General features: G+C 42.2%; 2 protein-coding genes across 2 annotated transcripts; one reads left to right on the top strand and one right to left on the bottom strand.

Moving 5' to 3' along the window:
* The first annotated feature begins 24,825 nt into the window (after positions 1–24,825).
* Positions 24,826–64,479, top strand: LOC122731790 (solute carrier family 22 member 20-like). Its single transcript, XM_043972064.1, has 10 exons — positions 24,826–25,179; positions 37,722–37,825; positions 41,422–41,576; positions 41,812–42,013; positions 43,310–43,436; positions 49,023–49,138; positions 49,428–49,642; positions 50,587–50,695; positions 56,795–56,998; positions 64,377–64,479. The coding sequence occupies exons 1-10, from the start codon at positions 24,826–24,828 to the stop codon at positions 64,477–64,479; spliced, it is 1,689 nt and encodes a 562-aa protein (XP_043827999.1).
* Positions 44,632–45,433, bottom strand: LOC122731360 (succinate dehydrogenase assembly factor 2, mitochondrial-like). Its single transcript, XM_043971408.1, has 2 exons — positions 45,177–45,433; positions 44,632–45,046 (listed from the first exon to the last, which is right to left on the bottom strand). Exons 1-2 carry the CDS (start codon positions 45,425–45,427, stop codon positions 44,806–44,808), a joined length of 492 nt encoding a protein of 163 aa, XP_043827343.1. The 5' UTR covers positions 45,428–45,433; the 3' UTR covers positions 44,632–44,805.
* Positions 64,480–72,089: the final 7,610 nt, after the last annotated feature.

The raw sequence follows: 72,089 nt of genomic DNA, 5'->3' as shown, positions 1-72,089 counted from the left end.
GCAGAGAAGTGATCTGGTCTGAGTTGTACTTTAGGAATGAGTTTGGCAGCTGAATTGGAGAATAGAAAGACCAGATGTGGGGAGACCCAGGTGCTCTTCACCTTTTTCTGTCACGGGCCTCTTTGGCTGTCTGGCAAAGTCTATGGATCTCTTCTCAGAGAAAATGATTTTAAGTAAATAAAATAAAATGAGATACAGAAAACAAATTATATTGAAATATAGTTGTCAAAATATATTTTTTAAAAACCTTACCAAGTTGTTAAGAACCATTGAATTAAAGGCTATTGAAATTTTGCAGGTAAGAGCCTGAATGAAGGTAGTTTGGGTATGAGGAAAGAGAAGGGGATGGAATCAAGAAATGTTGAGGTGAAGTTGAAAAGAGCTGGCAACTGATTGGATATTGTGAGAGGGTAATGGATTTTAGGATACCCAGATTGATTGGATTGACTTTGCTGATTAACTCACTTGAAGTTGACTTGGTTGAAACCATACCTACCTGAGGGTCTGGCCCTCAGAGGGTAAGTTCTCTGAGCTCTGACCTCAGCATGTTCTGCTCATGGGCCTCTCTCAAGTCCAGTGAACCAATGGATTTGGGTGATGCTGGCCAATTGGCTTGGAGTGGTGTGTAGGGACCACCTCTCTTCTGGACCTGCAGGAAGCTTCTGCTCTCAGAGGCATAGGGACTTCCTTTTTGGCCAGATACTCATAAGTAGTGGCACCTTTTTTCCTCTCCTCTATGCTAACTAGGCTTTCCTAACTTTCTGAGCCATGTGCTATCTCTCTTTACTAATATCTAATATATTTTAATAAATGCTTAATGCCCCCAAACTGGTACTAAAGCTTCTAATTTATAAGTAGCAATTTATTAGAAACCCCAGCTAATTTTCCCCAAAATTGGGACAGAAATAAGGCGACCACATATAGTTTTATGGGGGTTGGATGGAACTGAAGAATTGGCAGTTGAAAACCTAGGCAACTGGAAGAAGTAGTGTCCTCCACAGAAACAGAGAAGTGAAGGAGAGAGTGGGTTTACATGTGGAAAAATAATGACTTCTCTATAGGATATGTTGAACTTGAGATGCCTATGGGTTACTGTAGTTTAGTCATTTTAGTCATGTGACTCCATTTGGGGTTTTCTTGACAAAGACACTGGAGTGGTGTGTCATGTCTTTCTACAAGCTCATATTACAGATGAGGAAACTAAGGCCAACAGGGTTAAGTGACTTGCCCAGGGTCACACAGGTAGGTGGTAAGTGTCTGAGGCAGGATTGTGATGTAGGAGGTGAAAAAAAGGGTAAATGGAAAAACCTAACACCCAAGCTTTAACTCAGATTTTTTTTTTTTACATATAAGGTATTTTATTTTTTCCGTTACATGTAAAGATAGTTCTCAACTTTTGTTTATACAAGCTTTACAATTTCAGATTTTTCTCCCTCCCTCCCCCCTCCCCTAGACAGCAGGTAATCTGATATAGGTTATTTTAACTCAGATATTAGCTCTAAAAAGGGAGTCAGACCTCAGTTAATGGATAGCTTATGCTAGGTTCTTGTGCTCACATAAATCAGTACCTATAACTGGAACAGAGGGACCAAGGCCATGGAGACCTGAAGACAAAGAGGGAATTGATAGCCCATAGAAATTCAGACCAGAAATAAAAGAAAAATGATTATGTTTTGAAACTAGTCATGGGAACCAGAAAGAGACATGCACAAAAAAGGCCAAATTTGTCCCCAGATTCACCTTATGACATGTAAATCCCCAAAACACACCTCCACTGAAAAAGGTACCTGCCTTAGGGGTTGGCTTAGGACCCCAGGAACTCCAAATTAGGATAAGCCCTCCCCTGTAACACCCCAAGGTGGAGAATATTATAGTGAGTAGAACAGGCCCTCCCTTGTACCTCCCCAAAGGTGGAGATTATTATAATGAGACTGATAATCAATTTATCTATACTATAAATATAACTGTCTTTTACTATTCAAGAGACACCTTTCCACTTTTCTGGTTCTCTCCCTGTGATCACTCACAGCATTGCAATAAAACTTGGTAAACTGAGTCACTGAGTCTTGTAATTCTTTTGGGACTACTCAGGATCAATTTGACCCCAAATTTCCTGCCCACATCAATTGGAACTCAGGAAAATGAGTCTTCCTGACTATAGGTCCAGAACTCTATCACTGTGCCACCTGGCTGCCACGAGACACAATAGGTAGCTTTTAAAAAGGATTTTAAGGTTTGTAAAGTACTTTATGAATATTATCTCATTTGATCTTCAGGCAGTTATGATTATTTTGCTTATTATCTAGATGAGGAAATGGGCAGACAGAAGTTTACATGACTTTCCCAGGGTCACAAAGCTGCATATCTGAGGCTGGAATTGAACTCGGGTCTTCCTGACTCCAAGTCGGGTGGTCTGTCCACTGCATTGCCCTAGAGTAGAACACCAGGAAGAACCCAGTTCTTGAGGACTCACTTGGTTCTCTTGTAACTTGGAAAGGTCAGGGTAGGAGCATAGGGCATTCCCCCCCCCCCCGCCCCCCTTTACAATAGTCTTGTGTGTGTGTGTGTGTGTGTGTGTGTGTGTGTGTGTGTGTGTGAATTGGGGTTAAGTGACTTGCCCAGGGTCACACAGCTAGTAAGTGTGAAGTGTCTGAGTCTGGATTTGAACTCAGGTCCTCCTGAATCCAGGGCCAGTGCTCTATCCACTGCGCCACCTAGCTGCCCCTACAATATAGTCTTTTAGCAGAGACACAAGGAAGCGTCACCTAGAGCAGAGTGCAGAGGATTTTTAAGTCCGCTGGCTCCTGGAGCTGGGTTTAGTTGGATTACGCTGGATCTCCAGTGAAGGCTATTGGTCCATTCCGGAGCTAATCTAGGGCAGGCTGGGTGGATAACCTCTTGTTAAATATGTTGTAAAAGGGCTGGTTTGGGGGTATTCATTGGGCTAGTGTGGGCTGTGGTTCCTGCCAATTCAGAAATTTTTAGATTCTGTAGTTTAGGAAGATTTAGGGGGAGGTAATGTACAGCAGAGATTGGAGGAAGCGGAGGGGAGGGACTGAAAGCTGGAAGTCATTTTGTCTTTACTCAAACCACCGGGTACCATTGTGTAGATTGGCTTTACTGAAAGGCTTTAAAAACTTTATTTATTTGCTTATTTATGGCCCAAAGAAAGGCTCTCTGGATAGGGGAGTGGGAGGGGTATATTCAGAAATTAAGCAAATGTAAAAAAATGAAAGAGAACCACTAAGATGAAACTTAAAAAAAAAAAAAAAACCAGGGAAGCAGCTGGTGGGTCAGTAGTTAGAGCACTGGACCTGAAGTCAGATAGACTTGAGTTCAAATCCATCCTGAGACACTTCATAGCTGTGTGACCCTGAACAAGTCAGTTAATTACTGTTTGCCTCACTTTCCTACTCTCTGAAATGGAGATAATAATAGCAGCTACCTCATGAGGTTCTTGTGAGACTCAAATAAGATATTTGTAAAGTGCTTTGGAAACTTTAAGGCAATATACAAGCTATAATTATTATGTCATTATTGTCATGGGAGTCTGGTGTGGAGCACCTAGGGAGCTTGCTTTTAGGATGGTGGTGAGGATGTGGAATGTAAGGACCCTGGAGAAATCTTGGAGCATGACTTGGGGCTTAGGATAAATCAGAAGTTTCTCTTGTGAGAAGCAAAACCAAAAGATGACCAGATAATGGGACAGACATATGGAGGAATCAAGGGACTATTAAAGTTTAGCTTGACCAACTAGATGTCAGGACAGATACACAAAGGAGTAAGGGGAGATTGTTGTTGTTGTTGTTGTTGTTGTTTTGCAGGGTTAAGTGACTTGCCCAGGGTCACACAGCTAGTTAAGTGTCAAGTGTCTGAGACTGGATTTGAACTCAGGTCCTCCTGAATCCAAGGGCAGTGCTTTATCCACTACACCACCTAGCTGCCCCAGGGAGATAAAATAGTAAAGCAGGAAAGTCAAGTAAGCTTGGCTACTACCTGACCAGAGCCAGGAGACAGAGATAACTCCAGAGGTGAGGACCATCATTACAAAAAAAATGCCCCTGATTCTCAGGAATATGACAAACACCCAAGCTTTCCCATCCCACCCCACCCCAAAAAGGAACTTTCCATTTTCAGGTGGTCACCCCATATATCCTCTATAAAAGCTTTTGCCTTTCTGTTCTGGGAGGAGGATGTTTCAAATTCACCTGTCACTTTCTCTAGCAACAAATAAAAGACCATTTTAATTCCAATTGGACTGAGTGTGAGAGTATAATTATTTTTTTAAATTTAAATTTTTTTATTTTTTAAATCATTAAAATATTTTATTATTTTCTAGTTACATGTAAAGATAGTTTCCAACATTTGTTTTAATAAGATTTTTAGTTCCAAAGTTTTCTCCCTCCCTCCCTTCCCTCCCCCCTTCACTCCCCCAGACAGAAAGCAATCCGATATAGGTTATATATGTACAATCACATTAAACATATCTGTATTAGTCATGTTGTGAAAGAAGAATCAGAACAAAAGGGGAAAACCTCAAAAAAAAAGAAAAAACAAAAACAAAAGTAGAAACAGTAAGGTTCAATCTGCGTTCAGAATCCACAGTTCTTTTTTCTGGATGTGGAGAACATTTTCCATCATTAGTCCTTTGGAATTGTCTTGGATCATTGTATTGCTGAGAAGAGCCAAGTCTATCACAGTTGATCATTGCACAGTGCTGCTGTTACTGTGTACAATGTTCTCCTGGTTTTGCTCCAGAGTATAATTCTTTACAGAGGATTACTTATGGACCCTCACCTTTTCCTGTGACAAAGCATATAACAACATGGTGTCGCTGCCTTTTTAAAAAAATGATTTAATTGGGTGGGTGGCCAAAGCCAGAGGGGAGGCATTCTGTGCATGTGTCAGACTGTCGTGGGCCCAAAGTCCCCCAGAAGTTCTCTGGGGCACATTGAGGAATCTTCTCCTTGAAAAACTAAACCAGAGGACAAATAAGTGGAACCTAATTGGACTGAGCTAGCTTTGGGATCTCCACACTTTGTTCTAATCTCCCTTACCCCTGGGGAGATAAATTTGGGTGTGTCTGTGGCCTTTGTGTCCTGAAGAGATCCGCAGCCACCCCTCACCCAACTCCTCCAGCCACCCCTAGTGGGGGATGGTCCTCCCTCACTAAAGGAACTTTCCACAGGCAGATGGTCTACCCCCATCAGCCCCCTATAAAAGTACCTGCCGGTCTCCTGCTTGAGGAGATTGGTACCTCAGAGCCATGTGCTTTGTGCCTATCTCTCCATGAGAAGTCCAAGGATTTCTTTCATGGTTTCCCTTCCCTCTCCCCTTCCCTTCCCTTGCCTCTAAATAAACTACCATCTTATTCTAACTACTTTTGTGTGCAAGAGGGTGTAATTCCTTAAAGAGGAATTCCTAAGAACCCCAACCCCTAACCCAAACCCTTAGCACATTTCCCCCATTACAAGACCCTTATTACACAATCATCATAAGAATGTTTGACTTGTACAAATCTTGTATTTCCTCTTGGCTCCACACCCCTCTCCTGCTGAGAACAAAGCTAGAAGATGACTTTAGCTAACATGAGCAAGTTTTTCCAGATGGGCTAACTCACACTGGCTCAGAAATTGTCACTGAATTCTAGAAGAATTCTGACTGCCAGAATTCTGCAGCCATTGCCCCTGGATTTATTGAGAGTGATCCAGGATATAAACAGGGGCCCTTGGGCAGGAAGTGGGCTTTCACTGAAAGCCTTCTAGCCACCCTATCCCCTTGACCCAGGATAGTAAGGCTCCCCCATTAGCTGTAGTAAAATTCCTGTGAAAAGGAGTGGCTTCTTTTGCCCCTTAAAGCCCTGCCCTAGGGTTTTCTCTGACTCATCCTCTTCACAAACATCCCTGGGCAGGGTTACTATTTACTCCATTGCTTAGTCTGCAACTATTAGAAAGAGGAATTTTGCAGAGTTGGGAAATTTGGGATTAGCCCAAGGAAGTCAGAACAATGGAAGATGGCTTGACCTTTAGGGAATTGAGAGAAGAGCTGAAAAGCAGACCCAGACCCAGATAACTATAGCATAGGGCAAAACCTGAAGGCACTGACCTTTGTTTTCGTTGTTCAGTTGTGTGCTACTCTTCTTCTACACCATTTGCTGCTTTCTTTAGCAAAGATGCTAGAGTAGTTTACTAGTTTCTTCTCTAGCTCATTTTACAAATGAGGAAACTGAGACAAAGAGGGTGATGTGACTTGCCTAGGGTCACACAGTTAGAGGTTGGATTTGAATTCAGGATTCCTGCACTCTATCTGTTATGGGAATGCAGTGGGACTCCAAGAAACCTAAAGATCCACCACGGCCAAGGGAAAAACAGCTCTCTCTCCCACCTCAGGTCTGAGGTGTGGCCGGACATGACCCCAGTATGCTAACGAGTAATATCAAGGTCTTCTAGATGATATCCGAGATATGGATGGGTGCTGCATATCTCACTGATGCCCCGTCATTCCAAAATCCCCTCCCAGTTCTTTGTAATGCCCTTCCCTCCCTTTTGTTTTGTAAAGATACAAAGCTACGGACTGCATAGCGCAAAGGAATCACTGGGCAGACCTTGCTGCTCTATCAGTTGCCAGCTGTCCACCCTAGCCTTGGCTTCCTCGCACCCTACTGTGCCCCAAAGTATCTCCCCTTCCTATACCAAGGGGGAGACCAAACAGGTTAAAATTCAAGGTTTTGTTCCTGCAGATACAGGATGGTGGTGCTCTCCTGGTTTGCTGCTTCTCCCCAGAAATATTGTATGATATGATTATGGATTTGAGTCAGATTAAACTCTGAGGATGGGGTCTGGAAGGTACCCAGCCCTGACCCAATATAGTTAGTTTAGAAGTTTATTGCTTGTCAAATTCTCACTGTCTCCTTTAAGTTTTATTGCCAATTATTTCTTTGACTTCCCAACATGGCCGAAGATAAATTTTAACCCTGTCATCCTTATCTTTAGAGACAGGGGCCTGGAGAGGGGAGTCAGTGGGAACTGTGAGATCTGAAACATCTGACTCTCACTCCCCTGTTTCCTCTTCCTTTGGTTTGACCTTGTTCCCCCTCCCCTTTTCCCCCTTGCTCCTGGAACACGTATGCATGTCTCCATACATGGATCACGAGCTGGGTATGCACCTTGAATGAGACAGGATTGGATGTTAGATTGTGAGCTCATCCACCCTAGGTGTACGTGGGGACAGTCCTTTTCAAGATTACTATAAAAACCTAGAGGATTGGGCATATCTTTGCAAGACTTCAGTGTGTAATTGGGTTTTGCCCGTCCTCAGGAGGATGTAATAAATCTGTCTCTGCTTGACTTGGTGGTCTCCTCGAGTTATTTGGATAAACTGAGGCAGTTTGTCCCAAACAATATGATGTGGAAATTTGCAGTGGGGCCTCCACAATTCCACTCACCTGGGCGGGGAAGCTCTAACCACTTTTGTAAAGCCTTTCTTTTTTGTTTGTTTGTTTGGTTTTTTTGCAGGGCAATGAGGGTTAAGTGACTTGCCCAGGGTCACACAATTATAGAGTCCTTTTAGTCTTTGTAGATTTTTACTGGATGGATAGAAGCCCTTCCCAGCAAAACAGAAAAAGGGCAGACAAAAACAAAAGCCCTTCTCAAGTAATAACTCTTAGGTTTGGCCTTCCCAAATCACTCCAGAGTGATAATGGTCCGGCATTCATCTCTCAGGTTACTCAGATGATTGACCCTTACCAAACTCTGTGAGGAAGCAGTTTGATTAGGTCTGTGTACCTCTCATTGCACTCACCCAAATTAGAATGGCTCCCTCGAGGATTATGGCGATTAAACCCTTCCTAAACCTTAACTGCAGGATTGGCAGCCAGGGAACCTGGTGTTTCTGAAACCTGGAAAACTGAGGTACAGAAGCAACCCTCGATGAGAGTGTCATGGGGTGCAGAGCATGATGTGTCTGGGGCACATCAAGGAATCTTCTCCTAGAGAAACTAAACCAGAGGACAGATAGCCTAGAGAGATAAGCAGAACCTGGCTTCGGGATCTCCACCCTTCATTCTGATCTCCCTTACCCCTGGGGAGATAAATTTGGGTGTGGCTGCGGCCTTTGTGTGTAGCCACCCCTCACCCAACTCCTCTAGCCACCACCATTGGTACCTCAGAGCCATGTGCTTTGTGCCTATCTCTCCATGAGAAGTCCAAGGATTTCTTTTATGGTTTCCCTCCCCGCACTTCCCTTCCCTTGCCCCTAAATAAACTACCACCTTATTCTAACTGCTTTTGTGTGCAAGAGGGTGTAATTCTTTAAAGAGGAATTCCTAAGAACCCCTACTCCTAACCCAACCCGTACCCCATTTTCCCTCATTACAGGAGGGTCCCCATCGTGTCATCCTCTCAACACCCAGAGCTGTAAAACTTAAGGGTGAGAATACATGGACTCATGTTTCTCAAATGAAACTCTTTGTCCCCTCAGAATCAAACAGGAGGAAAAAGAAGGACATATATTCCTGTGAAGTGGTGAAGGATCTCATAGTTTCTCTTCTGCTGACAGACACCCTGGAATGACTATTCCTTTTCCTTTGTACCTTCATTTTTTTTTTTTAGATAGGCAATTGGGGTTAAGTGACTTGCCCAGGGTCACACAGCTAGTAAGTGTTAAGTGTCTGAGGCCGTATTTGAACTCAGGTACTCCTGACTCCAGGGGTGGTGCTCTATCCACTGCACCACCTAGCTGCCCCTGTACCTTCATTTTTAACTTGACCCTTCTGCTCCCTGTACCTATTGTTCTTATACTACCTACTGTCTTAGAGACTGAACTATCCCACCTAAGAGAAACTGTAACCAAGGCAGGCCCTTTTGAGGGCTGGATATGTAAAGAGACACCCGCAGAGCAGAAGAGAACTCACTGGGTTCTAGCTCAGGGACATATCCCTGTAGTTTCAAGGAAACCCTGTCTAAGGCAGGCCTCAGACCTGATTCACTTGTCTCCTTCTGCAATTCTTCTGAATAGGGGGCATGAACCTGGAAATTAAGCAAACAATCAATATAGGAGAAAAGAAGGTCTTTAATCGGGGCAGCAATTTCCTTCTTATCTGACCTGGGGCAAATCATGTAACTATTGTGAGAAAATGGGTAGCTGTCTCCTCTCAATGAAGATATAACAGTCAATCATACTCCTCCAGACCTGTTTTTAGGACAAGGGTCTCAGATCCCCTCCTCCCCCTCTGGCTAACAAAATTGTGGTTCAAGGAGCCCTGGTCTCAATAAGGTCTACTCCACAGTTGTGTCCATATAAGGAAGAATAAGGTCCACTCCTGAGTTATGCCCATACAAAGAAGAGGGATGGGAATACTGCGTTCCAATTAGCTAGCTTTTGCAGGTAGATTGTAACCCTCCAGTAATTGGACCAATGATGAAAAAGGGGAGGGTCCATTTGTGTTAGGGACTAGGGTTTAAAACATGGCCTTTGAGTCTCCTTTCTTTGCATCTACTAGCTGCACACTAGGGTGCCTCCTTCTCACAAGAAGGAAATAAAAGAGCTTTTGTCACATGGCTGCTGAGTTTCTGAGAATTACTGAGACGAGGATTGTTTTCCCTCACAGAACTGGGTTAGCCTTGCATGTCTTGTAAAATAACCGGGGTTATGGGGCGGCTAGGTGGCGCAGTGGATAAAGCACTGGCCTTGGATTCAGGAGTACCTGAGTTCAAATACAGCCTCAGACACTTGACACTTACTAGCTGTGTGACCCTGGGCAAGTCACTTAACCCCCATTGCCCCGCAAAAAAAAAAAAAAATAACAGGGGTTAGGCTCAATGATATTTAAAGTAATCAGGTACCTTTTTTTTTCTGTCAACAAACATTTATTTTTTATTTTCCATTTACATGTAAGGGTAGTTTTCAACATTAATTTTCATAAGATTTAGAGTTCTAAATTTTTCTCCCTCCCTCCCTTTCCTCCCCCCTCCACAAGATCGAAATCAGGTTATATATGTACAATCCACAAGTGTTCTTTTTATCAGTTCTTTCTATAGCAGTACATAGTAAGCTTCCTCATTATTTCCTTGGGATTGTCTTGGATCATTGCACTGCTGAGAGTAGTTAAGTCATTTACAATTACTCATTGAACAATACTGCTGTCACGATGCACAATGTCCTCTCAACTCTGCTCACTTCACTGTATATCAATGTTCATTAGTCTTTCAAGGTTTTTTGGGGATCATCCTGTTTACACAGCTTTTTCCATCATTCCTCAATTGATGGACATTCCCTTGATTCTCAATTCTTAGCCTCTACCAAGAGTTGCTATGAATATTTTTTGTACAATTTCCGCCCCCACTTTTCTTTTTCATGATTACTATTGTTAACTCTTTCCCTTCCATCCTATTCCCTTCCCCATGATATTTATTCTATTATCCATCTTCTTTCATCCTATCACTCTTCAAAAGGGATTTGCTTCTGTCTGTCCCCTCCCCCACTCTGCCCTTCTTTTGCTCCTCTCTCTTTATCCCCTTCCCCTCCTATTTTCCTGCAGGGTTATAGAGATTACTCCACCTAATTGAGTGTGTACAGTATTCCCTCCTTGAGCCAATTCTAATGATATTGAGGTCTTTGAGCCAATTTTGATGAGTGTTAGGCTCATTTACCGCCCAGATTAAATAGATTACTCCACCCAGTTGGGTGTGTCTATTAGACCCTCCTGGAGGCAGCTCTTTAAAGTTTAAGATCTTTGAGCCTTTTCTGATGAGTGTAAAATTCATTTACTGCCCTGCTCCTCTCCCATCTCTTCCCCCACTCCATAAGCCTTTTCCTGTTACTTTCATGTAGGATTTCACTTCTGCCCTTCCCCCTCCCCCAATGAATTCCCTTCACCCCTCAATTTAACCCTAGAGATGTTATCATCTAGCTGAGTGACACAGTGGACAAATCATTACCCCTGGACCCAGAGGGATCCCAGCCAAAACCTGGCCTCAGACACAAGACAGTCGCCTACTGTATGACCCCAGGTATGTCCCCCAGCTCCAAATTCTTTTTTTTTTATAGTACTCTAGGGTCCTGTATTTGAAAGTCAAATCTGCCATTCAGTTCAGGTCTTTTCATCACAAATATCTGAAAGTCTTCTTTTTCATTAAAGTCCCATTTTTTCCACTGAAAGATGATGCTGAGTTTTGCTGGGTAGGTGATTCTTGGTTGTAATCCCATTTCCTTTGCCTTTTGGAATATTATATTCCATGCCCTCCAGTCCTTTAATGTAGAAGCTGCTAGATCTTGGGCTATCCTGACTGGGGCTCCATAGTACTTGAATTCTTTCTTTTTGGCAGCTTGCAATATTTTCTCCTTGACCTGAGAGCTCTGGAATTTGGCTATAATATTCCTAGGAGTTTTCCTTTTGGGATCTCTTTCTGGAGGTGATCGGTGGATTCTTTCAATTTCTATTTTAGCTTCTTCTTCTAGAATTTCAGGGCAATTTTCCCTGAGAATATCTTGGAAGATGGTGTCTAAGCTCTTTCCTTGATCATGGTTTTCAGGTAGACCAATAATTTTCAAATTATCTCTCCTGGACCTATTTTCCAGGTTGTCAGTTTTCCCCAGAAGATATTTCACATTGCCCTCTATTTTTTTATTCATTTGGATTTGCTTTATTGTGGCTTGGTTTCTCATAAAATCACTGGCTTCCATTTGTTCAATCCTCATTCTTAGGCAATTATTTTCATCAGAGAGCTTTTGTACCTCCTTTTCCATTTGGTCAATTTGATTTTTCAAGCTGTTGACTTTCTTCTCATGTCTTTCCTGCATCACCCTCATTTCTCTTTCCATTTTTCCCTCTACCTCTCTAACTTTATCTTCAAAGTCCTTTTTGAGCACCTCTATGGCCTGAGACCAATTGGTATTTTTCTTGGAAGCTTTAGATATAGGGGCCCTGATGTTGACATCTTCCTCTGAGGGTGCTTCTTGGTCTTCCTTGTTACTGAAGAAACTTTCTATGGTCCTCACCTTTCTCTGTCGGTTCATATTGCCTTTCTTTTTCTTTCTTTTTCTTTTTTTTGCTGGGCAATGGGGGTTAAGTGACTTGCCCAGGGTCACACAGCTAGTAAGTGTCAAGTGTCTGAGGCCAGATTTGAACTCAGGTCCTCCTGAATCCAGGGCTGGTGCTCCATCCACTACACCACCTAGCTGCCCCCTTGCCTTTCTTTTATTAGACTTTTAGCTTCTTAAAGTGGGGCACTGTTTCCAGGCTGCAGTATCCCAAGCTTAAGAAGTCCCAGGTGGTATGATTTAAGGAGAATCAGGTTCTTCCCTTGCCCGGCCTGTTTCCTGGTCCTAGATGACCCCAGACCAACTTGCCAATCAACCAACTTTGTGTGTTGTGGTTGTTAGCCTCAGATGAGCCTGTGCCCCTCCCTGACCTGGGCCACTGCTACTCAAGCCTACCACCTGGTTCTCAGTAGGGGTGTAGAATCCAAGTTCTGCCTCAGCACCAGCAGAGACCCCTGTAGTCTCTCCCCTGCCCAGGGCTCAGCCCACTCACCAGACTGTGAGCTTAGTTCTAGACAACACTGGTACTTCAGCTGATTCAGAGGCTCTGGGGGGTCTCCTTCTCTGGTGAGGACTTCCTGAGACTGGATCTGTGTCAGGGTGCCTGTGGGGTTGGGCCCGACTCCTGTATCAGTACAGCAGCTCCCTCCTTCTGACCTTCCAAGCCGTTCTTGGTTAGAAGATGATTTCAGCACGTTCTTCTGTGAGTTTTGCTGCTCTGGGCATTTTCCTATGGCCTTATTTGGATGTTTTTTGGAGCGATCATGTCATGAGTTCAGGAGCTCACTGCCTTTCCTCTGCCATCTTGGCTCCACCCTAGAAGTCCCAGGTACTTCTTTAAAAAAAAAAATGGGGGCAGCTAGGTGGCACAGTGGATAGACCACCGGCCCTGGAATCAGGAGGACCTGAGTTCAAATCCGGCCTCAGACACTTAACACTTACTAGCTGTGTGACCCTGGGCAAGTCACTTAACCCCAATTGCCTCACCAAAAAAAAAAAAAAAAAGACTTTTATTGATATCTTTTGTTTGGAGTGGGGGTCCTTAGATATTCCTCTTTTAAAGAATGACACCCTCTCACACACAAATCCACTTAGAATAAAATAATCCCTTATTTAGGTGCTGGAGAAAGGAAACAAGAGAGAAGTCAAGGACTTTTCTCCAGGGGAGATGGTTCAGAGACATAATTCTCTGAGATACTTATCCCTTCAAACAGAAGAAAGGCAAAAGCTTTTATAGATGGCAGATGGGGTGACCACCTGACAATGAAAAGTTTCCTTTGGGACTGAGGAAAGGCTTGAATGAGAGGTGGTGGTCTGGACTTCTGGAGTTTTCTCTGTCCCTTGGCGCCAATCAGGCAGCAGCCATGCCTAATGGGCTTATTTCTGCTCTCAAGGTGTGTTCCTCCTTTAGCTAGTAGGCCAGTTTAAACTTTAATAGTTCCCAGTTCCTTGGTATGTCCCAACCCCAAATCATCTGTCAACCTGGAAATTAATAAAACAATTAATATAACATAATTAATGGGGGCAGAGGAGTTATAACTAGGAGTATCATAAGACAGCTGCCAGAAATACCCAAAGGTAGGGTCTGGGGCAGGGTTTATATGGGGTAACAGAACAGAGAGAGCTATAAGACTTGCCCTTGGGAAGAGTAAGTTTCTCACACTCTCATAAGGTAAGTTGTTTTACAGAACAAGCAAAAGTACATAAAGAAAGCTTGGGAATTTCTGGAGGGGAGAGTTCAGGAGATCTACAAATAATCAGATGCTAGAATTGACAAAGTCTGGTCAGCCCCAGGCAATTCATTGGCCCGAGAATGGAGAATAGGTGAGGATGTCAGTTCTTAGAAAGTTGTGTTTGTCATATCATATGGATTTTCCCCTTGTGTGGGACAATTATGGATTTGAGTCAGATTAAACTCTGAGGATGGAGTATGAAAGATATCTAGCCCCCGCCAGAATAGCTAGCCTCTTGCTTTGCCTAAAAGTTAATTGCTTGTCAAATTCTCACTGTCTCCTTTAAGTTTTATTGTTGAGATAATGGACTTGGGACAGTTCTGTAAACTTTGGGGATGGGGTCTGAGAGAAATCCAGTCCCCCAGTAAGTTTTATTACTTGTCACAGTTCTACCAATTAGCACTATTTACTTTACTTCTGCTTAGTTCCCACATGCCAGCTACACCTTAGTTTATGGCCTGTAATAAAAAAACTCCCCTCTCACATGTCAGAACCCCAGTCCCTGTCATGATAAATTGCAGTCAGATAAGGGAGTGATTTCTGCCTCCCTCTTTCTTTGACATTCCTCAGACTTGTACCTCTTCCCCTTTTCCCCTTTGTTCTTGGACATGTCTCCATAAATGGATCATGAGCTGGGTACACACCTTGGGTGAGACAGGATTGGATGTTAGATTGTGAGCTCATCCACCCTAGATGTACGTGGGGACAGTCCTTTTTAAGATTACTATAAAAACCTAGGGGATTGGGCATATCTTTGCAAGACTTCAGTGTGTAATTGGGTTTTGCCCTTCCTCATGAGGATGTAATAAATCCGTCTCTGTTTAATTTGGTGGTCTCCTTGAGTTATTTGGATAAACTGAGGCAGTTTGTCCCAAACACCCTGGTATTCCTTCCTCTGCCCCTCCTAGAGAGTCATACCTAAATATTCTTTTATTTTATTTTTATATATTTTTAAATTTGCATTTTATTTATTTTTTTGTGTGAGGCAATTGGGGTTGTGACTTGCCCAGAGCCACACAGCTAGTAAGTGTCAAGTGTCTGAGTTCGAATTTGAACTCAGGTTCTCCTGACTCCAGGGCCAGTGCTCTATCTGCTGTGTCACCTAGCTGCCCCTAAAGATTTTTTTTTTAAAGGAAAGAAAAGTCAGTATAATCAATACCTTGAAAATAATCTGAAACTATGTAGTGGGTCCCCCCACCCCACCCCCGCTTCTCACAGGCCTTCTCCTGGATCTATCTGGAGTCAAACTTCTTTGTCATGTGACAGCATTCATTTTTGGTCGGTTGGTTTGTCAGTTAGCCCAAAGATTGTGTATCTTCTTTTCTTGACTTTGCTCATGTTGCTGGGCATTGGTTCATGTTTGCCTTTTCATTCTAATCTGTGTTTATTCTATTCATGATTTCTGACAGCACAGTAATATTCCACTGTGCTCACCAAGTGTTTGCACATCCTGTTGAAGGGACATGCTACCTGCATGGTAGGGCTGGATCACCCAAAGAATTGGAGGCTTATCATGAATCTTGTAAAATAAAAGGAGATTTATTAGGAGAAAGGATATAGGGGGGATAGGGTTACTACGGAAAAACTGCCCCCCTTGAGTAAGAGAAGACCTGGTCTGTGTATGGGCATGCCAATGGTGGGCTGGTGTTCCTAGCTCTGGACCCAGCCGTGAGCCGAGTCTCCCTTCCTGGGAGGTGGCTGGTATGGCACCCATTCTCTTGCCAATCTCCAGGATCCTGAGGCAGGTCTCAGGTTCACTGAACCTGTGCAGAAGCTTTGGAATCCAAATGCAACTCATGGGGTGAGACTTGGCCCTGAGGATGGCCTGAATGGGAGGGTTACCGAGGTCAGTGAGCCAGACCCCACCAGAAGGGGTTGGGGGGAGGGGGGCTCTTTATCCAAACTCTTCAATGACTTTCAGAACCTCAGAGTGGGCACCTGGTCCCCAGCCCCCATCCCTGAAAATATATTGCCTCTCCAATGTAGCCTAGGGGTTAGCATTCCACCTTTACTCACTGCTGATGGAGAAACTCAGAGCACATCTTGGGTTTCCACCTAATCTAAGGTGATCATTTAATCCCATCCAAATTCCTGATTCACTTGGCTCCCTCCTGTTCCCCAGGATACCAATTGCCTGGATCCAAATGAATTACTCCTTTGTAAGGAGGGTTTTAAAAGATCCCCCAGGTTTGTTAAGCCCCGTACAGGCCACCAATCTGTAAGGGCCAAATTTAATATGGGAAGAGTTAATTGGGAGGCTAGCTGCAATATCAGGACTCAGAAAACAATAGGGGACCTCTAGGTCCTGAGCCTCCTCTCTTTCACACTGCCCCCTCCCCAACTGTTTCTTCCAGACTAATAAGAAATGAGATTAAAAAGCCTCTCTTCAGGGAAGCTAGGTGGTACAGTGGATAAAGCACTGGCCTTGGATTCAGGAGGACCTGAGTTCAAATCCAGCCTCAGACACTTGACACTTACTAGCTGTGTGACCCTGGGCAAGTCACTTAACCCTCATTGCACTGCAAAAAACAAAACAAAACAAAAAAGCCTCTCTTCAAAAAAAACAACAAAAAACCCCAGGGGTTTATTGATGAGAACAAATTTAGAAATAAGGACAAAGAAAAGTAGGAAATACGACCTGTAAACTTGCCCACTGGACTCAGCTGCTTTGCGTTTAGCTCTCTCTATCCCCCTGTGCATCCGTGTTTAACTCTCTCGCCTGCTACCACGAACTCTTCTCTCTCTCTCTTCTCTTCTCTTCTCCTCCTCCCTTTCCTTTACCCTACCCCAGAATAAAAAACCCTTCTCTCACAGGAAATCTGGGCTGACCACCCACACACTCCAAGCTAATTCATTGGCACCCTTAGGGGTGTCACCCAAGGCCGGCTGGGGCATGGGGTTTCCTTTCGTACACCTGCTGGGTGGGGGGAGCCAGGGCATTCCTGGGGCAGAGGGAGTCGTGCGGGGTGTGCCTGAGGCTTTCTAATTTTAGCCAAGATGAGGTCCCCAAATCGAAATAAATCCTTACACCTTCATATGCCAAGGAGAGCATGTTTATGAAGTGGCACCAACTGGGTGAAGTGGAACATTCAGAGCTATTTGCATTACAATGAAAAGCCCACCTCCCACCTTTGTCTGCCTGGTCTATCACTCACTATTATTGCTGGGACCCATGAACCCCAGAGGACTGAGCATAGCCTGGACCACACTCACTATGGCCTGCATGGGCAGGATTTCCCGATTATTGATTTCTTCAACCCTTAATTTAATGTCATTTCACAAGCATTTATAAAGAGCTCACTGTGTGCTACACCAGGCACTGGCACTGCTGGGACTGGGGCTAGGGACCAAATGAGATGTTCCCTGTCCCCCAGGAGTCTACCTCTTTAGGAATATCAATGAGTTACATTCTCGTTATTTGTCCTTCATTTTTGAAGAGGACCAATGACATCATGGGGTGATGTCTTGACTGGTGGGTGAACTGGCTTTAAATGAGGCAGAGTTGCACTGAGTCGCCAGCCTCACTCTCTCTTCCAGAATCATTGAAGTCCAGCGGCAGGACAAGAGTCAGGATGATTGGTGATGGCCCAGAATTCAGGGGATGCCCTTGGTGGTTTCAATGTCTGACCAAGCTCTAAGTATGCCACAGTGCCCACTCTAGCCATCTTTTTTTTTTTTAGTGAGGCAATTGGGGTTAAGTGACTTGCCCAGGGTCACATAGCTAGTAAGTGTTAAATGTCTGAGGCTGGATTTGAACTCAGGTACTCCTGACTCCAGGGCCGGTGCTCTATCCACTGCGCCACCTAGCTGCCCCCCCCCTCAGAATGAATTATTCTCATCTGCCCATTCCACTGGGGTAAGCCTTCTGCAACTAATACAAAGGGAGAAAGCCAGTTCATGCCAAATGACACACAGGAGGGAGATGGAGATATACTGGACAAAGTGACCTCTTAAAGAGGTGCATGTGGCAATGAGCATTTATAGAGCACCTGCTGCATGCAAGGTATGGGTCTGGGCACTGGGCATAGAAAGACAAGACCAAAACAATGCCTGTCCTCAAGGAACTTATACTCTGCTGGAATGTAGCCTGTTTGGTGTAAGTTTCCAGAGCCTCCAGCACCTTTTTATATCCTGAGAGACTAATTGTCACTAAAAGTGATTCATTGAGCAGAAGAATGGGATCCTCATGGCCAACCTGGGGCTGCTGGGCTCCTGCCAGGCTTCACTAAGCTGCCTCTCTCCTCATTGCTTCTGCTCTTCAGAGAATCCCTGGACTGCTTGGAGGCAGAGTCCTGGCATGAACCTGTTCTAGCTTCTTCTGATATGCAATGGAGCCTACCCCAAGTGGGCTGAAGTCACCAAAGAACACAGGAGAGGAGGCATGACCATAGTGTTTGAGGTCAAGATGACAAACTTCTCCTAGGCAGCTGGGGACGCAGTGGATGGAGCACTAGGCCTGGAGTCAGGAAGACCTGAGTTCAAATCCAGGTTCAGTCACCTATCAGCTGTTTCCTCCTGGCTAACCTCTCTCAGCTTCAGTTTCTTCAAATGTAGAATAAGGATTATAATATAATAATATTAATAAAAAATAGATTCTACCTCCTAGGCTTTCTGTGAGGATCAAATGCAATGATATTTGTAAAGCACATAGCACAATCCCTGGCACACAGTAGGTGCCTAATAAATGCTTATTTCTTTCCCTCCTTCCTTCCTTCCTACTCACTTCTGGAGAAGTTTTTGAATGGGAAACAGATCTCAAGCCCAGCACAGGCCTGTGCCCCTAGAAGATGAGAAGATCTCAAAAATCCCTTTCAGTCTTTGATCTGTGGTCCCATGTCTAGTAGGAGTCCATGTTTTTAACCTGCCCCTGTGGTCAGAGGCCCTGGCTGTGTCATTCCATGACCTCCCTGAGTTATCCTCCTCCACAACAATAATAGCTAACATTTCTATGGTGTTTACTGGGGGGGCGGGGGGGGGCACTGTGCTAAGCACTTTATAACTACTAGTCATTTGGGCTTCACAACAACCCTGGGAGGTAACTACTGTTAATATCTCCATCTTACAGTTGGGGAAGCTGAGGCAAACAGAGGTTAAGTGAATTGCCCAGGGTCTGAGCATGGATTGGAACTCAGTTCTTCCTCACTCTAGGACTGGTGTTCCATCTGCTGGGTCACCAGCTGCCTAGTGTGCCAGAGGCCATTCTCTTGGGCTTTAAACATTCAGTGCATACCAGTTCAAAGCCCAGACCATCCTCCTGAAATCCCTCGGCTTCAGTATACAATCAGCTCACCTCACAAAACCTCAGAGTCTCAGAATTATACTACCCAAGAACTGAGCAGGAGCTTAGATGTCACCGGGTTGAGCCTATTCTTGACCCAGTATCCCCTGGACAACATTGCCCGGAAGAGTTCATCTAGTCTCTGTATGAAGACCTCCAAAGAGGGGAAACCCACCATCTCCCGAGGCAGCCCACTCCCTTAATGCAAAGCGCTACATGTTAGGCAGTTTTGCCTTCTCTGCAGTCTAAGGCTGCTTCCCTATCATTCCTGTTCCATGGTCTCAGTTCTTCACCCTGGTGCCAAGAAATACCAGTCTGATCCCCCTTCTCCCTCTAATACTTGTCATGACACTTGCCAAGTTCCTTCTTCCCTGATTGCGTGTTACCCACGTGATCTTCTATGTTACATCTTGCACATACATTACTAATGGTTATGTGTTAAAATCCCATTTTGCTTCTCCAGAGATGCCAGTGTTTCAGGATTTGAATCCACATAGGGCCACAGCTGAACAGTGGCACGGAAAAGGTAGACTCTTGTTTTGGGGAGCAGCCTGTTTGTTTCTGGGGCGTCCTGTTCAGTTCTGGGCACCACAGCTGGGGAAAGGTGTTGATGGGCTAGGGCATGTCCAGAGGAGGGCAGTTGGGCTGGTGAAGGATCTCTTATATGAGAATCAGCAGGAGGAGAGAAGGCTTGGGGGCATGTGGCAGTGAACCTTGAGTACTCGAGAGTTTCTCTTGTGGAAGAGGGAGGCAGCTGGTTCTGCTCTGCCTCAGAAGGCAGAACAATGGACAGGACTTGCCAAGAGTCAAGCTTAGAAGGGATGTTGGGGGGGCAGCTAGGTGGTGCAGTGGATAGAGCACTGGCCCTGGATTCAGGAGGACCTGAGTTCAAATCCAGCCTCAGACACTTGACACTTACTAGCTGTGTGACCCTGGGCAAGTCACTTAACCCCAACTGCCTCACCCCCCCCCCCCAAAAAAGAAGGGATGTTGGGAAGCCCTTGGCTCCCACTTCAAGCCGTCCCCAAAGCTGGACCAGCTGCCTCAGGAAGCCCCCAAGCAGAGGCTGCTCAGCCACTTGTCAGTTACAATGTGGAGGGGATTCATTTGATGGACACGGGTTGGACTTGATGCCTCTGAGGTTCCTTCCAACTCTGATTCTGACACCAAGAAACAAAGAAAGAGAAATATCATGTAACGGTTTATTCCCATCTGGGAGTCACTATCCTTGCCAGGCAAATCGATTAGTCAGTCAATCAATAAACATTGAGTAAGCACCTACTATGTGCCAGGCACTGTGCTATCAGCTAGTGAGAAATTTCTCCATTTGCTAAGAGCCCCGCTGATCAATATGTGACCAGAGTCAGGTGCTGAAGACGCCAGTGGTTTTTCCTCAGGAAATCTCTGCCTGGCTGAACCAGCTGGTTTCCCCATGACTCAAACCAATATGATGCTAGTGTCAGAAAACAAAACCGAATTCTCTCCATCCAGAACCATTTCCTGGCCCCTGGAGGTTGCACTGTGGGTGCAGCCCAGGTTCCTTTTCTTCCCAGGCCTGGCATTAACTTTGCCTTAGCTCTCCCAGATGTAGGCTATGGAGGTTCTTTCATAACTGCAGAAGTCAAGACTCCTGCCAGTCATGGAGGCACCACACACACCCCTAAACATGTTGCCTGTGTACCTCCTAGGGTTGCTGCTGCTCTAATGTTTACCGAGAAATTTGGTAATTTGAGCTTTCCTATCTGATCAGGCAACGTTCCATTGTGTCTAAATCCATTTAACAAGCTTTATTAAGAGTTTATTACATGCTGAGCACTGGGCCACAGACTTGTGAGATTCAAATTGGACATTAGATCATAAAGCTCCCGTACTTAACCTTTCCCTTAATTTATCTCCCAGACGAGTAAATGGTTTTCTAGATAGAGCTTTTATTGTATGGTAGTCACAAGGTGATGTTGATTAGAAGGATAGGAAAGTATAAATACAATACAAATCGTCTTAAGTCTAGGCTTAGTCTATATTCCGTGTAAAACTCACCAAAAGCCGAAGGTCACCTTTGGGGAGAGAGACCGAGTCAAGGAGTGCTGTTAACCGAGAGCTGGGCGGAGTCAAACTCCAGTCCCCGTCTGTCTGTGCAGCGCAGCCAGGAGACCAGCGGAGCAGGAAAAAAGGCCCCACTTCTGTTCTCTCCTTGCCTTTTAAGCTCGCACCCCGGAAGTCGAGTGCTCAGCAGGCAATCTGGCGTGTGTCGCAGGCGGACTGGTGTGCATAGCTCATGCTGTCGGTCTCCTCCCCAAAATGGTGGTCCTAAAAAAAAACTGGCGTCTCTCCATTATCTAACCGACTGTTAAAACTTTTTACCACAGACTAAAATGCATGCATGAATGAAAAACCATTTATTAAGTGCTTACTGTGTGCAAAGCACTCTGCCAAGCACTGAGGATGCCAGCAGAACAGTGAGAAGGGGCTCCTGTTCCACTCAGAGAGACATTGTATGTGGAAGGTTTCTGCAGCAAGTCAGATGGAAAGATCCCATAGTCCTTAGGGTAAAGCAGCAAAGCAGATGATCAGACCTCATCTTCAGTCACTTCTGCTGACAAAATGATTATTTCTGAGGTGGAGCCACTTTATTTATTTATTTAGATTTTTCACCAAGTTACATGTATAAAGAAATTTTCACATTGATTTTTTTTTTTTGCAGGACAATAGAGTTAAGTGACTTGCCCAGGGTCACACAGCTGGCTGTGTCAAGTGTCTGAGGTTGGATTTGAACTCAGGTCCTTCTGAATCCAAGGCCAGTGCTTTATCCACTGTGCCACCTAGCTGCCCCCCCACATTGATTTTTAAAACTTTGTGTTCCAAATTCTCTTCCTCCCTCCCTCCCCACCCCCCTTAAGAACTCAAGTAATTCAATATAAGTTATACCAGGTGGAACCACAGGACTTTGGTGACAAGACCTTTCTTTCTTGGTGTAGGTAAAAGTGTTGGTGCCAGAATAAGCCAGAACCAGAACCAAACCCAAACCTCAGACCAAAAATGTAGGAACCAATGAGGGTTTATTGAATTTGCCAGTAAGTGAGCCCCTCCTGTCTGGCAGATTGGACAGGGCCATTACTGGGGGCTCAGAACAGGAGAGGTTCTCCTTCCTCTTAGCTCTTGCTTATAATTCCCCCCCCCCCCCACACACCCCCGCAAGATAGGGTTGTTCTTGCTGTTTCAGCAGAAAGGAAGGTTGCAGACAGGGATGGGGCTGCAACAAAAGCAGGGTCAGGAACTTGCAGACAAAATGGACTTGCTTTAGCTTTCTCAGCTACCCACACTGGCCATCCAGGGTGCTCCTTTATTCCTCTCTGAGTTCCCCTCCTCATTTTCAGAACTTCTTTTCCTATATTCCCCAGCAGCCCCCTTTCCTGTATTTAGCCTGTACAATTTGTGGCTTCCTTTATCTCCCTCTTCTGATTGGTCAGTTCCTCTCAGAGATTCCATTTTAAGGAAGGTGCCAGGTCAGCCATGTCAGAAACCTCGTCAACACAAGCCATTCACTTTATCTTGAACCCTGCCCCCCCCAATCCAGAGCATCCATTCATCCTAAAATTCATCATGACAACCAGAAAATATTTACTAAGTGACCATGTGTGGGGACACTTCCTCCTCCTTCCATCTTGTTTCTTGTCTTATTTCTCAGACTGCAAATGATTAGAAGGAGCAAAAGACAAGGGATGGGTATGTGGGTGGCAGTACAAGAACACAATCAATGATGAGAGAGAGAGTAATTTAAAGGAGAAGATAGAACATTAATTATTTTTACTTTTTTCCCCATTTTATATTGTTTGTGTTTTTGAAAAACTGTCATAGTTTTATATTGTGGAGTATTATGTATTATTACATATGTAATATTTATATAATAAACATTATACATGGCTACCCTGCATCTCTGTGCTTCCTTGTTTTCTTTCATTTCCTGCTGTGCACTTTTTTTTCTCCCACCCTTCCCATCCCACCCCTAGAGAAGGCTACCATTCGACACAAATATGTATATGCATGTAAAACCACACTATACATCTATTTATCATTTCTTCCTCTAAATGTGGGTAGTACCTTCCTTCATAGGTCCTTTGTGTTTCAAAATTACTTGTTTGCTCACAGTTGTTCTTGGAACAATATTGCAGTTACTGTGTACAATGTTCCCTTGGTTCTGCTCATTTCACTCTTCATTATTTCATGTAAGTCCCCCCATAGTTTTTTTTCTTTTCTGGTGAGGCAATGAGGGTTAAGTGACTTGCCCAGGGTCACACAGCTAGTAAATGTCAAGTGTCTGAGTGAGGTTGGATTTGAACTCAGGTCCTCCTGAATCAAGGGCTAGTGCTTTATCCCCCTCCTATGTTTTTCTAAAATCAACCAGTTCATAATTTCTTACAGCACTGTACTATTCCATCACAATCATATACCACAGTTTGTTTAGCCATTGTGCCATCCAGATTCCACAGTTCTTTTTTTTCTGGATTTGTGATAAAATAATGGAATTTGGCAGATGCCCAGGGGCCCCACCTGATTGACTTAGTATTGTTTGATTTGGATGAGAATGAGAAACTGACTAAGTACCTACCTGGGGATAATTGGATGGAAGCCATACCTGGCTAACCCTGAGTTAAGCTGCGCTTCTTTCCAACTTTTTGTTCTTTTCATCTTCCTTGATCTTACCAACTAATTTGGTGTTTTTTGTTTATTTGTTTTTGTTTTTGTGGGGCAGTGAGGGTTAAGTGACTTGCCCAGGGTCAAGTGTCTGAGGCTGGATTTGAATTCAGGTCTTCCTGAATCTAGGGCTGGTGCTTTATCCACTGAGCCACCTAGCTGCACCCCCCCCCACTTTCACCAACTAATTTGACCCAGTTCTTTGTATAATGAGAGGCTGATGTGTATTTGTGCTTTGTAGCTGGTGTGAATTGTTTGAGTTTGTGTACATCTCTTTTGTCTCTCCAGCTTCTCCCATCTTAAAGTCTCTGACTTTTTCATTTTTATTTCAATCTTTGTTGATAGTATTTTTTATTATTATTATTATTATTGTTATTATTTTTGTGGGATAATGAGGGTTAAGTGACTTTCTCAGGGTCACACAGCTAGTAAGTGTCAAGTGTCTGAGGTCAGATTTGAACTCAGGTCCTCCTGAATCCAGGGCCAGTGCTTTATCCACTGTGCCACCTAGCTGCCCCTGTTGATAGTATTTTAAAGATGCTCATTATTCTATGTAGGGCAAACTTTAGGGTTTTGCTGAAGTTGGGGAAGGGTGGGAATGAGGTAGGAGTCCTGCTTCCCAGGCATTTAGCCATCTTGACAGGAACAACTAGGGGGAGAATTATTAACCTAAAAAGGGAAAGAAGCAATTATAAAAAATAAAAGATAAAAATCCAATTATATGAAATTTAAAAGCTTTTGTAAGAACAAAATTAATACAAAAACAAAGCTGTCAATTGGAAAAAAGATCTTGAAACAACTATCTCTTATAAGGGCCTGGTGTTTAAGATATACAAGGCATACCTCAGAGATATTGCAGGTTCAGATCTAGACCAGTGCATGTATAAGTTATGTTTGCACTCAGTTTCCCAATTCCAAGTTGTAACCATGATGAGGTCAAGCAAAATGCCAAAGGGCTGTTTACTAAGATCAAATTAGGGGTAGGAGGCAGTCAGTCTAAGAGACTGAAGTTGTAACTGACTACTTCCAGAGGTGTGCAGAATCAGGATGGGATTTTCTGAGTTACTTGGCACCATTGGGGGCATGGGATACTACCAGGTCATGCAGATTATATTGACCTTTCTTTGTGGAGTCCTGTTGGCCTGCCACAATTTCCAACAGAACTTTGCTGCAGGGGTGCCAGAGCACCATTGCTGGTTCCAGAACCAGACGGGTGCTGAGTCTCTCTCTCTGGGAGATGATAGGAATGGGGACCTGCTGAAAGTGTCTATTCCCATGGACAAGGAAGGGAAGCCAGAAAGATGCCTCAGGTTCACTGAACCTCAGTGGCATCTTCTGAATCACAATGCCACAGAGGAGCTGAAGCTGGAAACTGAGGGCTGCCTGGATGGATGGGTCTATGACCAGAATGTTTTCCTTTCTTCCATTGTTATTGAGGTCAGTAGAAAGTCAGATGTGAATGAGTGGCGATTTTGCCAAATTCTCCATTCTCCTCTTTCCCCTTGGACCTTGCAAATAATACTCTAAAATGACTCTCCGCCTTTCCCAGGAAAAGCAGGACAAGGAATTTTAGAGACTTCTGGCAAATTGCTTTTAGTCTGAATTAACTTTCTTTTTGTTTTGCAGGGCAATGAGGGTTAAGTGACTTGCCCAGGGTCACACAGTTAGTAAGTGTCAAGTGTCTGAATCTGGACTCAGGTCCTCCTGAATCCAGGGCCAGTGCTTTATCCACCGTGCCCCCTAGCTGCCCCCTGCATTAACTTTCTAATGTGAGTGACTCTCTTCTCCATCCCTAGGTGAGCCCAGCTGCAATGAGAAAGTCTGGCAGAGCGACAATTTCTCAAAGATAGTATGAAGTCCTCTGAATGTTTTGTATCATGTCTGATGGACTCTGTGTGTTGAACATTAAACATAAAATACTTTTAGGATTAGGGTGATTAGTAACAAGGACATTGTCAATAAGAACTGACATTTCTATAGGGCTGTATAGACATCTCATTTGAAGTGAGTGCTACAGATATTGAATGTACCCATTTCATAAATCAGAAAACTGAGGCTCAGCAAGGTTAGGTATTTAATAAATATTTGTTCCTTTCCCCTTTGGAGTCATACAACCTGAGTGAGACCTGCTTCTCACTATCTGTAGGACCCTGGGCAAGGTCATGTAAGCTCTCTGGGCCTCAATTTTCAGAACTCTAACATGAAGAGGTTGGACTAGATGGCTTCTGAGAGCTCTCAGAGGTCTAGCCCCATGACCCAATGAATACCCCAAACATATTGCATTAGAAAGAAGGGCCGTTGTTTTAGGGAGACACTTAGGTCCATGAAAAACACTTCAGAGTTTTCCAAAGACCCTGAAGCTCACTCCTTCATCCTGGCCTGATCTTAGCCTCATTCTCTCCATTAGTAGAGTCTATCCAAATTATAAAATGCTCATGACCAAGCACGGTAGGTTGCCTCTGCAACTGTTTTTCATAGTTGAGGCAATGGATATCCTTCATCTACTTGGTTTTTCTTGTTTGATCTTACTTGTTCAGGAATGTGTGTTTTTTCCCTCAAAAGTATTTTATTGGGGCAGCGAGGTGGCGCAGTGGATAGAGCACCAGCCCTGGAGTCAGGAGTACCTATGTTCAAATCCGGCCTCAGACATTTAACACTTACTAGCTGTGTGACCCTGGGCAAGTCACTTAACCCCAATTGCCTCACTAAAAAAAAAAAAAGTATTTTATTATTTTCCAGTTACATGTAGAGATAGTTTGTAATATTTGTTTTTATGAGATTTCTAGTTTCAATTTTTTCTCCCTCCCTTCCCCCTCCCCAAGACAGCTAGCAATCCAATATAGGTTATATATGTACAATCACATTAAACATATTTCTGCATTAGTCATGCTGTTGCAAGAAGAATCAGAGCAAAACCAAAAAACCTCAAAAAAGAAAAACAACACAAAAAATAGAGAGAGCATGGTTAAATTGGCATCTAGATTCCACAGTTTTGTGTTTTTTTATTTTCTGGATTTGGAGAGCATTTTCCATCATGAGTCCTTTGGAACTATGTTGGACCATTGTATTGCTGAGAAGAGTCAAGCCCATCACAGTCGATCAACACACAATGTTGTTGATACTGTGTACAATGTTCTCCTGGTTCTGCTCACTTCACTCAGCATCGGTTCCAGTAAGTCCTTCCAGGTTTCTCTGAAATCTGCCTGCTCATTGTTTCTTACAGCACAATAGTATTCCATTACATTCATATATCACAACTTTTTCAGCCATTCCCTAATTGATGGGCATTCCCTCAATTTCCAATTCTTTGCCACCACAAAAAGAGCAGCTATAAATATTTTTGTACATGTGGGTCCTTTTCCCTTTTTTATGATCTCTTTGGGAAAAAGACCTAGTGGTGGTATTGCTTGGTCAAAGGGTATGCACAGTTTTATAGTCCTTTGGGTGTAGTTCCAAATTGCTCTCCAGAATGGTTGGATCGGTTCACAGCTCCACCAACAATGCATTAGTGTTCCAATTTTTCCACAGATTCTCCAACAGCTTCTTCTATTTTCCTTTTTTTCATATTAGCCAATCTGATAGGTATCAGGTGGTACCTCAGAGTTGTTTTAATTTGCATTTCTCTAATCAATAGTGATTTAGAGCATTTTTTTCATATGACAATAGATAGTTTTGATTTCTTCATCAGAAAACTGCCTGTTCATATCTTTCTCAATTGGGGAATGACTTGGATTCTTACAAATTTGATTTAGTTCTCAATATATTTTAGAAATGAGGCCTTTGTCAGAAACACTGACTATAAAAATTGTTTCCCAGCTTTCTGCCTCCCTTCTAATTTTGGATGCATTGCTTCTGTTTGTACAAAACCTTTTTGATTTAATGTTATTAAAATCATCCATTTTGCATTTCATAATATTCTCTATCTCCTGTTTGGTCATAAACTGTTCTCCTTTCCACAAAGGAATGTATGTTCTATGCCCCAAACCATGAAACAAAGATGAGTAAGACATACACATGGGATTAAATGAGGCTGATTCTTTAGGAGACAAATGGTGGGGACTAGGAGCCATATTGCTCCTCTGTTGGCCAAGAACAAATGATCAGCCTGTATCAGGAATGGGATTGGAGTATAACTAGAAAGAAGAGCCAGATTTCTCTGTGAGGCAGGTGGAAAAACCTATGCCAGGACCAAAGTAAACTGGTGATTGGAAAGAAATCTATGGAGCAGAGAGGGCTCACTAAGAATTGTGTGACTTGCAGTGGACCAAGCTGAACTTAGTATTTAGGCTACGTGGCTATAATTGCCTCTATATGTGTTACTGGATGAACACTTCCCAAGACTGTTGGAAAGGGGATTCCTGTGTCAGTTTCTGAGGTCCCTTCTAGCTCAGAGATCCTGTGATTCTATGTTCTCATGCATGTGAGTGAATTCATGACCTGAGTGGATGTTAGTGCCTAGGGACATAATAAGTTGAAGTATTCATTTTTTAAATCCACACATGTTTGCTGCTTTGGGGATATATGCATGTTAAAGTTCTTGGAGAGTTCCAGGGAAGGAAGTGAGCCAACTTGGAAGTGCCAGGTAGGCTGGTTAGGTATCATATGTGGGTTTTCTGTGGTCCTATTTTTGGGAATCTTGGAATGGTCCTGATAGCACATTGTATTCTTATCATCAAAGATTCCCACTGTGGAGGGGCGGCTAGATAGCACAGTGGATAAAGCACCGGCCCTGGAGTCAGGAGTACCTGAGTTCAAATCCTGCCTCAGACACTTGACACTTACTAGCTGTGTGACCCTGGGCAAGTCACTTAACCCCTATTGCCCCGCAAAAAAAAAAAGAAAAGAAAAAAAAAGATTCCCACTGTGTCTGAATGTATAAGACATGACATATAGGGCAAGTGAATGATTGTTTTTCTTTACTAACATAACCCTGACCACCTTGGGCCATATTTCCTCAGAGCAAGAACGTTAATTTCCTTCCGGCATATCCACTACTGTCGATTTTCAGAGGCTTTTGTCTTTGTACACAGGTTCAGTATTTACCAAAGCCAAACAAAACCCAAACCAGATTTTTTTTTTTTTTGTGGGGCAATGGGGGTTAAGTGACTTGGCCAGGGTCACATAGCTAGTAAGTGTCAAGTGTCTGAGGCTGGATTTGAACTCAGGTCCTCCTGAATCCAGGGCTGGTGCTTTGCTTTATCCACTGCATCACCTAGCTGCCCCCCCCAAACCATAAAATTTGCTTGAACCAAGGCAGAGTGAAGTAGACAGAACCAAAGGAACAACATACACGGTGATTGTAACATTATAATTTAAAAGATCACTAAGAAGAAGCCAAATTCTGAGCAAATGATACACCCATAATGGTCTGGAACAATAGACAAACATATCTTCCTTCCGTTGGTAGAAAGGTAGTGTACCATGGGAGCAGAATGTCATACACCACTTGGCTACCCATTGCTCTTAATTTTTTTTTTCTTGGGCCATGAGGGTTAAGTGACTTCTGGATTTGAACTCAGGTCCTCCTGAATCCAGGGCCAGTGCTTCATCCACTGAGCCACCTAGCTGCCCCTGCAACTGTGAATGTGAATGGCGAGAAAGGGATTAGGTTCATAGATTAAATCAGTTCCTGTATAACAAGTCCCATTTCCAAGGCCAGGCACCCTGGCTTCTCAGGGCTTTCTTGCCAGGCTGGCTCGCTGCAACATACTGTATGATATGATTATGGATTTGAGTCAGATTAAACTCTGAGGATGGGGTTTGGAAGGTACCCAGCCCTGCCCCAGTATAGTTTGTTTAGAAGTTTATTGCTTGTCAAATTCTCCCTGTCTCCTTTAAATTTTATTGCCAATTAACAGTATTTTTACTTCTGCTCAGTCTCCCCACTTGTCAGCTACATATTAGTTTTGTCTGCAATCCATCATGTGTCAGAACCCCAGTCAGTGGGTCAGGGAGTTTGCCCACCAATTCAATACTCGGGACTCAAGATGAAAGCACGGGGCTCGGCACAGGATGCAGCCATTGAGTTGAGACCAGATGTTAAGTGACATTGTCTCTTTTTCTCAGAGCAGAATCCCCTTGACCCTAGGGTCCCAACAATGGATTATTCTTTTCTTCCCAACAGAACCGAAGATAAATTTTAACCCTGTCATCCTTATCTTTAGAGACAGGGGCCTGGAGAGGGGAGTCAGTGGGAACTGTGAGATGTGAAACATCTGACTCTCACTCCCCTGTTTCCTTTTCCTTTGGTTTGACCTTGTTCCCCCTCCCCTTTTCCCCCTTGTTCCTGGAACACGTATGCATGTCTTCATACATTGATCACGAGCTGAACACGCACCCTGGGTGAGACAGGATTGGATGTTAGATTGTGAGCTCATCCACCCTAGGTGTACGTGGGGACAGTCCTTTTCAAGATTACTATAAAAACCTAGAGGATTGGGCATATCTTTGCAAGACTTCAATGTGTAATTGGGTTTTGCCCGTCCTCATGAGGATGTAATAAATCTGTCTCTGCTTGACTTGGTGGTCTCCTCGAGTTATTTGGGTAAACTGAGGCAGTTTGCTCCAAACAATACCATCTGGGATCTTGGCTCTAAGGTCACCATAGCTCCCTTTTGGGTCTGGTGGAGATTATTGCCTACACCTGAAACTGAAAAGGCCAAACAAAAGAGAACAAATAGTAGCTAGGTGGTGCAGTGGATAAAGCATCGGCCCTGGATTCAGGAAGGCCTGAGTTCAAATCCGGCTTCAGACACTTGACACTTACTTGCCATGTGACCCTGGGCAAGTCACTTAACCCTCATTGCCCCATGCAAAAAAAAAAAAGAGAGAGAGAGAACAAATAGAGACCTCAGACCCATTCCTCAGAGTTTGCAGGTAAAAAGAGAGCAGAGAAGGAATCCCTTCTCCCTTTACTAGTTCATTCCAATATTCAGAGATGAGCCAGAGCAAGCAAATGGAAATGGGTTTGAGGACTCACAAAAGGTTCATTGGTAGATTTTAGGGGGAGTGTGGGGTCCATGACTTTGGATGGGAAAAAGCTATATTTTAATTTTCACTCTCCTCTAACTGAAATTATTTCCTTCAATTTCTTAAAAACATTATTCCGAAAAGGGATCTGTTAGCTTCACTAGATTGCCAAAGTGATCCATGATGGCAGAAAAGCTTAGCACCACCATTCTGTTTGTTTGTTTATTTTTTGTTTACTTTTATTTATTTATTTATTCATCCACTCATTATGTATGTATGTATGTATTGTTAAGGGCTAAAATTCTAGCTAGTCTGTCTAAAATATTTAATGAGTGGTCGCCAATAAATTATAAGCTTTAGCAAGAGTTAGATTTTTAAGCATTTATTAAGGAGAATAAGAATTTGGTAAAGAGAGAGAGAAAAAGGCCTAGATTCCTATCTATTAAAGGGAGAGCACATTTCTAGCTCCGCTCTCCACCAGAGTCCAGAGGAAAGAGCCCCAGAGTCAGCGCCAGTCTCTTCCTTCCTCCTCCCACTAGTCCGTGTCACTTCCTCCCGCCAAAGAAAAGGCTCCTGGTCTTGCCCTCAAAGACCTTCGCTTCATGGGCAGAACTCTTCTACAGTAAGTATCCAGCAGGTGGCATCATTCCAATCGTTACAGTATGTATTCATTCATTCATTCATTTGTTTATTTATTTTAACTCTCTGAATGTGTTGTGTCAGATCTATTGTATACTTTTAAAAAGCAAGTTGTAACTGCGGAGTATAGATGCTGAATGAACCATACTATTTCTTTTGTTTTTGATGCTGTTGTTTTTTTCTATTTTGAGGTTTTTCATCATTGCTCTGATTTTTTCTCTTATAACATGACTAATGCAGAAATAGGATTAATGTTATTATGTGTGTGTGTGTATATATATATATATATATATATATATATATATATATATATATATATATATATAAAACCTATATCAGATTACCTGCTGTCTAGGAGAGGGAGGGAGAAAAATCTGAAATTGTAAAGCTTGTATAAACAAAAGTTGAGGACTATCTTTACATGTAATGGAAAAAAATAAAATACTTTATTAATTAAAAAAAAAAAGCAAGTTGTACATGATAGAGATTCATGGTTTCATGTACAAGCCTTCTTATTCCATACTTGGGAATGCTCTCTCTTTTTCAGGGGTGTTTGTTAAGGGCTGTAATGATTGGAATGATGCCACCTACTGGATACTTGCTGTGGGAAAGCTCCGCCATGAGGAAAATGCCTCAGAGGGCAAGGCCATGTGGCTTTTCCTTGGCGTCAGGAAATGACGTTTGCTCATGGGTGCTGTCTATCAAGGCTACCAGCCAATCAACTTGAGGAGCCTCCTATTTTCTGGGAGGAGACAGGAAGGAGGAAAGAGAGCCTGTGCGGAGAGCTCTCGCTCTCTTTTGGGTTCCTGACTTGATGGTGGTGGTGGCGGCAGAGGACTTCACAGGAAATTTAAGGAAAGATAGGAATGCCAGGCTGTTGGAATTCTGTTCTCAATCTTTTTCTTTCTATTTTTCAATAAACCCTTAAAAACCTAAACTCGTTTTATCAGTGATTTCAGTCAGTTTCCCCCAAAATTGGGGGAACAGATTAGAATCCACATTTAGAATCTTAAATTACACAGGGCAAAATAAAAATAAAAATAAGATGCCAGAACATACTTTGTACCCCTTACAAGGGCTACATAAATGTTCGCCATTGTCCTCCCTTTGTGTGTCCCTGGTCCTCCAATGCAAGGAGATCCCCTTAAGGTACCTGTCCTGGACATGCCACTGCCCTGACTCCATCTTCTCCTGTCCTCCTGCTGCTTGTCACCACCCTGAGCTCCCCATTGAATCTTTCTCTTCCCTCTCATTGAATCTGACTTGTCCTAAGACAAATGTAAGTTTGACGAAAGGAAAAGTCTCATGTTCTCTGGGGTCCCAGGCCAGATAGATTGGCTCTGGGATCATCAATGATCACCAATGACCAGAAGGCGCTGCTAGTGGTGTTGGGAGAGATCTAGGGACCCAACATCACCCTGAAAGTGAAAGGGCCGCATCAGAATCAGTGAAGGAGTGAGAGAGGCAGCAAGGCAGAAGATTGGGATGCCCAACTGGGGTGGCACAAGAGTGGGACAGGCTTCCTCAGGCGGAAGGACCCCTATTCTGGAGAAAGGAGACTCTTGGAAAAAGAAGAAATAGCTCACTCCATGGCTACCTCTGGGTAACAGTAGAGGGTTAAAGTAAACTGGGCAATTAGAATTGCTTTGCTCCCCACTGTTTAAGTTATTTGGACAGATCCATTTGAATGTTGAAATGTCTTTTTTTTTTAAATTAATAAAGTATTTTATTTTTTTCTGTTACATGTAAAGATAGTTCTCAACTTTTGTTTATACAAGCCTTACAATTTCTGATTTTTTTCCCTCCCTCTCCTAGACAGCAGGTAATCTGATATAGGTTATATATATATACACACACATAATAACATTAATCCTATTTCTGCATTAATCATGTTATAAGAGAAAAAAATCAGAGCAATGATGAAAAACCTCAAAATAGAAAAAAACAACAGCATCAAAAACAAAAGAAATAGTATGGTCCATTCGGCATCTATACTCCACAGTTCTTTTTTTTTCTTGGATTTGGAGATCCTCTTCCATCATGAGTCCCTGGAACTCTTCTGTACCATTGCATTGGTGAGAAGAATATAGTCCATCACAGTAGGTCAACACTCAATGTTCATGATAACTGGGTACAATGTTCTGGTTCTGCTCATCTCACTCATCATCAGTCCATGCAAGAGCCTCCAGGTTTCTCTGAACTCCTCCTGCTCATTGTTTCTTACAGCACAATAGTATTCCATTGTATTCATATACCACAACTTGTCCAGCCATTCCCCAATTGATGGGCACCCCCTCAACTTCCAATTCCTTGCCACCACGTAAAGAGCATCTATAAATATTTTTGTACATGTGGGTCCCTTTCCCCTTTCCATGTTGAAATGTCTTTCTGACAAGCCTTAATTAAGTTCCCTTTTGAAGGGAACTAATTGGTAATTAGGGTTATTGGGCTATAAGAAATGACAAGCAAGATGACTTCAAAAAGGCCTGGTAAGACTTGTATGAACTGATGTATAGTGAAGTGAGCAGAACCAAGAGAACATTATGCACAGAGACAGCAATATTGTTTGATGAAGAACTGTGAATGACTTGACTTTTCTCAACAATACAATGATCCAAGGCAATCCCAAAGGACTATTTTTTTTTAAGTGCAAATGATGTTTTATTTAATTGAAGCTCATTTTACAGAAAATATGGCATAAAAGACATTAATTATATTAAACAAGGAAAATTTGTATCGCACCGCATTGAATGTAATGACAAGAGAAAAATACTTAGTATTTGCCTTGATTTTTTTTTAACATATAAGGTATTTTATTTTTTCCGTTACATGTAAAGATAGTTCTCAACTTTTGTTTATACAAGCTTTCCAATTTCAGATTTTTCTCCCTCCCTCCCCTCCCTCCCCCTTCCCCTAGACAGCAGGTAATCTGATATAGGTTATATCTATATATCTATATACATATACATATAGATATATATATATCTATACACACACACATATATATACACATAATAACATTAATCCTATTTCTGCATTAATCCTGTTATAAGAGAAAAAATCAGAGCAGTAATGCAAAACCTCAAAATAGAAAAAAAAAACCAGCACCCAAAACAAAAGAAATAGTATGGTTCAATCAGCATCTATACTCCACAGTTCTTTTTTTTTTTCTTGGATTTGGAGATTCTCTTCTATCATGAGTTCCCTGGAACTCTTCTGTACCATTGCATTGGTGAGAAGAATATAGTCCATCACAGTAGGTCAACACTCAATGTTGATGATACTGTGTACAATGTTCTTCTGGTTCTGCTCATCTCACTCATCATCAGCTCACATAAGACCCTCCAGGTTTCTCTGAACTCCTCCTGCTCATCATTTCTTACAGCACAATAGTATTCCATTGTATTCATATACCACACCTTGTCCAGCCATTCCCCAATGGATGGGCACCCCCTCAACTTCCAATTCCTTCCTACCACGTAAAGAGCAGCTATAAATATTCCCAAAGGACTATTGATGAAACATACTATCTACCTCCAAAGAAAGAACTGATATTGATGGAACAGACCAAAGCATGCTATTTTTCACTTTCATTTTTTTCTTTTAATCAAGTTTTCTTGTACAAAATGACAAATATGGTCATGTTTTACATAATCATACATGTATAACCCACATCTGATTGCTTGCTGCCTCAGGGAGGGAGGAGGGGAGGAAGGGAAGGAGGGATAAAAATTGGAACCCCAAACTATAAATAAAAATGTTTATTGCATTAAAAAAGCCCTAATTGATAATCATGAGTATGTCTATGTCTGTGCATCCTGTACGCACACACACACATATGCTTTATATCTGTTTATCAGTTCATGTGGGTTCTTTTTCAATGGGTGAAATAAAGGTTATCCTCTCTCCAACATATCTTTGTTCCCTTGGATGCTTGTATACATAGTTTTTATATTTGTGGCCACCAAAGATGTACTGAATTTGGAGATTTTCCAAATAAGCTCTGGGCATAATAAGGGGTGTAATAAACCAAAAAGAGAAACTGATCTTTTGTGGTCAAGCTCCTCAAATAGAACCTGGTTCTTGTGAGTCCAGAGTTTGGAAGACCCTGGTTTACAGAGGTCATTTCCAGGCCATAATGCATAAAGGACCAAAGGATACGAAAAGACAATTATCTCTTGACAAACAAGTAGAGGGTAGACCCTGTGCACAATACTCCTTTACTTGAATCGGGGTCCATCTTAAGTCGGGGCCAGTTGGTTCTTTTAGGCCTCTAGAGCGTCAGATTCTGCTGGTAGAAGCACACATACTGACATGCCATCCTACTTGCTTGGCTCTAGGTCCCCAACTCTATCGGTTCCTCATTTGTAAAGTGTAACAGTTGGAGTATATGATCTCTAATGTTTCTTTCACTTTGGATTCCATGATTCTTGTGTGTGTGTGTGTGTGTGTGTGTGTGTGTGAGGCAATTGAGGTTAAGTGACTTGCCCAGGGTCACACAGCTAGTACATGTCAAGTGTCTGAGGCCAGATTTGAACTGAGGTCTTCCTGACTCCAGGGCAAGTGCTCTATCCACTGCGCCACCTAGCTGCCCCAAGGATTCCATAATTCTTTTTTTTTTTTTATAGTAGGGCAGTTGGGGTTAAGTGACTTGCCCAGGGTCACATAGCTAGTAAGTGTCTGAGGCTGGATTTGAATTAAGGTCCTCCTGAATCCAGGGCCGGTGCTTTATCCACTGAGCCACCTAGCTTCCCCCCCCCCTCCGCCTTTTTTGATTCTATGATCCTTTTTTTTTTTAAATTAATAAAGTAAGTATTTTATTTTTTTCCCGTTCTATTTAAAGATAGCTCTGAACTTTTGTTTATATAAGCTTTCCAATTTCAGATTTTTCTCCCTCCCTCCCCTAGACAGCAGGTAATCTGATATGTGTTTTATATATATATATATATATATATATATATATATATATATATATATATATACACATAATAACATTAATCCTATTTCTGCATTAGTCATGTTATAAGAGAAAAATCAGAGCAATGACGAAAAACCTCAAAATAGAAAAACAACAGCATCAAAAACAAAAGAAATAGTATGGTTCATTCAGCATCTACTCCACAGTTCTTTTTTTTTTTTTCCTGGATTTGGAGATCCTCTTCTATCATGAGTTCCCTGGAACTCTTCTGTGCCATTGCATTGGTGAGAAGAATATAGTCCATCACAGTAGATCAACACTCAATGTTGATGATACTGTGTACAATGTTCTTCTGGTTCTGCTCATTTCACTCATCATCAGCCCACGCAAGACCCTCCAGGCTTCTCTGAACTCCTGCTCATCGTTTCTTACAGCACAATAATATTCCATTGTATTTATATACCACAACTTGTCCAGCCATTTTCCAATTGACGGGCATCCCCTCAACTTCCAATTCCTTGCCACCACATAAAGAGCAGCTATAAATATTTTTGTACATGTGGGTCCCTTTCCCCTTTCCATGATTTCTTTGGGAAAAAGACCCAAAAGTGGTATTGCTTGGTCAAAGGGTATGCACAGCTTTATTGCCCTTTGGGCATAATTCCATATTGCTCTTCAGAATGGTTGGATCAGTTCACAGCTCCACCAACAATGCATTAGTGTTCCAATTTTCCCACATCTTCTCCAACATTTATTATTTTCCTTTTTTGTAATTTTAGCCAATCTGATTGGTGTCCGGTGGTACCTCAGAGTTGTTTTAATTTGTATCTCTTTGCATCTCTTTGCAAAGATAGCTTTGGTTTCTTCATCAGAAAACTGCCTGTTCATATCCTTTGACCATTTCTCAATTGGGGAATGACTTGGATTCTTATAAATTTGATTTAGTTCCCAATATATTTTAGAAATGAGGCCTTTATCAGAAGTACTGGCCATAAAAATTGTTTCTCAGCTTTCTGCCTCCCTTCTAATTTTGGATGCATTGCTTCTGTTTGTACAAAACCTTTTTAATTTATTGTAACCAAAATCATCCATTTTGCATTTTATAATATACTCTATCTCTTGTTTGGTCATTGATTCCATGATTCTTAATATAATCTAAGATGACATTCACTATTTGGGGCGATCATTTCATGGTGTTCTATTGATCTTGGAGTTCACTGAAATTCTCAGATCTTTTTTCAGATGAATTGCCATCTAGCCAAACTTTCCTTCCATTTGCCTTGTAAAGATAAAGCATAAGATTTTACATTACTCTCTATTAAATTTTGCATGACTAAATTTGTTCCAAATCTAATAAATGGTTAGGTATTCTAGTCTGTCAGGCTTTTCACATGGGGACACATTCTCATTTTTTCTCCCTCCCCCTCCCTCTTAATTCCCCCCTTTCTCTTAGTGGAATCTTGTGTGTGAACGGAAGTCACTGAAATCACTAATTCAGACAATATTCATGGGAGGACAGCAAGCAGGAAGTATTGTTTTTGGCATGCTCTCTGACAGGTAAGTAAAGGACTCAGGTGCAGATAGTTTGCCAATGAATGAAAAAGGACATTTGGAATGAAATAGTGACAGATTTTTGCAAGCTTCTAAAATAAGGGTAACTCAAAGCAAAATCCCATAGGAGGCAGAACTGCGGAATTTTCAGCTTTCTTTTTGTTTTTGTTTTTTGTTTTTTTAGTGAGGCAATTGGGGCCAAGTGACCTGCCCAGGGTCACACAGCTAGTAAGTATTAAGTGTCTGAGGCCGGATTTGAACTCAGGTAGTCCTGACTCCAGGGCCGGTGCTCTATCCACTGTGCCATCTAGCTGCCCCTTCAGCTTTCTTTTTGCTGCTCAATGAGAGAATCTCACACTGTTTCTGGGTGGTACCTTTCAGAAGCCGTTGGATTGCACTCTGGCTGTTTCCTCCCTCAAACTGGCTTGATCATTGCTTTCCAGTATGACCACTGTTGACTGCATACAACAGGTTACAATCTGGACTGTCATGATCCCTATGTGGGCCACAGACAAACCAGAGGTCCAGGAAGGAAAATGTCTAGTATCACTCCACTGTGTGGTGTAGGTTCTTACTCTGTCCAAGGTAGTGTCATTTGGGTCCCAATCACAGTGGGAACCAGGTGGCTGGTTGATTCTGCTCTCTTGCCATTCAATCAAATGTTTGAGGGAAGGACCTAGAGTGAATTTCAAATGTGCAGAACAAAAGTAAGGTTTGTGAGGAGGCTTAAGAACCTCTCAGCTAAGAATTGGCAGCAAGTCCCTCCTTGAAGAAGCTCTAACTCTCCCATATTCCAGAGACTTATTGATGCTGTGAATTTTTCCTTTGCTACTAGATGTAGGACTGAATTCCATTTGGTCACACATGCATACATTCCATACATACACATATACACATATGCATCATTTAGTTCCTTAGCATACATACACATACATGCTTAAATTGCTTATTATTTACCTTGTCTCTGTCACAATTATCATTTAACAAAAGGGTAAACTGAGGCAACATTCTGGGCAAGATAACATTTATTATTAGGGGCATGCTGCCTGCCAATAACAAGTCAGTGGCTTGCTTCCATTAATGCCAAAGACCCCAAGCAGATGGATAGCTTCCTTTTTATAGGTTTTGGAGGGGACGGAACAAAGAATAGAACAGGGTAGGGAATGTCATGTGATTGAGTACAAAATAACTGGTCACAAAGCTGAGGCACAGGGAACGACATGATTGGTGGGGAGTTTGGTAACGACCCTCCTTTTCTCATGAGACTAAGAAGCCCAGGTGTGGAATAGCAGCCCAGACTTTTGGACAGTCAATAGATATCCTTGAAGGATAGCTTGGTTGTAGAGATATTAGGCCAATTACTACTTGGTCTATTTCCAAAGATGATTAGGGAAAAAGGAAAAGAAACTATATGTTCTAAAAATGTTTATAGCAGCTCTCTTTGTGGTGGCAAAGAACTGGAAACTGCCAAGATGTTCATGAACTGGGGAATGATTGAACAAGTTGTGGTATATGGTTATGATGGAATACTACTCTGTATAAGAAATGGTGAGCTTGGGGGCAGCTAGGTGGTGCAGTGGATAAAGCACAGGCCCTGGATTCAGGAGGACCTGAGTTCAAATCTGACCTCAGACCCTTGACACTTACTAGCTGTGTGACCCTGGGCAAGTCACTTAACCCCCATTGCCCCACAAAAACCAAAAACAAACAAACAAAAAAAGAAATGATGAGCTCAATTTTAGAAAAATGTGGAAAGACTTGCACAAAATAATGCAGAATTAAATGAGCAGAACCAAGAGAACATTGTATACGATAACAACAATATTGTTTTAAGAATGACTTTGAGCAAAGTTATTTTGTCTATTATAAATATCCAAAGTAAACATAAAGGACACATGAAGAAAGATGCTATCTGCATTCAGAGAAAGAACTGATCATTAGAAGCAGGTATAGAATAATTGGACACATATACAGACAGATGTATGTATTTGTATACACATACACACATGTATGTGCAAACGTGCATGTCCAGATACACAAATGTATGTGTGTTTATATGTATGCATATACACATATGCTATTTGTTTCTAACAGTAGCCATCTCTAGGGCAGGAGGCAGGGAAGGAAAAAAAAGATAAAAATGTACGTAATAATTTTGTTGTAGAGTTGAAGAGAATAGCAATTGTGTATGGTAGATTGGCAGTTTCATGCACAATTATCTTTTTTTGTGTGCTATGTTATGGAAATGCTTGTTTTATTCCATGAATTAAAAATAAAATTAAAAAACAAAAAAGAGGGGCAGCTAGGTGGCACAGTGGATAAAGCACCAGCCCTGGATTAAGGAGCAGCTGAGTTCAAATCCGACCTCAGACACTTGACACTTACTAGCTGTGTGACCCTGGGCAAGTCACTTAACCCCCACTGCCCCCCACACACAAAAAAGATATTAGGTTTGACTCCCTTGTTTTCACACACATTCCCCAAGGTCAGTGAAATTCCTTGAGGCAAGAAGACTTGGATTTTTAAACTTAACTCATTACAGGCCAGTTGAAGTTTTAACTAAATTCAGAGACAACTATTACTTAAGTAGTTACAGGACAAAAGCAATTGATTGTAAACAGGATCAATAAGTAAATGATGGGGCAGCTAGGTGGTGTAGTGGATAAAGCACTGGCCTTGGATTCAGGAGGACCTGAATTCAAATCCAGCCTCAGACACTTAACTAGCTGTGTGACCCTGGGCAAGTCACTTAACCCTCATTGTCCTGCAAAAACAAAACAAAAAACAAACAAAAAAATAAGTAAATGATATAGGATTAATCTTAATCTTCTCATTTCCTGGAAGGTAAACTGACTTAAATACCCCAGAAATGAGCTAATTTAAGAGCTTGCCAAAAAGACTGAAAGAAATCTTTGAGGGAGAGCAAAACACAAACTCTATCAAGATGTTAATATTTCCTAGTCTAAAAGATTCAATCCAATTAATCTGTTCTCAATTGATCATCATTTACATTTTTTGGGGGGCGGGGCAATGGGGGTTAAGTGACTTGCCCAGGGTCACATAGCTAGTGTCAAGTGTTTGAGGCTGGATTTGAACTCAAGTCCTCCTGAATCCAGGGCCAGTGCTTTATCCATTGCTCCATCTAGCTGCCCCATCATTTGCATTTGATGCATCAATTGATACACATTAATTTTCAATAAGGTCTGAAAAAAGCCTTTTATATCAACTTTTCCCTAATATATTTGCCTTATAGCAAGGGACAAAAGGACTGAATCTCAAATGGTGACTTGTCAGTCATAAATAATAGAGGTACTTTTGGGTAGGGGCTATTGATGGCTAGGATGTTAGCAGTGGTATTTACCAGCTCTGGTTTCTGAAAACCTCCCACATGATGCATTCCCGATTAGGGAAAAGGAAGGAGACAGCCTTATTCTTAGTGTTTTCTTTACCAAAGAGAGAGATGAATCAATTTCTAAATGGGGCAGGACTGAGTGGAGACAGTAGCCCAAGAGTAAAAACAAAGCAGGGGAAAGCAGGGGATGGGTGGGTAAGAAGCAGCAAAAGCTTTGTCAGTGATAACAAGTTTTTTTCTTTGTGGTTAGGTTTGGTCGAAGGACGATGCTGTTGTGGTCCTCTCTGATGGCCACCACTGTTGGTATCTTTGCAGCCTTTGCACCCACCTTTGCTGCTTATGCCACATTGATTTTCCTCAATGGAGCCTCTTTAGCAGGAATCACTCTCACCTGCCTCTGCCTAAGTGAGTACTTATATAGGAAGTCAAAATCCTGGAGCGGAGCAAACCTGAATGAGTGTTGTGAGCCTGGTCAGGCAAGGAACCGGCAAGTTTTGGCAAAGGAAGTCACTCTATTGAAATGGAAATGTTTCTTGTTAAACCATTGGCTGACATCTAATTTGGGCGGGATTCTTGTTAATTTTACTGCTTCATTCTTTCCACATTCCTCACAGTCTCATTTTTTTTTCTTTTCCTTTAGCCTTGGAGTGGACACCTCTCAAGACGCGGATGATGGTGCACACTTGTAATAGCTATGCCTTCTCTGTTGGACAGATGGTGCTGTCTGGGTGGGCCTACCTGGTCCGAGAATGGAACTGGTTGCAATTTTCCACTTCAGTCCCATTTGGGATCATTCTTCTTTATAGCCTGTATGTAAGCAGGACAGAGAGACAATTGGTTAAAAGCCTAGGGGTAAAGGGATAGAGGCTGCCAAGTAGGGGTTTGTGGCAATGAGAAAGGCTGCTTTGCAAAGCTGCTCTGCAGTCCTAAACCCTTCTCCTTGCTCACTCTGTGCTGTATAGAGAAGTTTCTGCTTTGTAATATGGGATGCTGGCATCAGGCCCCAAGAGGGCTGGTCCTGCCTCAGAGGCCATGAGAGCTCCACAGGATTGCTTGGTCAGGTCCAAATGGGTTTCATACATAGTTAAGAATCAATGAATATTTAATGTGTCCCAGATCAGGCCCAGTCAATACTCCCATTGATTTATTTCTCCACCATTGCCTTTAATAAACTTTTTTGTACACCATGTGATTCTTAGGAGGACTCTAAAGGGTCGTTAACCTTAAGCCCTGGGCTCTTGGGAACATTGAGCTGCTATAGTTCCAGGACAATCTTGGGAGTCTGACTCTTAGAGCTCTTAGTTTCTTTCAAAGCTCACTGTTGGTATCAACTTTTTTTTTTTTACATTTAGAATTATATTTTCCAAAATTACATGTAAAATACAAATTTTGACATCAATTAAAAAAAAACCTTTGTGTTCTGCTGCTTCAGAAATTGTCATATGGCATTAGTTGGAAGTTTTTTGGAGTGATTGTATTGTGAATTCCAAGAGCTTACTGCCTTTCCTCCACCATCTTGACTCCTCCCCCAAATTTTTGCGTTCCAAATTCTCTTTCTCCCTTCCTCCCCAATCCCCCCACCCACCCAGAACTCAAGCAATTCAATATAAGCTATACATAAGCAGTCATGAAAAACATTTCCACATTAGCCAGGTTGTGAAAGAAAACAGACAAAAACAAAACTTCAGATAAAGGAACTAACAGAAAAAAAATTGTGCTTCAATTTGTATTCAGATACCATCAGTTCTCTCTATGTAGATGGACTGCATTTTTCATAAACCTTCAGAGTTGTCTTGGATCATTGCATTGCTGAAAATAACCAAGTCATTCACAGCAGATCATCTCACAATATTGCTGTTATTTTCTATACAGTACATTTCACTTTGCATCAGCTCATGCAGTCATTCTAGCTCATAGTCTGTACTTGACCTGTGGTAGAACATTCTGAGCTCATATTGGTCTGATGACCCACAGTTGAACCCACTGTAACTTGACTCTAACATGGTGATGTCACTTTGGTCCTCTTCGAGAATGAAGGAGGACAACTGATTAACCATCTCTAGCTGATTTAGGGACAGGGCTGTCTTGCTTTATTTGGGTCCCATCCTCAGGGCTTTTCCTTTCTCTCGTTTCTGTATCAGGGTTCTCCAAGAATCTGCTTGCTGGCTAATCATCCATAACAAACTTCATGTGGCTGTGAAGACTCTTCAGAGGGTGGCTCGGATAAATGGGAAGAAGGAGCAGGGGAGAACACTTAATCCAGAAGTAAGACTAAGGGCAATCTTCACTGCACCCCTAATCTTATTCCCACGATCATATAGTCTTTGGGGAGTTGGTTTTTACATTCTGTTTTCTTCTTTTTAAAATTTTTATTCATTTTAATTTTAAGTACAAAATAAGAAAAGAAAAAAAAAAGAACATTGCCATGTACACAGAAGAACCTAGGAGAGAATTAAATATAAAACACTAAATTTCCATTTCAAGAAAACCTTTATAACAAATACTACACATTGGTTTTTTTGTTTTGTTTGTTTTTGTTTTTTGTTTTTAAGTTTTTTGCAGGGCAATGGGGGTTAAGTGACTTGCCCAGGGTCACACAGCTAGTAAGTGTTAAGTGTCTGAGGCCAGATTTGAACTCAGGTACTCCTGAATCCAGGGCCTGTGCTCTATCCACTGCGCCACCTAGCTGCCCCTACACATTGTTTCCCAAGCTATGCAGCTCTTCTTTGCTTCCTTTTCACTTTTCTTTTGTTCTCTGCTGTGCACTTTTTACTTTATTCTCTGCCTCCCCCAAGAAGGCTACAATTAAACATGGATATACACACACACAATATACATACATATACACATATGTACACATATACATAAATATCTATAAACACGCACATATACACGCACATCCTCATACACATATATGTTAGACCATACTATGCTTATTTCCACCTGTCATCTGTTTCTCTGAAGGTGGATAATATCTTCCTTCACAAGTCCAAATCTTTCCATGGTTTTCTAGACCAACCAGCTCATCACTTCCTACACCACCACAATATTCCCACCCAATCACATCCTATATGAGAGATTGTCTGTGAAAATGTTACCCAATTGTCTGCATTCCTTCTATTCTTGGCTATGTTAGTTTTATTTATATAAGAAAAATTTAATTTAAATGATCAAAATTATCCATTTTATACTTTAACAATGCTCTCACCTTATAATATAGTTTTGTTTTTTTTTTGGAAGCAGAATTATTCTAACTTCTTGGAAGTCGAACTCAAGAATGTGCTTAAACCAAGACTAGGGCTGGACATGAATCCCCTGGGCTCTGGGCTCCCCATGGGCCAACACGATGAGTCTGCTTCACCTCCCATTAGAATGAGCTTCTGGGTTGTATTCTGGGGTCTAGAGAGGAGGGCCAGACCAAGCGGATGAGGAGAGAAACTAGCAATGAGGCTGTGCAAGCTGAGACGCAAGGAGTTCTTTTATGAGAAGGGATGCAGGAGTGGGTGACATGCTCTGAGCAATGGCACCTTCTACAACCCAGATCAACAGGTCAGGATTTCATTCTTTGTCCCTTCAGGCTCCTGCCCTTGGGGCAGGGCGGGGTAGGCCAGGCCAGGCCAAGCCGAAATAAAGTTCAGGTTGGTTTCTCAAAGAGGTACTCAAGATCCGGGGCCCGCAACCTTTGCTCTTTATTCTTGTTCTTGGCAAAGTCTCTCAGCATCACCAGGACATCATTCTCAAAGATCTCCGGTGCTGGCTTTGCGTCTGTAGCCCAGTAGAAGATATCCCAGTCGTTACTGGGTTCGTTGATCAGCCGGTCATAGAGGTTCAGCTGCCGCTCTGTCATGTGGTGCAGATTCTCCTTGGCAAAGAGGCTAAAGGAAAAGAGGAATGAAGGGACTGCAGAGGGCTGCGTGGGCTGAAGGGCTGAGCAGTCCCGGCCATCAAGGACAGGTCCCTGCACCTCTGGCCAGAGAAGCAGCCCAAGAGCTCCCGCTTCCCTACCTGAGCAGGATGCAGTTCTCCAGCATGCCTCTCTTCCTGCTCTCATAAAGCAGGCGAGCCCTCTTGGTTTCAATCGGTTCATCTGTTCGTTCTTCCCATGGAGGCAAGGGGATTTCAAGCATATCCTTCTGAGAATCTGCTGGGCTGTCCCCTCGGTAGAACCGTCTGGACAATGACCTACCCACAGAAGGAGATGCGAGAGCATGCCTGGATAAGGCAAGAAGCCGAGCCGCAGGCGCAGCCGCCGCCATTTCCGCTATAATATAGTTTAAAGTCTGATTCCGCTCAATCTCCTTCCTTTACAACTTCCCTTCCCCCCTTGTTTCTTTGTTCTTCCAAATGATCTTTGCTGTTATTTTTTCTAACTCAGTAAGATAATTTTTTTTGGTAATTTAATTGAAATGGTATTGTCATCTTTAAAATTATATCGACTTTACCTACCCATGAACAATAGATATTACTCTGATTTTTTTAGATGTGACCTTATTTGTATAGAGAGTTCATATAGTTCTTGACTCCATTTTTGGCAGGCATATTCTCAGGTTGCCTAAAACAATATTGAATAATATTGCTGATACACAGTGAACTTTCTGTATTTTTCTCTTTTAGCTTTACCTTTGTCTGAGATCATGGTTACTACCCCTGTTTTTTGTTTTGTTTGTTTTTACATAATAAATTCTACTCCTGCTCTTTATTTTATCTTTGTATCTCTCATTTTTATTGTTTCCTGAAAGCAACATATTGTTGAATTCAAATTGTTACTCTGCTATTCATTTCCATTTTATGGGTAAATTTATTGTATTCACATTCTAAGCTATACTTACTTGTGTTTTTTCCTCCTTCCTATTTTTCCTCACTATCCTTCTAACTCTATTTACCCTATCTCTCCTCACTCCTCTACTTCTACTTGCTATCTTGCCCTCTTATTCCTTAACCTACCCACCCCATTAAGTGTTTTTCCCTGTCCTATTGCTTGCCCTCTTATTTCTTTCTGAATTTAGAAGATTTTTTCTTCATTTTTTAAAATAGAATTTTATTTTCCAAAATATATGTAAAAACAAAATTTTAACATCAATTTTTGTAAACTTTGTGTTCCAATTTCTCTTCCCCCCTCCATTCCCAACCCCCACCCATGAGAACTCCAGCAATTCAAAATAAGTTATACATGAGTAGTCATGGAAAAATTCCCATATTAGCTAGTTGTGAGAGAAAAAAGTCAAAACCCCCAAAACTTCAGATTAAGGAATTGTCAGAGGAAAAGAAAAAAATATTTTAAATGTGTTTCTATCTGTTTTCAGATACTATCAGTTCTTTCTCTGCAGATGGGCTGCAATCTTCATAAGTCCTTCAGGGTTATATTGGATCATTGCCTTGCTGAAAATAACCACATGCTTCCCAGCAGATCATCCCCCACTATTGCTGTTATTTTGTATATAGTACATTTCACTCTGCTTCAGTTCATGTAGGTCTTTCCAGGTTTTTCTGATAGTATCCTGTTCATTATAACCTGTATATAGTACCTTAAGCTTGACAGAGAATTTTCTTCATAAAAGCCCAGCAAAGTAGGTACCATATGTTTTGCCATTATAATCAATCATCATAACTATTTCCCTCCATCCCACTCCCTTCCCATGACATTTACTCTCTCTTCTTTTTACCTATTCCTCCTCAAAAGTGTTTTACAGGGCAGCTGGGTGGCACAGTGGATAGAACACTGGCTCTGGATTCAGGAGGACCTGAGTTCAAATCCGGCCTCAAACACTTAACACTTACTAGCTGTGTGACCCTGGGCGAGTCACTTAACCCCAATTGCCTCACCAAAAAAAAAAAAAAAAGTTTTACTTCTGACTATCCCCTCCCTTGCTCTGTCTATTTATTTATTTATTTATCTGTTCATTTATTTATTTATTTATTTCTGCCATTAGTATAATTAAGTTCTAGTCCCAAGGTGTGGGGAATGATGCCTTAGGCTTCAGGTAATTCTTGCTGTTATTTTCTGAGGTCTGTCCTGGGCCTAACTTTAGGCTCTCCTCTCCACTCCTAAGCCACAGCTAAAACCCCTAGTCACACTGTCCCACAAATGCTCTTTCTCCCTTCAGTCCCTAAGGTGACTGAAAACTACAGCTGTCTTCTCTGCCCTGGCACTGAAACCAGGGACTCTGCTCTCTTGCAAGTGCTCACTGCCAGTAGGGTCCCCACCCCTCTGTTACTGCACTCACCAGGCATATGCTAGCTTCTTCTGCCCCACAATCACAGCCTGGGATGCCTCTGCTCAGTGTCCCTTGATAGTGGAAGGTGCTTCAAGCTTCTCCTACTTAGCCTTCTGACCCCCACACAGTCCATGAGTTGAAAGCTCCTGAGGCTGAAGCTGCCTCTCAACTCAGCTGCTCCCAGGGTTTGTTGTTTGTAGATTCCACAGAGTTGGCCTGGAAATGGGGAGTCTTTACTGAGGTCTTCTTTACCCCAACTTTAGTTTATTTCTCCTGCTCTACATCATTCACTCTGAGGCAATAGTCTGTTGTTTTTTTGTGTGGATGAAATTTGGAGAGCCAAGTTTTCTGAACTACTCCATCATTTTCCCAGAATCCTCTCCCAGGGGAGTTGTCATTTAGGATTTCCACCCCAACTATTTCCAAAAAGGGTTGAAGATGGTTTACAATCTTAAATCAGATATACAAAAAGAGTTAAGGATCAAACTAGTGAATATTCTATTGCAAACATTATCTGTATTCTTCATATTCCATAATTTGTTCAGTCACCAACTGGCCAATGGGCATCTACTTTGTTTCTAGTTTTCTTCTACAACAAAAGGTATTTGTATGAATATTTTGGTGTATAAGGAACATTTCTTTCTGTCTTTGACTTCTTAAGATAATATGTTTAATATTGGAATCTTTTAGGGGACATTTTTATAATTCAACAATGGAGAGATGTGAATACATAAGGTAAAATGAATCACTTAAATTATGTAAAATTGGAAAGTTTTTGCATAAACAAAATTAATGCAGCTATATATAAAGAAGAAGCAGTTAATTGGGGAAATTTTTTTGCAGTAGACATCTTTGGTAAAATCTATTATACGGAATTTATATCAGAAAAAAAGTAGACGCCCATTGATTGGTTGATGGCCAAACAAATTGTGTAAAGGGGTAGAGAGCTGGCCATAGGTGTGCAAGAACCACAAAGTTACTCTCTGACTTATCTTAATAGATATCAAATAGATAGAGTGGAAAACTGGAAATATTTCCACGGGATAGTTCAAACTTTCCTCCTAGCCATAGGCTATAATAGGAAGCAAGGGTTGCTGTTTTCAAAGTGTAGAGACGATAGTCCTTGAATAGTGTTCATTGGAACTATGGTGGTGGACTCACTAGAGGAAGGGGATAAGTAGAGGTATAGCCCACAGCATGGGCTAGTGGAAAGAACCCTGGTCAGAGGGCCTAGAATCAACTTCTTCTGCTACTTTCTGTTACCTCTGTGACATTGAGCAAGTCACTTAATCTAGTTTCCTTCACTGTAAAAATGAAGTATTTGGACTGGAATGTCTTAGAGGAGACTTCAATTTCTGGATCTGAGATCCTATTTTTCCATGGTGCCTGTAATGACATTATGGGATGGATGAATCTTAGGGTGGGTTGACAGCATGGGGAGGGCATTGCTTGAGTTTGCCAGATGTTTGTAGGTGGGGCTTGACATTTTCAATGTTACCATAGCTTCTTATGATGACAATATCTCTGTCAGGAAAGCTGGTATTAGACAAGTGATCCCCCCTATCCCTTATCTTATGATTTCAAAACCTCACGATTTAAGAAAGTATCTCCTTCTTCTGCCCTCCTCCCCGGCAAGGTGGTGATGTCTTACATTCAAGAGGACCTTGCAGTTGTGAAAACTTCCCCTTTTCTCACAGACCTTGTTCGGACCCCAGGAATACGCATGACTACATTCTGTATCATGCTTGAGTGGTGAGTGATTCTTGTTTTTAGCCATCTGTTTTCACCTAGAATATCCAACAAATTTACAGAGTCAGAAGTAGTCACTCTACAGTTTAGGTTCTAAGAACCTAAAGATTAGGGTTTAGAACTTTGACAATGTGGGAAATATGAATTGCTTGAGATTCTGGGATTATCATTTAACTTAGTCCTGGAACAAGACAAGTCCCATTTCATGGCTACAGAGTCATTTCATTGGGTTGAAAGGAAAAATTAAAGTATACACCACAGTTTAGTCTATAATAAATGTTTCTACTTCCAGGTTTGCTTGTGGCTTCTCCTTTTATGGACTGGGTTTGGACTTGCAGAAATTTGGGTTCAGCATTTACTGGATCCAAACGATATTTGCACTTGTAGATTTTCCAGGAAAACTGCTGGCGTCCATTAGCATGTCTTATCTGGGACGCCGTATCACCTTAATTTTCTTAACACTTCTTCCTGGAACCATGATCATCATTAGCATATTTGTGCCTCAAGGTGAGAAAACTTTGATGAAAATAATCTAATATTTATTAAATACATATGAGACATATTGGGATTGCAAAGATGAAATAAGGGGTGCTTAGTATTTTCTCTACCAATTGGGAGATATGTCTCTACATACACACCATCAGACAAAACACCCTAGGCATGGGAAGATGCTGGGTTAAATCCACCATGGTGAGGAACTGGGGATGTGGAGGGGCAATCCTTTGGAGAAGGCTTCAGGAAGACAATTGGCCCATTAACTGCATGTACAGTGACTACTGAGGGATGCAAGTGAAACCCTGCTTTCTAAATAGAACAGAGCCTAAAAAATCCCCAGAGAGTCAATAATAAATAGAGAATATTCCCAGCAACTTTTCATAGTTTGAGAAATTCCCTGTTCTGAAGAGGAATGCAAATGAATGGAAATCCAAATACGGGCCTGACAAATCCAGATGGCATAGTGTATAGAGTGCTGGACCCGTAGTCAAGAATACCTGAATTAAAATCTAGCCCCAGTCACTTACTAGTTGTGTGCCTGTGGGCAACTCACTTAACCTCTGTCTGCCTTAGTTTCCTCAATTATAAAATGGAGACAATAATCACACTTGCTTCTATTTGTGAGAGTTGTTGTGAAGATATGAGATATTTGTATGTCAAATGAGATATTTATAAAACACTTAGCACATTTCCTAGCATGTAGCAGGCAGTTGATAAATGCTTATTTCCTTCTTTCCTTCTCTTCTTCCTTCCATACTTCCCTCTATTCTCCCTCTATCTCTTCAATCATTCTATCCTTCCTTCCCCCTTTCCCTTCTTCCCTCCCTCCCTCCCTCCCTTCCTTCCTTCTTTCTTTCCTCCTCCCCTCCTTTTTTCCTCCTTTCTATCCTTCTTGGGGAGTAGAGCCTCCTGCTAAGCTTGAATAAACTCCTGATTTCCTCATTGTTTGTCCTCAGATATGTCTTTTTTTTGGATGATACTCAGCATAATTGGGAAAGGTGGCCTGGGAGGGGCCATTTCCTGTCTCTACCTCTATACACAAGAGCTCTACCCAACCGAAATCAGGTAAGAGTTCAGGAAGGATGATGTGATCAGAACACTAAAAGTAAACAATGGTAAACTGTCCCCATCATGGACTGAGGCACACGGAATGCTGCCAAGTCATTGGCTTGGAAATACAGCACATGGAGATAAAATTAAATTCAATTTAACAAGTATTTATTAAGTGCCTACTATGTGCTAGGAATTAGGGATAGAAAGAAAGAAACAAAACAGTCTCTGTCTTAAAGGAGCTTCCTTCCTATTGATTTTGAACAAAAGGAGAGTATTAAAATAATTGAGCTATGTTAATCAAATAATACTTATCTTTTCCATTCTGTGTCTAGCATACCCAACTGGTTTACCTAAGTTGCAAGGATGCATAATGGGACAGGCTGGATGGGAGGGCCTGAAAACCATATTCACTCTGTTATGGAGCAATACATATATATATATATATATATATATATATATATATATATATATATATATATATACACACACACACACATATATATATATATTTTTTTTTTTGCTGAGGCAATTGGGGTTAAGTGACTTGCCCAGGGTCACACAGCTAGTAAGTGTCAAGTGTCTGAGGCCAGATTTGAACTCAGGTCCTCCTGACTCCAGGGCTGGTGCTCTATCCAGTGCGCCACCTAGCTTCCCCTTGGTCATTCATTCTTATCAGCACTATCACCCAATTAGTAATGTTGTCAGATACCTTCAAGGAGGACAAACATGGCATCAAGGTCATCTATAGCACTGATGGTAAATTATTCACCTTGAAAAGGGTACAAGCCAAGACAAAAGTGGAGGGAGAGTTGATGCATGATTTTTTGTTTGCAGATGATTGTACATTCAAGACAGCTTTTGAGGCTGAGATGCAACAGAGTATGGATAGATTCTTTGTTCTGTGGAAATTTATTTTGATTTGGGGACCCTACCTTTAGGCTGAGATTAGAAAGCCTTAGGCCCTCAGGGTCCCTCCCCCTCCTCCTCAGCTTCAGCTGAGCGGAAAAAGCCCCGTGGGCTATACAAGACGCCAGGTCAGACAGCTGGGGGGAAAATAATGCCCCCAGCCCCCTCCGACCTGAGCGGAGCTATCTGAAGGATAGCCTGTGCTGAGGCACGTGAAACTTGGAGCGCACCGCCCCCCCCAGCCGCAGCCCTGGCTGGCGGATTAGCTTGGTCTGTGGGGGCGAAGGGAGCCCCGAGATTTGAGTGGAGAGAAGAAAAGGTATATATAGACCTGGGAGTGAGCTAGAAAAAGAGAAGGAAGGAGACTAGAAGGAGAGGGACTAGAGGAAGGAGACTTGAGAGATGGACTAGGAGGAGAACGGCTGACTAGAGAAAAAGGAAGGAGACGGATGGAGGAGATGGACTAGAGGAAGGAGACTCGAGGAAGGACTAGGAGAGGGGCTGACTAGAGGGGAGCCCGGACAAGGACGGAGGAGAGTTCGGTTCAGAAAAGGAGAGCCGGGTCTGACAAGGTTACAGGCCTTAATACAAACCAGGGAAAGTGTAACGTGCCCTGAGGCCAGAGGCGGCTAAGGCCCTTATTGTATTCAAGAAGTTCAAAGAGCAGCAGGTGTGAAAGAGACCATAGAGACGCAAGAGACGCAGTGGAAAGAGACCACAGGAAAGCAGTCAGGTTGTACACTTTATTTCCCTGTGTTCCTAATTTGAAATAGTATCTCATAAATAAACTCTGCTTTGATTATTTGGTTAAGAGGCTTCTTAATCTTTAGTCTATCAGTTTGGGAGCAGGGTGGTGGAACTTTATAAACGGCCCACATTAAATTAACGAAGTCAGATAGCCAAATAGTCACAAGTCCCCAGATTAGTCCTCCAGTCAGATTAGCCCCCCAAATTAAGTTAGTCATTAAAAATATTTCTACATTTGAATGGCGACCACGAAGGGACTTACGGCCCAATTATAATTTTTCTAAATGTATCATTTTTCATATCATAATTTTCATAAATCCAATTATATATAATTTTTCCAGGTTAGTTATAGTTATGAATAATTAATTTTGTACAATATTTAATGGCGAGCCAGGTAGGAGTTTCTAACCTACTAACCTGGTAAATCTTTAAATAATAATAATAATAAAAATTAAAGGGCCACTAGGAAAAATTTTTTTTTCACCCAACTGCTTCCTATTTAATTTTTTGAAAGCCTCTAGCAGAGAAAAGCCTCAGCATCTATACTGAACCATGACTGAATATTTGTTTCACCTCTTACCTTTTTTCATTGGGTTGTTCTGGGACCGCATAATGTCTATTTTACCCATTGAACCCATGGTTAATATTACTGGGGACATTTTGACCAATTTTGAGCCTTATTTTGGTAAAGTAATAATAGCTCTAGCAATTGTAATTTTTTTTCTCTCCATCACTAATATTATAGCATGGTATTTTCTTATACAACTCTGGAGAGAGAAAAATAATTGTACCCATAGTGAGCCATGTATTAAGAGGGATGCCAGAGCTCCCTCTACTAAAAATGACCTGAAGTTAGGAAAAAATGTTGACCAGTCTTTAAAAGCAGGTCAGCAGAAGCCTCAAGATGCTGCAAAGCATGCTCACAGAAACATCCTAGCACCTGCACTTTCAGGTCAAACATTTAAGAGTCAATATAAAAACCCTAAAGTGTGTCAATATTGTGAGAAGCAAGGACACTTGTTGAGAGAATGTAGAACCAGAAGGTATGAATTGAGACAGGTAATGACTGAAACCCTTAAAGACTTTTTTAGGGGTAATAGGAATAATCAGAGAAATTTTTACCAAAGAGGGAACAACCAAGGCAATTACAGGCCTTATTATAAACAGAATCAGAATAAGTTTAGAAGACCCTATCAGGAAGGTACAGAAGGACACAACCAAGGCAATTACAGGCCTTATTACCAACAGAATCAGAATAACTTTAGAAGACCCTATCAGGAAGGTATAGAAGGACAGAATCGGGGTAATTATAGGCCTTATTATAAACAAAATCAAAATAAATATAGAACTTATCAGGGAGATACAGATAAGCAGAGTCGAAACAGGTATAGGCCTTTTCAGAAAGTTATAAAGGAGCAAAATGAGAATAGTCACAGTTCCTTGTGCTAATTTTGTCCCATTGAAGGGCAATTGAATTGAAAGTTGAAAGTCAATAATTAACACCAAGAAAACCCAAGTGCTCCACCAGCCAGCACCAAACCATCCATACATGGAACAATTGGTTACAGCAAATGGGGAAGTTTTGGGTGCTGTGGATAAGTTAACTTGCCTTGGCAGTATACTTTGCAGGGATGTACACATTGATAATGAGGTTGCAGGGGCAGCTAGGTGGCACAGTGAATAAAGCACCAGCTCTGGATTCAGGAAGATCTGAGTTCAAATCTGGCCTCAGACATTTGATACTAGCTGTATGACCCTGGACAAGTCACTTAACCCTCATGCCCCCCCAAAAAAAAGGAAAAAAAAGAAAGAATAAAAGAAATATACTATGAAATGAGGTTGCTGCACTTATTGTCAGAGCTAGCTCACTTTTCGGGAGGCTTTGGAAAAAAGTGTGGGAAAGAAGAGGTATTAGACTAAGGTCTACAGAGCTGTTGCGCCGATGTCATTGTTCTATGCCTATGAAACCTGGACAGTCTACCAGCACCATATCAGAAAACTGAATTGCTTCAATTTGAATTGTCTTCAGAAGATTCTGAAGATCGCCTTGATGGATAAGGTACTGGACACCGAGGTCCTTTCTTGAACTAAACTGCCAAGTATTCAAATTCAATTTCAGAGAGTGAAACTCTGAGGGGCTGGCTATGTTATTCAAATGCCAATGGGACACTTGCCTAAAAGACTATTTTATGGAGAACTCCCATAAGGCAAGTGCTCCCCTGATGGTCAGAAGAAACAATAGAAGAACACTCTCAAGTTTCTCTGAAGAACTTTGGAATTGATTGCACGACATTGGAGACATTGGCCCAGGACTGCCCAGCATGGTGTGTCCTCATCAGAGAAGGTGCTGTGCTCTATGAGCAAAGGAGAACTGAAGTAGCTCAAAAGAGATGCAAGATGTGCAAATTTAGAAAACCCACCCTGAATGTTCACATGGCTTATTAGCACCTGACCTGTGGTGGAGTCTTCTGAGCAGCCACAGTCAGACACACTGCAACTTGACTCTGATGTCATTTGGGTCATCTTTGAAAATGAAGGACAACCAGAATCACTCAATCATACATAAACTTTAACACACTTGTGGACTGCTCAGGTTAAGCTAGGAAGGATTTCTCCCATACTTTATTGATACATTCCCCAGTCCAGCCATTTGTCCTTTCAAACCCTTTCCCCTCATTCCCATTTTTTTTTTAAGTGAGGCAATTGGGGTTAAGTGACTTGCCCAGGGTCACACAGCTAGTAAGTGTTAAGTGTCTGAGGCTGGATTTGAACTCAGGTACTCCTGACTCCAGGGCCGGTGCTCTATCCACTGCGCCACCTAGCTGCCCCCATTCCCATTTTTCTACCTAATATCCCAACATTCTGACCCTCCTTTTCACATGTTGAGCAGTTTCTTTTTTTACTACCCTCATCACTGTGTTAAAGAGATCAATCCAGAGTATGGTAAAGCAAAGGCTTCTCAATAATATCCCAGAGGGCTATAGGACAATAAGGGACAGTAGAATGGACAGTAGTTCTGTAGCTGGGGGACCTGGATTCAATCCTTCCTCTGATGTTTACTGACCTTGGGCAAACCATGGAACATTCTGGAAGGTTTCCTCCTCTGTACAATGCAGAGATCATCCAGTCTAGATCTAGGATCTTGAGACATTAGCCCTTTGATATACTTTGTTAACAACAGTGCTATAATTCATCTGTACTATTACTGAACACATGCCGGGACCTCTGCTGGTTCCCCAGATAGAAGATATGTTCCAATAAGAAGGGCTGTGAGGGCCTAAGGATTGTGAAAATCATGGACAGGGTTTGGCTAGAACTCGGGGAACATCTGGTCCCTTAACCTTGGGATAGAAGCAATAGTTGAAGGTCAATAATTTGCTTTATGCCATGCCACAGTGAGTGGTTTGTTTTTGTTTGTTTTTTTGGTGGGGCAATGAGGGTTAAATGACTTGCCCAGGGTCACACAGCTAATAAGTGTCAAGTGTCTAAGGCCAGATTTGAACTCAGGTTCTCCTGAATCCAGGTCCAGTGCTTAATCCCCTGTGCCACCTAGCTGCCCCCCACAGTGAATGGCTTTTGAGCCCAAGGACAGAGCTCATGGCTTGATGGTAAAAACAGAGGCTGAAGGACAGGAAAGCCTTGTGCTCCCCAACAGTTGAGACCAAAGAACTTCTGGCTTTATGACGTCTCTCAAGGAGGCAGAATCTGCCCTTCATCTTGTACTCAAAGCATTGTGGGGGATTTGGGGACCGTATCATGTTGCCTCCATGGGGATCCTCCTGCAAGAGTGCAGTGGGGCAGTTGCTCCTCCTTTATCTTAGTAAAAGCCCACATGCCGTCAGTTCGATTCCATTCCACAAGTCTTCCTTGCCCCTGTCATAGAGAACAAAAGGCTGGACTGTTTTGCCTGCTGTTCTGTGAACTACTCAGGCTGACATCAAAGAGAAGCCTCCTGTCAAGTTTAGACCGGATCTACTAGTCACATTGTCACATCCATTCGCCCCCAAACTTCTTTATAAGCAGTCTTAAGGGCAAGTTTCTCAGGCCATTGCTGTGTTGAGAGGTGATGAAAATGATCCCCAAAGTAGTTTACGTACAATTAAATTATTCCGGGGGTTACTTTGGGTCAAACATCTGGGAATGGTACAGATAGGAGGCAGAAAGTTGTCTCAACATTCCTCTGGATAGTTCTAGAAGATGTCGAACATTACATCAAGGTGTCCAGATGTACAATTTTCATTACTGTGGCAGTTTTCAGCTCTTGGATGAGAGAGCTGTTTCCTCTCTCTTCTTTGCTGCACATAGACCTTTGAGCAGGTAAAACTTAAGATCTGTCTTTTCCACTTGCAGACAATTATGTGAAAGGCATTTTGCTAGGTGCTGGGGGAATAAAGGCAAAAGCAGCACGGCCCCTATACCCTCAAAAGGTTTATATTCTAATTTCTGTTCTGTTTGCAGACAGATGGGCATGAGCGCTGGTCTGTTCAGTATACGCTTTGGCTCCCTGTTGGCTCCCATTGTCTACATCATTGGCAACTACATCCCTATTCTGAAGCCCCTGTCGTTTGGGATTGTACCTATCCTTTCTGCAACTTCTGCCTACTTCTTGACTGAGACTCGTGACCTCTCACTTCCGGAGACCATCCAGGAGGCAGAGAACAGGTCAGCTCCTGACACCTACCAACGTGTGTAGACTTTTGAGGAAGGCTAAAACTGGGCAGTGGGTCTTTTGGATTGTTTCTCTGGCCTTCATTGACTCAGAATCCATGCCAATGTCTGTAGAAATTCTAGGTTAGTTGCATGGTTTCATTACAAACCTAAACCCCATAACAAAACCCCCAGATTTCCTTTTCTTATACCTTTATCTTTCAAATAAGACAAACATTTAAATAGGAAGGAAGGAGAAAAGCATTTATTCAGTGCCTTCCATGTACCAGGTACTGGGCTAATCACTTAAAACAAATCTTGTTTGAGGCTCCCAACAACACTGGGAAGAAGGTGGCATTATGATCACCATTTTGCAGTTAAGGAAACTGAGGCAGACAGAGGCGATAGCTAATTAGTGTCTGAATCTAGATTTGAACTCAGATCTTCCTAACTCTAGGCCTGCTGCTCTATCTACCATTCTATATAGGTGCCTTTAATACCTTTCTTTTGTTCTAAATGGTTACAATAACAATCAGTGCAATCCATGAATTCCTTAAAGATCTCAACATATTATTTTTGCTTCGTCTCAGTTCTCTCTTTACTGTACTCTTCAATTACATTAAAAAGTAAAATTTACAAACATTTATCAAGTGTCTACTGTGTGCAAAGTACTGTGCTACATGATGAGTATACAGAGAGCTAGCAAAAAATCTTATTCTTCAGGAGATGATGAAGGATAAAATACTTCTAATAATAAATAAGATACTATAAAATACCAGAAGTATAAAAATAATTATTATACAAAATAGAAGAAGGTAGATGCAAAGGATGAATCCAGGTAATATGATAAAGAATTTGAAGTGGGAGGGTTCACTCTCCTCCCTTCTCTCCAGGGAATCAGAGAAAACTACATGGAGAAAGTGGCATCTACATTTGAAGGAAAGGAAGACTACCAAGAGATAGAGATTGGATTTCAAGTATGGAAGACAGTATGAACAAAGGCACAAGAGATGGAGGGGGGGGGCAGCTAGGTGGCGCAGTGGATAGAGCACCGGCCCTGAAGTCAGGAGTACCTGAGTTCAAATCCGGCCTCAGAAACTTAACACTTACTAGCTGTGTGACCCTGGGCAAGTCACTTAACCCCAATTGCCTCACTAAAAAAAAAAAAAAAAAAAAAAAGAGATGGAGAGGGAAGAATGAGAAAGGAGGATGGAGATTAGTCCAATTTGACTATATGTGAGGTAAATCAAGAGAAGCAGTATGAGAGAAGAGTGAACAAATAGATTGAAGCCCATTTATGGAAGTTCTTGAATTCCAGGATCAGGACTTTTTATTACATTTGCTAAACAATGGGGAGCCATAGAAGGTTTTTGATTAGACAAGTGGCATACACATCTTCATGCATAACAGATTAATGATGTGGCAGATGGATTGGAGAAGGAGGAAATAGAATTAAAGAGATCACTTAGGAGTCTAGTTTAGAAAAAGATCAGAACCAGGGAGGCTGCAGTGGGGAAAGAGAGGTTGGGGGTGCTAAATGTACATAATGTTACTGATGTAGCAGAAAAGGACTTGTCAGTTGAACATGCAGGGAACAAAGAGTCAAAGGTTATGGACCAGAGGGATTGAGAGGATTAGTGGTGCCTTTTTATTAAGATAAATAGAAAATTTGGGGAGTAGTAGGGATTTTGTGGGAAAGGAAGCTGTTTTAGCCATGTTATTTTAGGGTGACCAATAGGACATTCAGGTGGAGATATCCAGCAAAGAGTTGAAAATATTGGAGAGACTAAGGATAAAATATAGACTTGGGAGTTAACTGAAGAGAGGTGACAATGGCAGCTCTGGGGAGTGGATGAGATCACCAAGGAAGAGGATCTAGAAAGAGAAGAGTAAAGAATCTGCTTTAGAGCCTCATCTATCTATCATCTATCTATCCATCTATCCATCCATCTATCTATCTATGTCTGTCTATCCATCCATCTGTCCACCCATCCATCTATCTATTCATTTATCTGCTAATCTATTTATTTATTTATTTATTTGTAATTTTGTTCTGAATTTAAACACTACAATTAAAAAAATAAAACATTTCTATATATGTAGCAGAACACAAAAATAAGATTGCATAGGAAACCGTGAATGTCCATTTCATATTTCTTTATAGAGCTCTGCTTATATATGTATATTTATCTATATGCTTATATCTAGAACTAGCTACAATTCAACATTACCCACAAAACTGTCCTCCTTATTAGTTCTTCCTTCTGAACTTCCAATTGTTCCTTTCTGTGCCTTTTACAAAAATGTTTCACTATTGCTAAGCCCTGCTCTGCCCCTTACACCCAATCTTCCTCCCATTAAAAGAGAAAGAAAATAAACCTTTGGAACAAAGAAGCTTAGTGAAGAAAAATGAATTCACACAACTGTTCCTTTTTCCTCAAGTCCTTTATCTCTCTGTCAAGAGGTGGGTACTGTGTTTCTTCAAAGTCCTTTTTTGAGCATCTCTATGGCCTGAGACCAATTGGTATTTTTCTTGGAAGCTTTAGATATTGGGGCCCTGATGTTGACATCTTCCCCTGAGGGTGTCCCTTGGTCTTCCTTGTTACTGAAGAAACTTTCTATGGTCCTCACCTTTCTCTGTCGGCTCATCTTGCCTTTCTTTTACTAGACTTTTAGCTCCTTAAAGTGGGGCACTGTTTCCAGGCTGCAGTATCCCAACTTAAGACGTCCCAGGTGGTATGATTTAAGGAGAATCAGGTTCTTCCCTCGCCCTGTTTCCTGGTCCTAGATGACCCCAGACCAACTTGCTAATCAACCAGCTTTGTGTGTTGTGGTTGTTAGCTCAGATGAGCCTGTGCCCCTCTCCCACCTGGGCCACTTCTACTCGAGCCTACCTACCTCCTGGTTCTCAGCAGGGGTGTAAAATCCAAGTTCTGCCTTAGCACCATCATAGATCCCTGTTGTCTCCTCCCTGCCCAGGGCTCAGCCCACTCACCACACTGTGAGCTTAGTTCCAGACGACACTGGTGTTTCAGCTGATTCAGAGGCTCTGGGGGTCTCCTTCTCTGGTGAGGTCTTCCTGAGACTGGATCTGTGTCAGGGTGACTGTGGGGTTGGGCTCGACTCCTATATCAGCACAGCAGCTCCCTCCTTCTGACCTTCCAAGCTGTTCTTGGTTAGAAGATGATTTCAGCACATTCTTCTGTGAGTTTTGCTGCTCTGGGCATTTTCCTATGGCCTCATTTGGATGTTTTTTGGAGTGATCTTGTCATGAGTTCCGGAGCCCACTGCCTTTCCTCCACCATCTTCGGGTACCATGCTTCATCAGAGGTCGTCTGGACACACAGTTGGAGATGGCACTGCTTAGAGTTCTTAATTCTTTCAAAGTATTTTTTTTCTTTACTTTTTTGTTGTCCTCATGAAATGTTTTCCTGATTCTATTCACTTCACTCCCTCAGGTAATGCTACCCAGGAGTCTCTGAAATAATCTCTTTTATCACTGCTTGTAAGGAAATAATATTCTATGATGTTAATATACCAGTTTGTTCAGCCATGCCTCCATTGATAGTCATTCACATAGCTTTTACTTATTTTCTTTTCCCCCTATTTAATTCTATCTTCAGGATCAGGAAGTTTGCTTTGCTCGTAATTCTTCCTTCTTCAGTATTATCCTTTCTCTCAACCCTCATCACACTTATCATCAGTTCTTCTCCTGCGAATTATGATATATTTCTACACCAAACTTCCTGTGTTCAGCCTGCTTTACTCCATTGCAGATAAGAATGTGACTCATCTGATGCCTGCTTTCCCCCTTTACTCCAGCTTTGTATATTCTCACTTGCCCAAAATATGAAACAACCAGTTCTACCTCTTTCTTCCTCATTTTTGCACTGGTGTAGTTCTTTTACCCTTCCTTTTCTTAATCCCCTTAAAAATTGCAGAATAGAACCAAATCACAATCTGGTCTTCTATTTTTCTTATTTAAGTCTCTTAATACCCTTAAAAGACATTAACATGCTAAAGAGACACTTGCTTCTTTTCCCCTTGTTAGAATGTTACTGCTATATCTTCATGCAGTCTCTTCTAATTGCTCAGATAAATTTAGGTTTCTTTGGACTCTTATGTTTGTATTTCAGAGTTAAGGTCCATGATTTTCCCTGAAGGGGAAGATTTTCAGGATAAGTTACTCTTGGCTATAAATTTATATCTTTTCCCCTTTGGAATATTGCAGCTACTTAGTACAATGCTTAGACCATTGGGTCTGAAGTCAAGAAGATCTGAGTTCAAAGTCAGCCTCAGAAACTTCATAACTGTGTGAGCCTGGGAAAGTCACTTAACTACTGTTTGCCTCAGTATCCTCAACTATAAAATGGGGATAATAATAGCACATACCTCACTAGGTTGTTGTGAAGATCTGTCGGGGTCGTGGGCCAATGCCCTGACGGTGGGGGTTGAGGATTGGAGATGATTAATCATTGACACATCAACACCACATTATGTGGGATAAACTGTGTGCACTTTATTATCCAGCATAGCTCAGTATTTATAGCAGAAAACCACAAAGTTAATCAAATAAAAACTCTGCAAGAATAATTCTAAGAGAATAAGAGTAATCTTTCAACCTTTCAGCCTTGACATGTCAGAACCTGTTCTAGGCTTTAACAGAGTGAGGTTTGTACAGCTGAGGCTTTGGACCCCTGGGAGGTCAGCTAAGCGTTGTCTCAGGAATTCAGGCCTTGACCACAAAGTTTCCTAGGAGACTTGCTGCCTTAGTGACCATGGCCCAAGCCTGGGGAGGGGGAACGCAGAGGGACAACAGAGAGCCTCCTAGGTTCTCCAACAAAGATCAAATGAGACAATAACTATAAAGCACTTAGCACAGTTTCTAGATAGGTAGGGAGTGGAGGTGGTGAATACAGAATATTCCATATCAATTGCACAGTGAAGGAAAGTGAACGATTAAAATCACTTGAAGGAGTGGGAGCTAGTGGAAGATGGGTTGTTGTTGGGTTTTGTCATAGGGAATACTTGAATATGTTTGTAGGTTAAGGAGAAGGAGCCAATGGAGAAGGAGATATTGAGGATACCTCAGAGAGGGAAGGAGGGAGGGAGGGAGCAGAGAGAGAGAGAGAGAGAGAGAGAGAGGATTGATGAAACCAAGGAATGGAGAAGATGGGAGAGAATAAGCGAATAGGGTTGGGAGAATATTTCTAGCAAAGAATAAGTCCATCTCTTCTCTACTAAAGTTAAATGACTTTTAAAAGTTCTATGGGGGTGGTGGTAGAAAGCTCTATTTATCCAAATTACAGTGCTGGTGGTGGGGCAGTTAGGTGGTGCCATGGATAAAGCACCAGCCCTGGATTCAGGAGGACTTGAGTTCAAATACAGCCTCAGTTACTTGACACTTACCAGCTGTGTGACCCTGGGCAAATCACTTAAACCCTCATTGCCTCACAAAAAACAAAAACAAAAATCAAAACCAAATTACCTTTCCCTTCCTAAACCCCTCATGAATTCTCTGCCCGCCCCCCCCCCAGATTAGAAAATCAGTATGTTTATCATAAAGAAATGAGTCCCTTTCCCTCCTTCCCCAGGCTGGCTTCTCCTCTCATGTTCTCCAATACAGAGGGGCCAAGAGGAAGAATCTGTATTTTCTTGCTCTCCACTGCTGCTTCCAGACCCTCCTTCTCCCCTTATCACTTGGTTTTTTTTTTGTTGTTGTTTTTTTGAGGGGCAATGGGGGTTAAGTGACTTGCCCAGGGTCACACAGCTAGTGTCAAGTGGCTGAGGCCGAATTTGAACTCAGGTCCTCCTGAATCCAGGGCCGGTGCTTTATCCACTGTGCTATCTAGCCGCTCCCCTTATCACTTGGAAGCTCAAACAATGCTATTCTCAATCAACAGCCATGCCATACTTTCCAGATGTTTATTGATCTCTCCTACTGCCTTTCCTCATTGAGTTTACTCCCTCACTACCAGTTTTCTTCTCCACCTCAACATTTGCCTTTATTCTTGGAGACATTGACAGTGATACCAGCTGATGATAGATACCTTTATGATTTGTCAGTTTCTTCAATGCATTGTTCCAGCTACAAGATCCTGAACTCTGAATTCCCCTCTGGTCCAATTTATTGCCCTCCCACCTCCTTTACTTCCTAAATCATCCTGACCTGGTCTTCATTCTCATCAGGACCCACAGTCCCTGTTCTCCCAGTCCATCACCAATCTTCCCACTCTATGTTGTTTCCTCAACAGTCTTGACTCTAATCACCTCGATGTGACACTCTTCTCCCTACCTAAAACTGAGGAATGTTTTGCCTTATGAGTTTCACCTTTGATCATTTGCCCTTTAGTCAGTCAGTCAACAAACATTTATTAAGAGTCTGCTATGAGCCAGGTCCTGTTCTAAGTGCTGGGATTACAAAGAAAGGCAAAACTAGTCATTGCTCTCAAGAAACTCAGTCTAATGGAAAGACAACATGCAAGCAACTATGTCCAAACAAGATATAAACAGGACATATTAGAGATAATCAGCAGAGGAATGGCGTTAGCATGAAAGGGGAATAGAAGAAAGATTTCTTGGAGAAAGTGAGATTTTAGTTGAGAATTGAAGGACTCCAGGGAAACTGAGAGACAGAGATGAGGAGGGAGGGAGTTCTAGACATGGAGGACGGTCAATACAAATGTCCCGAGTGAGAAGATGGATTGTTTGGTGTGAGGAATGCTGAGAATTGCAGAGTCTATACTTATTCCTTCAGCTCTTGAGCACCTACAAGTGATCTTTTTTTTTTTTTTTTTTTACAGGGCAATGAGGGTTAAGTGACTTGCCCAAGGTCACACAGCTAGTTAAGTGTCAAGTGTCTGAGGCTGGATTTGAACTCAGGTCCTCCTGAATCCAAGGCCAGTGTTTTATCCACTGCGCCACCTAGGTGCCCTGTGATCTTTTTTTTTAAGCGATCTTTTTACATATTCATTCACTCAAAAGAATGACACATATAGATCTTAAACTTAACCATGTATTTAGCAATAAAGCAAAAGAAATAATAATAAAATCAGAATTATTCATATGTTAAAGCCAATGTAGGAATAGTAAAAATATGTCATAATCCAGAAGTAAATCTGGGTCACACCTTCCCACCAGCGGACTACAGAGTCCAATGGGCCTGCAGATATCAACCAGGGTAGCACATGCGTGAAGTAACTCGCGGCCCTGGAGCTGTAAATGCTCAAGTTCTCTTTTTTGTTTTAGGGAAACTGACCATAATTCCTTGGCGAATGTCGCTTCTGTATTGAACAGATGCTTCGAGTGTTAAACTAATAATCTGTCCTTTCTTCCGGTTAGGGCAAGTTTTACTTTTGATTACTGAGAGAAATGCTATTTTGTCTCTATACAGGGTGAAGAAGTCATGCTTTTTGAAAAGAAATACCAGTAAATATGGACGAGACAGACCGGATTTGATCCTTCCTGACATGACACAAATTGAAAGCACAGTTTAATGCTTTCTTAAAGACCCCGGTCTATACTTCTGAAGAATTCCAACCTCTGGGCCAAGCTTCATTATATTTTTTTGTTTTGAAGTCAGATCTAACCTCTCCTGATTGAGACTGGTCACTGGCCACTGAGAGTATGGAACTAGATGGACTGGTCTAATTTCTCGGCAATCCAATCAATTAATGAAATAATCTGAAATGTTAAACACCACATTTCAAAATGAGACCAATTAAAATGAAGAGAAATACAATGATTCCTCTTCCCTACCCTTAGCTGTGTAAAGAAGTGTTGCCTTCTGGGAGTTGCCTCCCTTATACTGTCTCATGTTATTCAATAGCTTGGTAAATGCCCAAACATCTTTTTTTTTTTTTTTTTTTTTTTTTGGTGAGGCAATTGGGGTAAAGTGACTTGCCCACGGTCACACATCTAGTAAGTGTTAAGTGTCTGAGGCCGAATTTGAACTCAGGTACTCCTGACTCCAGGGCCGGTGCTCTATCCACTGCGCCACCTAGCTGCCCCAAATGCCCAAACATCTTAACAAAGATTTCTTTGGCAAATTCCACTTAGACAATTATAAGACATCTGATGCCAGATGCTGAGGCAGTCTGTGGTTTTCCCTTTGATGATATCTGCCTGGCTTGGGAAGCCAGTCCTGTCCTCAAATAAGAGATGGAAACAGAAAGCAAGGTAAGGAGCAGCCTCTACCAACAAAACAAACTTATGGACACCAGATTCTTGGGGAATCAGCATAAATTCCTGAATTGGGGAGACCTCTTTCCACTTCTGAGAATGCAACACTACTAAAAAGATTAAATCACTGCATGGTAAAATTTCATTATTGTTACTTTTCACCTGTATGCCCCTGGGCAAGTCATTTAGCTTCTTTCCGCCTCAGTTTTCCCCTTTGTAAAAGGAAGCTATTGGATAAGACAGCCTCTAAGGTCTTTCCCATAGTCTTCCTCTTCTGCCCGATTCCTCTCCCTCCAACACCTTTACTCCCCAATTCCTTGGGCTCCTTAAATCCCAGGACCTGCTCCCACTGCACAAAGGGATAGTTACATCTTGTATCTCACTATCACCCAGAAGTATTCTAGTTCCTTGATCTCTTGATTTATGTGAGAGCTCTCTCACATTCCTTTATTTGACCATAACCTCCTGTCATTCTCCAGCTTACCCTTCTTTCCTCCTCAGCTGGTTCTTCATTCTCAACATGACCTTCACCCCTCCTACCCCATCCCCAGTATTTTCCCAGGCCATTGCCCTGTCTCTGACTTCTCTTTCATCCTTTCTCTCTCTCTCTCTCTCTCTCTCTCTCTCTCTCTCTCTCTCTCTCTCTCTCTCTGTTTTTGTGGGGCAATGAGGGTTAAGTGACTTGCTCAGGGTTACACATCTAGTAAATTTCAAGTGTTTGAGGTCAGATTTGAACTCAGGTCCTTCTGAATCCAGGGCCAGTGCTTTATCCACTGTGCCACCTAGCTGCCTGTCCCTTCCCTGTCTTAACCCTTTATTTAACCAGTTCAAGGCTACACTGTTCTGTGTTAGTCATTCACTCCCTTGCTTCCTTGTCCTGTTACTATCTATGTCTTGCAAAACCCCAGACCTGGATTATTCCCAACATCTGCCTCCTTTTTTCCTATGGTTTATTCATGTGCTTAACAGAGCTTGAGAAAATCACTAAAACATGGTGACTTGGTCCATTACAAATTCATGTTATACAACCTGTTAGGCCCAAATCGATTCTCTCTCTCCCTCCTTACAGAACCTGGTACACTTTCTCTTGCCTCCTACAGCCTCCCTCATCTCTTCCTTCCTCACCCTCTTAGCTCAGTACTCCATCTCTTGCTGTGAACATTGAAGTTCTTTGCTGTGAGACCCCTATGCCCTTCTTTTTACCTTGAAACTCCTTGACATTATTCCTTCTTCTCTCCTCTTTCCCTCCAATAACTGATAATGAGGTGACCCCTCTTGCCCAAGCCATCATTTCTACATGCTTACTTTATTGCGGACCCTCCTGTTTTATCCTGCAGACTGAACCTTCAATCATTTCCTCTTCTGTTTAATCTTTAGCCTCCCTTTTTCTATTTGTTATGGGGGAAGTTGGGGGTGGGGGTGGGGTAGGGGTTTTTAGGAATGCCTCTTTAAAGAATTACACCCAGAGCAGCTAGGTGGCACAGTAGATAAAGCACTGGCCCTGGATTCAGGAGAACCTGAGTTCAAATTCAGTCTCAGATATTTGATACTAGCTGTGTGACCCTGGGCAAGTCACTTAACCCTCATTGCCCTGAAAAAAAAAAAGAATTACACCCTCTTGCACACAAACCAATTAGAGTAAAATAATATTTTATTTAAGTGCTAGGGAAAAGAAATCAAGAGAGAAGTCCTTGGACTTCTCATGGGGAGAAGGCATGGCACAGAGGCATGGTTCTGTCATGGGGAAAATAGGGTAGGGGGTTTGGGATAGGGGTTGGGGTTTGAGGTCCTTAGGAATTCCTCTTTAAAGAATTACACCCTCTAGCACACAAAACCAAGAGAATAACGTAATGGTTTATTTAGGGCTGAGGAAGGGAAACCAAGAGAGAGAAATCCTTGGACTTCTTCTCATGGGGGAGAAAGGCATGGCACAGAGTGTAGCTCTGAGATACCAATCTCTTCAAGCAGGAGACAGGCAGATAACTTTTATAGAGGTCAGATGGTGGTCTGACGAGGTGACCATCTGACTGTGGAAAGTTCCCCTATTCAGGGAGGACCTCTGGTGGTGGCTGGAGGAGTTGGGTGAGGGGTGGCTGCAGATCTCTCAAGCCATCTCTCTGCTCCTCAGGCCACAAAGGCAGCAGCCACACCTAATCTTATCTCCCCAGGGGTGAGGGAGACTGGAATAAAGGGTGGGGGTTCTGGAGCTAGCTCAGTCATGGTCCGGTTCCACTTATCTCTTTAGGTGTGTCTGTCCTTTGGTTTAGTTTCTCAGGGAGAAGGTTCTTTGATGTGCCCCAGAGAACTTCTGGGGTGGCCTGGGCCCATAACACTTATATACATACATGTTGTCACCTCCCCTCCCCCGATACAATGAAAGTTCATTGAAGGCAGGAACTGTTTCATCTCTATCTCTGTATACCCTCTGCCACTGGGCCAATGTTTTACTAAAATGATAAGGAATTTAAATTCTTGGATCCAAAGGGGTAAAATCTAGATGGAAATAGTTCTAGCCATGACTGCTGCTGATGCCATTACTCTTTTGGAATGACCAGGCTCCCAAGATCATTTAGGGGATGGCCAAGTAATGACTAGGGAGGCCTTGACATTTGGAAGCTACTGGGGCACAATTCCAGTTCAAGACGGCCTAACTTCACCTTCATGCCAGTGGTCTAAGCCTGAAAACTTTGGGAGGCCCTTTCTCTAGGCTACAAACTCCACCACCAAAAGGCTGTTGTCTATCTGTCATTCTTATTTTTTTGCAGGACAATGATGGTTAAGTGACTTGCCCAGGGTTACACAGCTAGTGTCTGAGGTTCTCCAAACTTCACAGCTAGTACTCTATATACAGTGTGCCACCTAACTGCCTACCACTAGAAGGTTACAACTTAAGTAAGCCGTCAGTATTTTAGGCATTACCGAAAATGAGTATAGGGCCACTAGGTGGCGCCAAAGCACAGGGAGAGCAGAGACTGCGAAGTCAAGAAGACTCATCTCCCTGAGTTTAAAATTTGGCCTCAGACACTTCCTAGCTATGTGACCGTGGGCAAGTCACTTCATCCTGTTTGTCTCATTTTACTTCATTTGTAAAATGAGCTGGAGAAGTAAATGGCAAACCACTCCGGTATCTTTGGCAAGAAAACCCCAGATGAGGCCATGAAGGGCCAGAAAAGACTGAAAAATATCATGTTGTGTATCTGAATATGTGTGTATGTGTGTATACACTCCTATTTTTCATCATTGTAGATCTTGACCCTCCACTGTGCTTCTTAACTACACAAATCAGACATCCACAGTTATGATGTCATTAACTCTTTTGGGGGGTGGGGCAGGGCAACGAGGGTTAAGTGACTTGCCCAGGGTCACACAGCTAGTAAGTGTCAAGTGTCTGAGTTCAAATTTGAACTCAGGTCCTCCTGAATCCAGGGCCAGTGCTCTATCCACTGGGCCACCTAGCTGCCCCAGCAAATACTCTCTTTTGAGGGAATTTAGATCTCTCCCCCAAAGGGGAAGTTGACTGAAGAATTCCAAAGCCAGTTCTCAAGATTTAAATTCCCCCTTTCCCTAAAGAGAAGGAAACGAGAGGAAGAAGATGCCTGTGAAATTAAAGAAAGGTTCCATTCAGCAGGGAAGGAAAAAACCAAGTAACATGCACATGGACACTATCCAGCCTGTGCTAAATAAGATGCCAGGTAATGGATGGGGAGAGTTTCTATACCTTTTATTTATTTATTTATTTTCTTATTCATCCATCCATCCATTCACTCATTCATTCATCCATTCATTCATTTTCATATTTCTGCATTATCATGTTGTGAAAGAAGAATCAGAACAAAAGGGGAAACCTCAAAAAAGAAAAAACAAAAACAAAAAAGTAGAAACATTATATACCTTTTAAACAAAGGAAGGTGAGGAATTTGGAGGGAAAGAAGCCCCCATTCCTAAGGAGAGGAGGTGTGAGGAATTCCAGGTGTCAAGGATGTGGCCTTTGATACACAAATCAGAAGGCATCCTTGGTGATCAGCAATTCTTAGTTGAAGGCTTGATAAGGAAACTTCAAAAACAGGATAATTCTGAGAGCCCCATAACCAAAGTTAGGGGAGTTGCTGGAGGTAGGGTTGTCTTCAAAAAGACAATAAACTAGATATATCCATAGTCTCCTAACCTGCCGTCAGGTAAGTCTTTGAAGATAGGGATGTCTTAAAGGTCCATAAACCACCACATGGCTTAGTGTCTGCTTCAAAGTTGGTATGAGCTAAATTGGCTTCAGACTTGCTGATTTTCTGAATGTTCATCTAGGTTTACTCTCAGTCACCACAAAGGATTGTTGGTATCTCAGCTAGTGCAGCCAATCCTCATACAGTTCTTCTTGTTACCTGGATAATTGGGGGACACAGGCAAATCAAGGTATCCACTTTCTTTTTTTCTTTTTTCTTTTTTTTTTGGTGAGGCAATTGGGGTTAAGTGACTTGCTCAGGGTCACACAGCTAGTAAGTGTCAAGGGTCTGAGGCCAGATTTGAACTCAGGTCCTCCTGACTCCAGGGCCGGTGCTCTATCTACTGCGCCACCTAGCTGCCCCAAGGTATCCGCTTTCACAAATCCTTCCTCTGTCCATGGATCTGACAAGTGATTTCTTTCATGCTCTGCTAATTTGCTTACCACGTCACCCTTTATGCCTAAGTCATATATCCATTTTGAACTTAATGTATGGACACCACTAGTTTTTAAAAAGAAGACATTTATTTACTGATAATGGGAGAGCAAGGATAATTACAAGATCACAATTATCCTGCATAAGGTAAATACAGGAATAATCAGAACATTAAAGTCTACCCATAAACCCGATCACATCGTCCCACCAATTCACACAGTGGGGGACAGTGTGTACATACTTATAGACATGAGCTGGGGGACATCTGAGTGGGGAAATGTGTGTGCTTTGGCCCAGTTATCACTCTGGACTGCAGGAAAAAATCTGTCCTGCACAAAGCTACTTATTGACAATTTGCTCTCCTTCTGGGCAAAGCCTCTTCTGCTCTTGGGTCAAGGAAGCACTTTTTCACTCCCAGAAATTCTTTTTTTGGCAGGGCAATGGGGATTAAGTGACTTGCCCAGGGTCACACAGCTAGTAAGTGTCAAGGTCTGAGGCCGAATTTGAACTCAGGTCCTCCTGAATCCAGGGCTGGTGCTCTATCCACTGTGCCACCTAGCCGCCCCCAGAAATTCTTAAAGGTATAAAGAAAAGTGTTTCTGTACAAAGCAATCCTGGTAAGGTGGAGAACTGTCAAGTTCCAGAGAGCTCTAAATATTAGGGAATTCTGATTTGTCTAATCATCTCCAAGTTCTTCTGAAAGTGCTAAAGAACTTACAGCCAAACTTCTCAATTTGGATCTCTGGATGATAGAAACAGGTCCAGGCACCTCTTCATCTAAAAGGATTGTGCTATGTTAAGTTAGCTGCAAGTAGGTCAAGCCTCTTCTTCTTTTTTTAAATAAAATATAGAATTTTATTTTCCAAAATACATGTAAAAACCAATTTTGACATCAATTTTTAAAGACTTTGTGTTCCAACTTCTCTTCCTCCCTCCATTGCCAACCCTCATCAACAAGAACTCAAGCAATTCAAAATAAGTTATACATGAGTAGTCATGGAAAATACACCCACATTAGCTAAGCTGTGAGACAAAACAGTTAAAAAACAAAACTTCAGATTAAGGAATTTTCAAAGAAAAAGAAAGAAAAAAAGTGTTTCCCTCTGTTTTCAGATACCATCAGGTCTTCCTCTGTAGATGGGTTGCAATTTTCATAAGTCCTTCAGGGTTATATTGGACCATTGCCTTACTGAAAATAACCACATGCTTCCCGGCAGATCATCTTACACTATTGCTGTTATTTTGTATACAGTATATTTTACTCGGCTTCAGTTCATGTAGGTCTTTCCAGGTTTTTCTGATAGTATCTTGTTCATCATAACCTGTATATAGTATCTTTTTGTGTGTGTGTGAGGCAATGGGGGTTAAGTGACTTGCCCAGGGTCACACAGCTAGTAAGTGTTCAGTGTCTGAGGCCGGATTTGAACTCAGGTCCTCCTGAATCCAGGGCTGGTGCTCTATCCACTGCACCACCCAGCTGCCCCCTGTGTATAGTATCTTAAACTTGACAAAGAATTTTCTTCATAATAGCCCAGCAAAGTAGGTGCCATACATTTTTTTAAAATAAGCTTTTTTTTTTTTTTTTTTTTTTAGTGAGGCAATTGAGGTTAAGTGACTTGCCCAGGGTCACACAGCTAGTAAGTGTTAAGTGTCTGAGGCCAGATTTGAACTCAGGTACTCCTGACTCCAGGGCCGGTGCTCTATCCACTGCGCCACCTAGCTGCCCCTGGTGCCATACATTTTGCCATTATAATCAATCATCATAACTATTTGCCTCCATCCTATTCCCTTCCCATGATATTTATTCTATTTTCTGTCTTCTTTTTTACCCTATTCCTCCTCGAAAGTGTTTTACTTCTGACTGTCCCCTCCCCCACTCTGCACTCCCTTTTTTTACCCTTTCCTCCTTATCCTCTTCCTCTACTACTTTCCTGCAGGGTTAAATAGATTACTCCTTCCAATTGGGTGTGAATGTTATTCCCTCCTTGAGCCCACTCTGATAAGATTAAGGTCTTTGAGCTAATTCTGTGTTCTAAATTGTTCTTCCTCCCTCCCTCCTTAACCCTCCCTATGAAATCAAGCAATTCAATATGTCATACTTGTGCTGTTATGCAGAACTTCTTCACCTTCCTCAAAAGTGTTTTGCTTTTTACTGCTTTCTCCCCCAATCTGCCCTTCTCTCCTTCCCTTCTTCTTCCCCCACCCCCCATTTCCCTGCCCTCCCACTTTCCCTCAGGGCAAAAATATATTACTATACCCACTTGAGTATGTAT

This window comes from Dromiciops gliroides, chromosome 6 (assembly GCF_019393635.1).
Source record: "Dromiciops gliroides isolate mDroGli1 chromosome 6, mDroGli1.pri, whole genome shotgun sequence".
Lineage (NCBI taxonomy): Eukaryota > Metazoa > Chordata > Mammalia > Microbiotheria > Microbiotheriidae > Dromiciops > Dromiciops gliroides.
This window is presented reverse-complemented; position numbering and strand designations above follow the sequence as displayed.

Coding starts and splice junctions, on each gene's coding strand:
- LOC122731790 (XM_043972064.1), top strand. CDS start 24,826: ATGGGATACTACCAGGTCATGCAGATTATATTGACCTTTCTTTGTGGA. Junction 43,437..49,022: donor GGAGAACACTTAATCCAGAA/GTAAGACTAAGG, acceptor CTCCCCGGCAAG/GTGGTGATGTCTTACATTCA. Junction 49,643..50,586: donor TAGCATATTTGTGCCTCAAG/GTGAGAAAACTT, acceptor GTTTGTCCTCAG/ATATGTCTTTTTTTTGGATG.
- LOC122731360 (XM_043971408.1), bottom strand. CDS start 45,427: ATGGCGGCGGCTGCGCCTGCGGCTCGGCTTCTTGCCTTATCCAGGCAT. Junction 45,047..45,176: donor GAGAACTGCATCCTGCTCAG/GTAGGGAAGCGG, acceptor CTTTTCCTTTAG/CCTCTTTGCCAAGGAGAATC.